Source organism: Anas acuta, chromosome 3, assembly GCF_963932015.1.
Source record: "Anas acuta chromosome 3, bAnaAcu1.1, whole genome shotgun sequence".
In the NCBI taxonomy this organism is placed as follows: domain Eukaryota; kingdom Metazoa; phylum Chordata; class Aves; order Anseriformes; family Anatidae; genus Anas; species Anas acuta.
In genome coordinates this window covers 84,834,187-84,906,275 of record NC_088981.1, presented here as the reverse complement: position 1 = coordinate 84,906,275, position 72,089 = coordinate 84,834,187, and the positions used below count along the sequence as shown (strand labels likewise).

The following is a 72,089-nucleotide window of genomic DNA, read 5'->3' as shown; positions in this document are numbered from 1 at the left end:
AGCAATTAAGCAACAGATAGGAGAGCTGTCACTGGGGTGGAGTGCTCCAAACAAGCTCCAGCAAAGCCTTTCACCAGGCCTTTCACATTTATGAAGAATGAGAGATTGTGAAGAATTCTGCTACTGTCATTTCCCATCTGTATCATAGTAACAGGAATGATATAAGCTTTCACAGTACTGACAGTAACAGGAGTCTTACTGTACCACACCAGACTAGTACATGTTCTCTATGTGAAACACAAAGTACAGTAAGTGTTTTCAGGAAAATTGTAAAGGTGTTCATGAATTACATTGAAATTATATTGATTCTGTGAGTCTGTGAATTTCTTTCATTTCTCTCAAAAAGACGGTTTAGATGCTGTGCAGCTAAACAAGTCAGTCTCTCAAGGGGAAATATGTTGTAAAGTGTAGTAGTGATAGAAAGGCCCTCTGATACATGACCAGGTTACTGTATAATTCATTACCTTACCCACCCCCAACCTTACAAGTCATCACTAAGGCCTACCACAAAAATGTAACTGACTTCTAATGCTGAGGAATTAAGGCTTTACAAATGGATTTTTCATAAATAAATCACATAAAATCCTCTCTTTCAAGTCCTCAAGCTGATGTCATGTCATTGGGAATAAAGGTACATTTGATAAGACTATGAGAAATACATTTACTGGCAAACTACTCTTCTATACTTGTTGTATTATTATCATTTTGAATCTAAAATATCTAAAAGCAGTTGAAAGCTGCTTAAGAGGTTGGGATGTTAAATTAATCAGAGATGATGGATTACTGTGCAGATGAGATTGAGTGATATCATGAATTCTTGGCATGTGACCCCGAAATTAAAGGTAATGTCAAATTGTGTGATTGGTATGTCTATAAGACATTTATAACCCAGAATTATTATGTAAAGTAGATGATGTGATATTATTTTCCCCTTGGTTTTAATGGCCTGTTTGTCGAAGAAAAATCAGAATAATTAAGTCAGTCTCTGTATGAAAGTCTGCAAGGAATGGTATCAGTTTGACCTGAATGTGAAGACCCTCCATATTGCTTCAGCAGGAGTTTGGAAGCAGTGCACCAGTCATACCTACCCTGGCTTTCAAGCTGGCATTCGTCACTCGAAGGTGGAATCCTAGTGGACTCTTTCCAGGCTGGCATGTAAGGACCCTGCCACTTCGGGCTGACATTAAGAATTGTGTGACAGGCTTGAATCATTGTTCTACTCTTTTCCCAGTGTGTTTCTTTGCACACCCTCAACTAGAAGCATAATTAACAATAGGATGCTGTCTTTAGGACCGAGCTAACTTAAGGGAAAAACTACACTAAGGTATTTTTACATTAAGATAGATTGCCCATAGTCAAAAACAATAAAAAGTAATACACTGCCATTCCAGTGATGATGAAAGTTATAATACCAGTTTCATTTATCAGTGTTGGTCTGAATTTTTGTACTTCAGATACAGATTAATAAGAACTTGAGTTACACATTTTATTAAATAGAAAAACGTAATTGTTTTGTTCTCTGGTTTAGGAGCACAGATGGAGTGTAAAACAGGGCAGGTGAAGGAGACTTAAACACAGATTTGTAACAATTTATAAGTTGGATTACAACTTGTAAGTAAGAGCCATGTGATATAAATAAATCTTTCCTCCATGGCACATTTGAGCTATATATTGGATATAAAATAGCAATTAAATGGCTGGAAAGCAGCTGCTTGCCTGTCTGTAAGACATCTGGCTTTTTTCCTCGGCTCAGGAAGAACTTGCTGCTACAGCCAACTGTTGTGTTTTGGGGACCTGTTTTATTTTTCCAGCACAAAATGTAAGTGTAATGTGACACAAACTGATTTCCTCTTTTGGATTGCTTAGAAATTTTAGTTTCCTTTTTTCTTTCTTTTTTTTTTTTTCTTCTTTTCTTTAAGATCTCTCCTGCAGAGACCTCTGTTGCTTCTACCATTCTTTTCTGCTGCCCTTCCTGCCAGACTTCTGACCTGGTTGATTTAATCGTTATATTCGACATATATATATATATATATATATATATATATATATATATATATATATTCCCTGCCTTTAAAAGGCCCAGCACCTTGTCTCAGTGGTCTCAGTATCTCAGTGGTGTTATTATTTTTTAATACAGGCCAGGGAAAGATCATGATGAAATACTTGTTTTATGAACTAAATACAGCCATCTGAACGCTTTTGAGTCTGGAGGTTGCACCTATGCTTATGGAGGCTGTCAGCATGACTATCAGTGCTGTCTCCTGGTGCTGTCTACTAGCCTGGAGTCATAGGGGATGTTTTCTTTATATCTTTGCTGATTTCTCACCCTCATGAGGAACGCTGAAGTGTTGAAACTGAGTGGAGGCATTCACTTGTTGGAGAGACACACAGTGTAACAGTATGAGCTAAAGCTCACAAACTAAAATTCTCTCTTTTTAAGGAACATAAGAAATACGATTTCCTTTCTAATATGAGATGAATGGAACTTCTGTATTTCTGAAAACCATTGAGCTAACTGAAAAGACAAAAAGCCTTCTGCTTTTATTTTCTATTTTGTATTTCCTGTTTTCAAAAGTTTCATGAAACAATCACTGACAGACAAAGAAGCTAGAGATAAAGATCACTCTTTCCCACTTTTTTGCTCAGGACTGGTTAGTAGTAAAAATATGTTATCTTTTCTGGAGAGATTAAATGCTTATATATTTTTCTTGTGAATTTTGGGGAGTTAATTGAGCTATAATCTGGCATCCTGTTTATCTGTGTAAAAAAACAAATTAGGTATTTTCTGTGGTCTCTCTTTTAGAACAAATTATGGAAAGAGGAACATTACCTATAATTCTAGCAATGTAGAATGGATCACAGAATGCACATCAAAGTTGCTTTCAGCAGTGATAAAATGTAGACCTCTGTAAATTCACTGTTAAAGTTATCACTTTAAAGTTTTCACTAAATTATTACTGCAATTGAATTAACAGGCTGAGACAACAGGGTGAATATTTAAGGAATTATTCAGCGATGTTATGTTCCAGATAAGTTCCTTCAGAAAGAAGGAGAAGCCGTAGCTGTAGTAGAAGAAAGTTTCTCTTTTTACAATGTTTAGTCAGAGGCATGTTTATTTGAAGACTCATCCCTTGTTTGTACTGCATGGGAGGAATCTCACAGTGAACAATTAAATTTAATCAAAACCATCATCAATTTTAGTTAAGAAATATATATGTTCAAGTAGTTTTGAAGAAAGCATGCACTCTTTTGTCCTTTAAAATTACATAATCTGATTTGGGAGGGCACATTTGTGGTGTCTCTGGGGTAGAATTTCTATTAAACTTATGTAAATGCTCCCATTCTTGAGAAAATAAGCCAGATGAGTTGGTTTGAGACATTCATTAAAGCCTACTCCAAAACATGTTTTATATGAAAAATGGTTTTGCTACTGAGAATGATTGGTATGTCAAGAATTTCATTTCAGGCAACATTTTTGTTATTAGAACAAGCTTCTGTTGTCTACTCAGGGGTTTTGTTCAGAAAGATATAACGCAAGATAGGAAAAAAGAATCCTTCCAGTGTTCTTATCTACTATGCAGTACTTCTATTGTAAGCATAGATAATAACAATTCTAATATTTTTTTCATTTCCTTGGGTGCTGCTTCTTATAATGGTCCTTATGATTTTACTGCTGCTTCTCTGGTGGCTAGAAAAATAATCAAAGAGCTTGTTTGTCAGTGAGCAGTGTACTTGTTTATTGATAACTTAGAGCTGGAAGCCTTAAAGGTGATCTTTTAAATCCTTTTTTACCTTTCTGTATTTCTTGTGTAAAATACAAAGACAATCACATTAAAATTTTTCCTTATTAATTTCTGCATCATTAAAACCTGATAGGACCATTTCTCTCCTCTTTACATTTTGAAAGGCTACCAGTTTTTGAGAAGAATAGAAGGAAGGGAGCATAGGGTATGTCTTCTGGTGACATCAGGCTCAAACTGCCCCAAGAGGAAAATTAACTGTAAATGGGGAGGAAAATGAGAACCTGATTAAAGCCAAAAGAAAGGAAAAAAAAAAGAGAGAGAGAGAAAACAAAACAAAACCCACAACAGACTCATAATTTGTGAAGTGGGTTTCTGTGGTTTATGCATTGCTTTGTTTTTGTTTATATCCTGTCCCACCCTTGCCCTTCTGGAGATATTATTAATTCATATTATGGCAGACACCTACTATACTTTTTTACTAGAGTGAGTATTTTCTATTTTTTGCACAACCCTTGTTTCCTGAACAGCAACCACATTTCCAGAGACTGTTTGCATATGCCAGAAGCAGATAAAGTTAACATGTCAAGCAGCCGAGTCAGCTAAGGAATGGGGGTAATGCACTGGATGGTGCTTAATCTCTCTCTCTCTTTTTTTTTTTTTCCCCACATATTCATTTATTTATTTACTTTTTTAAAAACTAGACTAGAGAATGAATGCTTGTAATACTTGTTGGGACATAAAACATCTGAGTAATATATGCTGCCTCTGATCATAGGTTTGCAAGACAATGTTCATCACAAGATCTTCACAACTACTGGACATAAGTCACAGCACAACATCATCACTGGATCACATAAGCTCCCTGGATCTACTGTTAAAATATTACATGGTAGCTAATTGCAACAAGCATTTTCTTAATGCAGTTTTTGTCTTCTCTAATGTGTACAAAGTACAGTGTCATGGCCACTAATCTATATTGCTGGAGCTTCTGAAAACCCAGGAATTGTTTGGACATCATTGGAAAAAGAAAACTAGAAGGAAAGGAAATAAAAAGATCATGAAAAGAGGAACTTGAGATGACCTTGCCACCCAGTGTTTCCTCTCAGGTCAATGTTAAATAAAGAAAGGAATGGAATAAAGGATAACCAGCAGACTTCTGCTTGCCAGCTGAGCAAGCTACACACTGCATCCTGGAAGAGTCCTGGGGCGTGTTTAAAATACTCCTCTACCCTATCGCCAGCCAACAGGATCCTGTTATTTCCAACCACTTCCCTGCTTGCCTGTCTCTGAATGTCAGCCTTAGGTAAAGTCGACAGCAAAGCATTTAAAGGATTTGTAATAATTAGTGGAGGACGTTTATTATCATTTGGAATTGTGCTTGATTATTTAAAGGTCATCTCTCTTCTGCACATAATCAGTTTTCTTTGCTTTTGTTTTTACTTTAACATCTGCCAAACTGAAATAATTAATGGGAAAGTAAATATGAGGGCAAAAATGACTTATGTACAGATCACAGAATGGCTGGTTTAGAAAAGGCTTCTGGAGGTCATCTGGTCCAACCCCCTGCTCAGGCAGGAACACCCAGAGCAGGTTGCCCAGGACCATGTCCAAGTGTTTTTTAAAGGTTTCAAAGGGTGAAGATACCACAGGTTCTCTGGGTGACCTGTGCCAAATCTTGGTCACCCTCACAGTGAAAAAGTGTTTCCTGTTGTTCAAATAGAAACTCCTGTGTTCCAGTTCATGTCCATTGCCTCTTGCCCTGTCAGTTAAGGAGGGGATAATAGCCAGCTGTGAACTAAGTAGATGGAAGTTAATTTATATATTTTGTTCTAATGTCTAACTAAAGTATGCAGCACAGGAAAGTCTCTGGCAAAGTCTTTGGTTCATTTCAGGGAAAGGAAGGTGGAATCTTTCAGTTCATGCTGAAATGCCCTCAGCATTGCCAGCCAATCATGGATGCAGTCATTGGCACTAGATGTGTCTTTAATTCCAAAGGTGTAAAGTATTACCTTCAGTCAACTCCATGAGCATTCATTTTTCTTCCAGAATTTGGGTCTGAAACCCACAAATCTCAGCATAAAGCACCACACAAATCTTTAAAACTGGTGTGCTGCTTTTAATTCCCTTTCAACCTCTGCTGAGCTGCTATGCTTTAAATTGCTGCTACAGCTTCCTAATTGACCTCCCCAGCATTATAAGTTTTGGGGTTGAACTGTTGAATAATACTAACATTATTCAACAGTTTATTCTTGCTTGCAGGGTGGAAGATAATAGCCACATCACAGCAATACAGCACTAATGGCAGACACCAGCCCTGATGATATCATGGCTGTGTCACATCATGCAGAATGCTGCGGGTTGCTGGGTCACAGGGGTGACATGGAAGATTTTTAGGAAACCTTTTGGGACATTTTTCTTTTCAATAAGGATTGCATAAGCCTCAGTTCCTTAGGAAAAAAATTCCTCACAGGCCTTTCCAGGCAGACCAGCTCCTTGAGTGCAATGACTCACCTTCCAATATCCTTCACCCCAGTTCCAAATATCCTTTTGATCACAGCTTTCCATTTGAATGGGGAAACTTTGTCACTGATAGCAAATCTGTTTTTCCTCACATAAGGCTAAAGTCTATACCCTGCCTTTTTCACTAAACAAAGAGCATGAAACAAAAGGGAATGGCAAAAGCATTACAATAGCCCCATCCTTCCCTCTCCACCAATGCATTCACCTACAGCTGCACAAAGGAAAACAGAACAGTATTATTCTGTATTATCTACAGAGAAGAAAATTTAGCCCATCTTTTCTAGTGTCTTGGAGAAAATGTCTGTATTACAAAAAATTCTCAGTCTACCTCTAAGCAACCAGTCCCGGATGCTAGAATTACTTTAATTGTGTTAGCATGGCACTCTCCTAGGTCTATTCATCTGTCTGAGAAGTGCCATCAGCGCAGGGAAAACACTATTAATATAATAGTACTTCTTCAGTGCCTGAGCAAGCTAGCCTGTTCACATCTAACTGATACATTACATTATCTAGACTTAGACTTGTTTTAAGCCTTGTTTCTAAAGCAGCAAGATTACAAGTGTAGAATAACACAGACATTCTTGGACAGTGCTAAAAAACATTTGCCACAGGGTAAATAGGTGAGAAAACAAATTCTGAACTGCTGTTCTAATCAGCTCTCACAGCCAGCTGGCCCACAGTCCTGGCTGGCCATTCCAGAGCATGCATGATCCATCACTACTGAGTACTTTACACTAAGTAAAAAGCCTCTCTGTTCTTAACTATGTACATAAGACTAATCTACACATTCATTTCAAAACCTGCAGGAACAGTTTCTACTAACTATTGTCAGGTATCTTACTGTGTATAGTTTAATCAATTCTGCATTAAGAATCACCTGGTGAGTCTGTGGGATGGTCAGATTTTCCACCCAGGATATTATTCTGCACACTGAAAGGTACAAATGGTGCCGATTATTCTTCCAATTGCAGAAGAAGCTCCCTGGGGCAATCACTGTTCAAAAATCCCAGTTGAATTGTTCCTGTGCCTATTACTCATATGCTTTGTCATGAAGGTGGCTGGGAATTCAGACAGTCACCTTCTATCAGATCAGATCACAGTCTCCAATCAATCCATTGTCTCATCTATGAAGATGTCTAGCAGGAGAGTCTGTATAAAACCTAAGGAAGTGCTCCGTGTGGCCATAACAGCACAGCCCCTGTCCCCAGCTACTCCACAACTACAACTATTGGACAAACCTGAATTTAATTAGTCTGTCTAGGTTTTAGTTTAACTTTCTTATCTCTTGCCAGAGAAGCACATGGTTTTAGTGATTTGAACTTCTAGAGAATGATAGTAGGCTAGTCTGGATTCCCCTTCTCTTCCATATGATCAGACAGCTTACAGAAATCTCTGAAAAGGTCCATCAATAATCTTCATGAATTGAGACAGATTTAAGTAGGAAAAAAAGAAATAAACATAAAAGGAGAAAGCAGACATAAGGCTCTGAGCAGCTATGAAAACAGATATGCACTCCAGGTAGCTGTCAAGACTTAGATGAAGCCATTTTCATCTTTTACTCTGAGTGCAGTGGAGCCATCTCTTCTTTATGCTGAAGATCACAAAGGCCTGGGGATGTAGAAGTAGCAGTTGCAATGTTAAAGGTCATTTCATACAATGTTAAAGGTCATTTCAGCCCTTCTCCTGCTGATCCATGTCATGTTGTTGGCAGCCACAGAGATGGAACTGCAGGGTAAGTTCAATGTCCTGAGGGACTCCCCAGAGTACTACAGACATTTGTATTTGGACTTGCCTTGTTTAACATCTTTATCAATGATCTGGAGGATGTGACAGAGTGTACCCTTATTAAGTCTGCACATGACACCTGAAGTGGGGCCTGGTTCATATACTCAATGTCAGGGCTGTAGTACAGACAGTCTAGAGGACTGGGTTGACAATTTTGTGTAACTGAGCAAGGACAAAATGCAAAGCCCTGTATGTAGGAAGGAATGATACAAGATACAAGCTAGGAGTGTCTGGATGGGGAGCAGCTCTGCAGAAAAGGCCCCTGGGGACCTTGGTGGGCAGTGAGTTGAGTTGAGCCAGCAGTGGCTCTTGCAGCAATAAAGGTCAACAACATTCTTGGGCTCTGTCAGCAGAAACACAACCTGTTGTGAAGTGATTATCCTCCTGTACTCCATACTTATTAGTCCACATCCAGTCTACAGCATCCCGTTCTAGGGGGCCCAGTGCAGGAAAGATGCCAATAAACTGCAGAGAGTTCAGTGGAGGCCAACAAGATAGTCAAGTCTTAACCAGATGCCCTGTGAAGAGATGCTGGAGCTGAGGAAGCTGGGCTTGTTCAGCCTGAAGAAGAGATGGTTTCTCAAGGACATAACAGCCACCCCCAGTGCCTCTGGGGAGGATATCAGTGGAACAGAGCCAGGTTCTTTACATCAGTGTATGGTAGAAGGATACGAATCTGTGAGAATATGTTGAAACAAGATAGGTTTAAGCTGACTCTTAAGAGAGTTTTCCCCATGAAGGTGGTCAAGCAGTGGAGCAGGTTGCCCAGAGAGGTTGACTAGTCTTCCTTGGGGTTTTTCAAGACTCAGATGGATAAATCACAGAGCAACCTGGTCTGATCTCAGAGCTAATCCTGGTCTGAGCAGGACATTAGACTAGAGACCTCATGAGGCTCTTTCCCACCTGAGTTGTCTTATGAGTGTATGATTGTCTTGGAAGGCAAGTGATTGCTGGCTGCTGTCATAAAATAATTTTCAATCTCAGTATTTCAGTTTGCCTATTGATTTCATACTAATTCTAATCTCTTCATATCTTATCAAAAATGTATCTTTGTTTTTCAGGTATTGTCAGAATTTAGTCTCTGCACTTGAAGGATATAAAAGACTCAGTTTTATTACTGTTATTATTTTTAATCTTGAATTTTGTTAGCACTAGGTGTGTGTCTTTAATTTCTATTGAGCTTGACAATTTTATGTAGCAAGCTGTCAATGGGCTTAGTTGTCTATGGCAACAAAGCCTAGACCTCCACATGAAAGTACTTGCTATTCTTTACCCTGATTCCACTGTTCTATCCACCTGAATATGAGCATCTGATTCAGAAAGTTAGCAGCAGTCACTAGTGACTAGTAGTCATGAGAAAGTGGGAAAATGGGTCTCAACACTTCCTTGGCTTGACTGACTGAATAGAGCAACAGGGTATCAAGTTCAGAAATTGCTTGCCTGTCAACTTGCACTGTGTTCTACTTGCACTCTAGTGAGAGGAAATCTGCTCAGTTGCTAACTTTTAATTTGTTATTATTTCTTGGTTTTGATAATAATATAAATTTAATTCTTTATATAACTTGGATATAGGCTTATGTGGCCAACCTTGTAGGATTAATAACTAAAGATCTGAATTTAGATTGAACAGATTATTATTTTTCTTTTAACAATTGATTGATAAATATTGATAGAATTGTATTGATAAGCCATAGTGGTAAACCTACACTAAATTGAAATGGCTTTTGAAATGGTAATGTCCTTCAAAATATGCAAGTACACACTATAAGATTCTCTTTCCCCTATTTCTCTACCTGGGACATACTCATGATATCACTGTAAAGAAAGCACACACGAAACAACATATAATATGCATATGGTGTCACTAATGTAACTGATGGACTTGAACTCACTATCTTTATAAAATGACATTGTTACCAAAGAATTAAATATTTAAATAATCAAAATAATAGAATTCTTTGAGTTGAAAGGAACCTTAAAGACTATGTAAATCCAACCCCCGCGAGACCAGGTTGCTCTAAGCCCCATCCAACCTGGCCTTGAACACTTCCAGGGAGGGGGCATCCACTAACTGAACAACCTGTTCCAGTGCCTCACCACTCTCTGAGTGAAAAATTTCTTCTGAATATCTAATCTAAATTTACCTTCTTTTAGTTTAAAATCATTGCTCCTTGTCCTGTCACTACAGTCCCTGATAAAGAGTCTCTCTCCTAAGGGGGACTCTAGACCCAAGGGACTCTAATAAGCACCATGACTTCTATCCATCTAAACTAGCAGTTACCATTCATTAACTTACCTGTATTGGATCAGTGTTTGGAAGCAGAGGTGATATCCACAGCTCAAAATTCCTGTAATTCCCTATCATTTTTTTTATAGCACTTTCCTGTGGTTCTTGAAGAAGAATGAAATGAGGCATCTAATTGCAATTTAGAATTCATTATCCACTCCTTCTACAGGCTACCACAAATTAGCCAGGAGAGGCCAATATCAAATCATTTGGAGAACCTGGCAGAATACCAAGAGTAAGAACAATTACCTGACTTGGAGAAAATAGTAAGAAGTTTGCTTAATGAATTATATAGTTCCTTAAATTAATTTCAACACTCCTGTCCATAAACAGAATTTTAGGTAGTGCTACTTAATACGTAGAGCCACAAAGGAATGCTTTTTAAATTAATTTCAGTCATAAGAATCTGAGGTTTTGCATTAACAGCCAAGAAAAGAGCATTTTCCTATAGGATTTTTTAAGTTTTCCCCGAAGCGTGAATAAGCTTTAATACATACAAGTACTGCATATAAATTAGCAATCACATCCAAAAGCAATGGACTGAAAAGAGGACCTTTTAAAAGGTGACATTTACTTCATCAGGGAAGTGTTTTTAATTGTCAGTATGTTTATATTTTACTAATAATTTACTATGCTTTTTGCAGAGGAAAATTGCAATGAGTTCTTTCTAAATAGTCAAGATGCATCTAAAATATCCATCTTAAGTAAAAACAAGGCTAAGAGCATTAAATTTCTGCTGAAAGCATGTTTCTGTTTCACTGACTACTGTGCATTTCCAGGTGTCCCAGATGAAGCAGATGTATGAAGACAGATAAGTTGTTATGCATTTTAACCAGGTGTGAGCCATTTCTGGGAAATTAGATGTAACTTGGTGCTTTCACAACTAGCCGGTTGCTTGCTATTTATTTTATTTTATTTTATTTTATTTTATTTTATTTTATTTTATTTTATTTTATTATTTTATTTTATTTTATTTTATTTTATTTTATTTTATTTTATTTTATTTTATTTTATTTTATTTTATTTTATTTTATTTTATTTATTTCCCCCAACAACTGAAGAAACAGAGAAAAGCACCAAGACTGAAACGATGAAAATACATTCTGTACTAAGAGAAGAAATTCACAGTTGTGACTTCCTTGATTGCTCCTTTGGTACATGTTCTTGTTATGGTCAAAATGCTTGGCTACATGGGTGAATATGGACAGATCCTGAGTTCAGTGCTGGCTTGTCATGGGCACCATTATCCAAGTAACAAGTAACAGGATATGAATTTGCCAGTTAGCAGATGCATGGTTTGGATTTTCTGACCATCCCTGTTAAGCACATACTGAATCAGAAACATACCCTAGGATGTGAAGGAGCACTCACGAAAGGCTGAATAAAAGAGCTACATTTATATGTCTACTCTTGTATGCTGTGTGATTCTGTATTTTTCAAGCTGTGCCATTCTATGGGAATCTTATTTTCAGTTCACCTATAAGCAGTATATAAGCAAACAGCCACATTTAGGTATGTAAATCTATTGAAATCTGAATAACACTTTAGAACATTAAAGGAAATAGTACTTCATTAGTAGGTTGTCACCTCTAATGTTTTAAAACAGAACAAACAACAACAGCAACAAAACTCTACAGTGAGATATCTAGTTTGTTTTGCCTTCTCTCATTAGAATACACACATTTTTCATCTTGTAGAGTATCTTGAAGTTAACATGCTAAGAGAGTAAAATGTTACACTTTGAATGCTTTTGTTCCCTATCCAAGAGTCCTCCGGCAGCAACCTGATGCCAGCTACATTTTCAAAAGTCCCCTCTTCTCCTCATTGATGATAATTGGAAGCATCTGCTCCATTATCAAAGTGTACACTACTGTGCTTATAGCTATAGCTGAAAACTGTGAAAAGAAACGGCATCATATCCAAACATCTCTTCATCTTTCCAGCTTCAATATAATTTCCTAGCTCTGATCATGTACTGGAGTAAGGAGATGGTTATTTTAAGTAGTCATTCCTTGATTTATATCAATTTGAAGAAATTGCAGAACTGTAATTTTCAAGTCAGTTCCTTCTCTGCTTGCTACCTGTGAAGTAAAAATTATGCACTTTCCAAAAGAGGTTCAGTGGCTGGTGGTCAGTGATAAATTCCTCTGCCATTCCTGAAATTTTGTAAGTGTTACAGCTTGGCTCACATGGTAGCAGAAATTCTGTGGTATAGAAGACCCTCAGTCTGAGAGGTCTGGTCATTAAAATAATCAATCTGTGCATGTCATTCCCTTTGGTTTGTGAGGATCCAGTCAGGCTGACTGCCCAAAAACAATCAAAGAAAAGAGATTACTACACTTTTAAAGGATCCTGTAGGCTTTTTTCTAGTACCATATTTTGCAGCTGTTGCTGGTCACAAGGGTCAAGAACCTGACAGTGGGGGTTGTCTGCATGGGCATATTTAGTGAGTTTAGTAAGCATAAAGTTTTAGTCACAGACATAAGGGTGAAATAGGATTTGCAGCTCTGCAGCAGAGGCTGCTTTTCTGTCTGCACAGGAGACTGTGCTTGCCTATAGGTGGTAGTTCCTATTCAGAAGAGTTCAGACACAAATATATAGATTGTTGTTGCATGAGAGCATTGCACAAAGAGGGCAGAGTTAATGGAGTTTGAGGGCTAGCTCAACTGTAGCCTTCTTGCTTTTGACAAGTTTTACGGTTGCTGTTCTTGTAACAGATTTCAACATCCCCCAAAACACAGATAACTTTAGTCTAGGTTGATAAAGAATTTTTAACACTGAGAATGATTAAGATACTTTAATTTATGTCTACTAATGAATTAGTTGTCCAGCCTGACATAATAGTTAATGAGACCCATACCAGTGAGTCTAGTAAGCGACTCAGCTAACCTTGGCATAGAGACTAGTAGCTAGTCTGATTCCCTCCCTCTGCTGGCTATGAAGAGACTTCAGACACCTGTCTCTAAGATAGCAACATCTAGTAGATAACTAGAACTGTCTGCCTTCATTTGCAAAATTGCATGCCTGACTGAATCCCCTGTCACTGTTGCCATGAAAGGGACCTGCTTTTGTAGGAGTTAATGGTGCGGTACATGACTGCTTGGGGTGCTACAGTGAGAAGTGGGTGACGCTGGGGGATTTCTAAATACTTCTTCCTACTCCTGGGCACTTATCTATGAAACAAAGAAGATGAAAATATCTTTTCATGCTCTTCTTACAACACAAAAGCCTTTCTATCATCCTCTCTTTCTTTTTAAGTAATTACTGTTTTGAAGCCACTAGCACATGCAGAGTTGTTCCAGACTTGTGAGTGGCAAGCAGCAATTTAAAGGGTGACTGAAAGCAGTGGTGTTTTAGCCTGAACTACACATCTAACCCCTTTTTGGCAAGCCTCCAAGCCATGTCTCCCATCCTTCTACTGTCCTGGAGGTTCTCACTGCTTTCCCATACATACTTCTGTGTTATCTGACTCCTTTTGACTTTTTCCTTCACTTACACACTTCCCTCATGAGTGCCACAACTCATCTTCTAATCCTCCATGCCTTAAAGCCAGCATTTGCTGACATAATTTCTTTTTCTTGAAAATAATATGACCCCATTGTGAACTTCCTCCTGCAGAGGACATTTCTACAAAGTAATATTTGTTAGAAGCTTCAACCAGCTGACAGATTGCAGCAAGTAGCTTCTTACTCTGGATATATTTGCCAACAGTCATGTTCGAGTGACCCTGTTTGGGGCTGGGAAAAGCTGGCTTAGTGAATGATGTACATTCATGTAAATCAATCAGATCAAAATGCTCTGTGGTTAGGAAGGGTATTTCTACACAGGCAGATGCATACAGGTGCAGTCCATCTTTAGTCTTGAAGATGCATACTTCACCTGATGTGTTATGCTTCTTTGGAAAGTCTAACATCATACCAGCTTGGCTATCTGCTGTCTACTAAAGAAGAGGATTTATGTGAAAAGAAACTGCATCAGTCTGCACAATTAATTTTATTATTGTTTTGCTTTGATATTCTTTCAATATTACTGTACTATCCAATAGTCCATCTCCAGCTCTGCTTTCCTTGCTGGACATTCAAAAACATTTCCCATTCTAATGTTTCTCGGCTATTGAATGCTCTTTTGTCAAAAAGACAAGCAGGTCTAGCAGCCACTCTTCTGAGGAGTAGGCTAACACTCAGTTAAGGCACTTTAAGGTTCAGTGCACCAAACTCTCTAATGGCCTCCACAATTTGAATACAAAAGAAGTGGTGAAGACCAGATTCCAGGGCTGCTGGGACCAGGTACCAGATCTGCTCAGAGGTGATAGAGAAAAAGTGAAGAGTCAGAAGATCCAGAACTGCATTCCTCACCTATGTCCAAACCTACTGATTACTCATGATTTCTTTTTCCACAACTCTTGTCTTCATTAATGGTTGGCAGGATCAGACTACTGGTAATATTTTCTTTGTATTGTGGAGAAAAAGTCAGTATAACCCAAGTGCAGCATTTAATAGCTAAATGGCTTTTCTTGCATAACAACTCATTCTTGTAAATTAATCATGTTCCAACAGCCTCACTCTAGGCTAACTCAACTTAACATCTTAACTCATTTTCCATGTTCTGAATGTGGAAACATTAAATCTAGGTCAATATTTTCAGTAAATTCAATAAATTATTCACAGAGTCAATTATTTTCTCAGGATCTTTTGTACCACAAATTTTCTACTTCATACCACAAAACCATTTTAATATTCAAGGAAAGAAAGCATTCCTATCTGCAAAGGAATTGCACAGGCATGCATCCGAATTTAACATCACTGGGTATAACACAGCAGGGAGTAAGTGAATTTCACCCCATCACACATTTGATTATCATCAGAATGAGATGTACTTGTGTCTATATCATCTTATTCACAAAGTCAAGAAGGTGAAAATACTCCATTAATGCAATAAGATTTGTATATTCCTAGAAGCAAGAAGTTGTTAAGTTATTTGCCTAACATTGGCTAGAAATTGAATATAGCTTCTGATTACTTGTCTGGTCTTGTATATCAAAATGTGCTCATTTTGATTTAGCAAATTGTATTTTTTTACTTATTTCCATTTTGATGGTTGCAGCTTTTATGTAGAATTATCAAAATCAAAACAAAGGAAAAATTAAAAATAAAAAAATGATAATATTTTCTTTTCTTCATTAGATTTATGGGCTTTTTACAGAGATGAGTTGTAAGAAAAAGTTGAATGAAAGGTATGGAAATCTGACATGCAAAGATGAATAAGTGGTTCTAAGAATAAGGGCTGGGCAAACCAGAGGAAGGCAAGAACACAAATAGGATGCAAAGAGATGGTATGGAGGGCACACTGGAAGGCTTGACATCATGGGGAGGGGCAGATTTAGACAAAATGTCATAAAAAATTCACAGAGCTCAACCACATTAGATCAAAAGGTAAAAGGAAATCTTCCAGTAAAATCCCATCAAAGTTGACATGCTCAACATGCTGTTCTTTGCAAAGCTATCCCCAGCAGCTGTACTGGTAATGAATGACTTGAACTGAGATGCTGCTGTAGAAGTTTCTGTCGTATTGGCAAGCTGATGCTCATTGGCCGTGGCAGGTGTTGTTGAAACTGGCAAATGTGTCCTACTCTGCCTGTCAAATTTACCTTTCCTTTTCCCTTAAGTGTTCCATTTGCTTTCATCACTGTCACATCCATCTTCCAAATCAGGTCCTCTTCCTCAGCTGCACTCTTAGCAAAAACTCAGGCACATAGGGCCATGCAATCAGAACCTCTGATCCCACTCACTTCCAAAAATTAAATATTTTCCTCCTCTGCAGCCTTGACCTGTTAATGGTGGTGATGGGAGGAGTAAACTGTTAGTGCTGCTCCACTGAGTTTGGATTTGAAATGTTCAGCATGCCATTTGTTAGAGCTGTAATTATTAATGGGGTTTTTAAAAAAAAAAAAAAAAAAATCATTGCTGACGTGCGTTATTTTTTTCACAGCTTTAGTTCTGATGACTAAGGAACTGCCAGAAAGAACAGATACTGTTTTCGCAGTGTTACACTTGGACATGTTTAACCAGCAGTTTTTATTTCTGAGTTGAACAAACTCAAGAGCCCTGCTTTTAACCAGTTTTCCAGTTATACTAACTAATGTACAGAGAAAAGAGATGAAGTACCAACTAAGTCCTAATAAAATTAGATGCTTCTGAAATCAGAATATATGATTTCCTTAGTTCTGAGTCTTTTCTACAAGCCATTCTGTCAGGGCTTATCTAATTACATAATATTTTACACAATAAATGCAAGCATTGTACTTTGTTGGCATATCTTACATCTCTATTAGAAGAAACTAATTAGACCATATTTTCCATGTAGAGAATGAGTATGTGCTAGCTGATCTGACATACAAGGAGTTGAATGTTATAGCAATTAACAATGATTCGGTGTACAATTTTACATTTGGGATTTGAACTTCAGTGGTAACAACACTAACGATGTACATACAATGTCTTCCACTTAAACCACTGAGTTTTGGGGATAGTGAGCCTTAAGATTAAAGGTGCTTCCCTTCCTCAGACCTAAGGTGATGAGACCATATACTAACTGTAGCATGGCTTCATTCTCAATTGTCACCCAAGTGCTTCCATAATGCAAATATTAATCTCTAAAACAAATTAGGAGATGCATCATGTGCCAATTCTATCCAAAGTGCGGACACATCATGAACAACATGGCAAATCTTAGCATGGCTTCAAGTACATTTGCAAAGCAGGCTATTAGAAGCAGTTCATTTTGCTTAAATGGCATAAAAGGTTGAGTTTATTCTAAGCTCTATATTATGGTTGACATTTGGAATTTAGTACAAAACAACAGGAACAAACTAGAAGATAGCTCTGGTGCCTATTTATAGCTGGAAAAAGTCCTCAACACACTACAGACAGGGACATTTCCTGTCACAGGACACTCCCACCAAGAGAGAGAGATTGGGAAAGTCAGGGATGACAAATTAAATCCCTGAAACACTTCTTTTTGAGAGCAGGACAGGAAGTGGTGAGAACAGCCGTTTGCTTTTACTTTTAGCATCTCAGCTCTAGGGAAATGAACAAATATAGCGTGAGTTGTATTGGTAAGAAGTGAGTCATTGATCCATTTTGTTGATTAAAGCTTAGAAGTACCCCTCAAGAAGGAAATAAACTCTTGAATCTGGAGCTTCATCCCCAGGTGGGGCAAAATATGAAGCACACAATTCTTTTCCTGCAGCTCTATCATTGTACCCGACCATGTGAACCACTGTAAAATTGCGAATTGAAATATGTAATGGAAAAGAAATAGTCAAGGAATGACAGATAATCAACTCCAATTACCAACTACCCCTTTTACTTTATCTTTGTGATGTCTGATTTGGTGTTATTACTATGGTCTCTTGATTTCACTGACTCAGTCTGCCGAGTGCTGCAAATCCTTGCTGAATGCTTTATCTTTTAGAAATGCAAGGAAGCTATAGGCACATTTCCCTTATGGCATAACTTGCATGTAAAAATGCCTCTTGTGTGTTTTCCTTGCTATTGACTTGATGCAGAATGAATAAATGCCTCTGCAGCATCCTATTTGCCCAAGGCAGTGCTTGCTTCAGGCAGAAATGAGGAGCTAAGTGGTGAGCCTGCTAAAACCAAGGTTAGGGCCAAAAGAGAGGACATGAGGGTCAGAGAACACAACATGCCATTGCTTGACAAGTTGCCCAGTGTGGCTGCGTGTCAGCTGCAGGTTCACGATGGCAGCAGTGTATTCCTTATCCTGCTCCTTAGTACCCTGAGTAGGCACCAAAGAGCCCCAGCAAGGAAGAGGGACTGCTGTAGCTGTATCATTCCCATTCATTAATCTTTAATTAATTTAATTAATGAACCTAGTTGTGCCAGGGAAGTTTTAGGTTGGAAATTAGGAGAAATTTCTTCTCAGAGAGAGGAGATAGGCATTGGAACAGGTTGCCCAGGGAGGCGGTGGAGCCACCGTCCCTGGGGATGTTTAAGGAAAGGTTGGACATGGTGCTTAGTGGGTGACATTGGTGGTAGGGGGATGGTTGGACCAGATGATCTTGGAGGTCTTTTCCAACCTTAATTATCCTGTGATTTTATGATCATTTTTGCAGCTTTGAAATCCAAAGCAGACCAGATTACTATCTTTGAACTTTCTCAGGCTATTGAACAAAAAAAAAAAAAAAAAAGTTTCTGGTCCAACTCAGGCTGAGTGGGAGTGGGGTGGTATTTTTCTGTGATTTCAGAGCTGTCTAAGTAAAATGGGTTCAGTGTTTGACATGGGGTTTATTTCTTCCTCAAAAGAGTGTTTAATGTTTCTGGGTTTTTGAGCCTTCCTTTATGATAGAAAAATAGTGAAAAGTAACAAGAAATAGGCAAAGAGAAAAACACATCTTTGAGAGAGGAGGGGGGAGAGAATGAAGGAGGAAAGGGAAATGTCAATATAATCAGCACGGCAGAGATGGAGCTGTTCCAAGCCTGTATGAGAGTGACTGGTCAGTCAACTTGATCTCTGACTTGTCAGGAGTGCAGAACCTAAGCCATCATTCAGTAAGAATACACTGTTCTTCTTACACTGACTGCATTTTTAGAAAAGTCAGCATTTTACTTAAGAAAACTTTTACAGATTCTCTTGGGTATTGAAGAATATCTGCCTCGCCAAAAGAGTAGCCTTAGGTTTCTTGTTATTCTCAGCCTCTGACTCCTTGCAATGTCATCTATCATCTTTCAAATTCTTCTTTTTTTTTTTCTTAGAATGTGACTTCACGATTAGTTTTTTTTTTTTTTTCATTTGTTTTTTCTTTTTTTTTCCCCTCTTCCGTCCAGAAGCTTTCAGATTTTTCTCCTTCATATTGAAGCAAAAAGTTTTCTCTTGTTGTTTCAGTACAGCAGCCTTTATGTTTCACTTTCTATTTCAGCAGTGTGTTGTATTTAATAGGAGACATTTCCAGAAGGGCTGAGGGTCAGACTTTCAAGTTTGCAGCACTTAACAGCTGCATATGATTGAGCTGAACATCCATTCAGACAACTATAAAGATTCCCTGCTTCACAGCATGCTAAACTTGACCATGCAACACAATGCATTGCTGTGTTATGGATTCCTGAGGCTAAAATCAAGATTTCTGTGTTAGAGCTTCTGTTCCACATGATTTTGCCCCTCCAAAATTGATTCGGGTCAATATTGCCCTGACACTGTAATATTGTCCCTTGTCCCTTCCATGTGGGGAACATATATTAAACCTTACTTTAAAGCTGAGATGCAAGAAGCACTTTTTCTTCTCAGTTTGCTGCACATTTTCAAATAGTCTGTCTTCTGTAACAATGTTCACTTCCCAGTCTCTCCTTCTGGTCTTGAAGGTTGCACAGAAATTGTGTGTCACTGTAATCATCAACTGCCTGACTCTACATACCTGGCTTGTAGTTCTTGACTAATGTGGTTACCATTTTGCTTAAGACTGAAAATAAAAATTCTATTGAATCAGAATCAAAGTCATCGCCTTTAAAACAGAAAGAGATTTTCAGTTCCAAATTGAAAGCCTGACTGAATTCCAGTTTTGAGAAGTTTTCCTTATCATTTTCTGAAAAAATACACCAAGTATTTGGAAGGTTTTGCAGTGGACCTTCCGTTCATGACAGTTTTGTTATCACATATTCTGAATTTTGCTGCATTTTTGCTGCTACCCATGCAAAATGATCAACTAATTTTGCATAATGTGTCCACAAATAAAAGCAAAAAAATAAGCATTTTATAAATCATCTGACATTCTATCAGCGTGCTGTTTTCTGACTTCAGATGACTCATTGTCATATTCATTTGTTAGCTTGTTCATCTATTAAATAGAACATGCTCTATAGCAAGTGACCCATTTCATTTTCAATTCTAATTTTGCTTTTTTGGAACATCCTAGTCTGATTTTTTTTTTTTTTTTTTTCTAGTGTGAGTGCCAAAGGTTAATACCATACATTTAGACATCTAAACAAAAGAGGGCCACAGTAACTTCTAAATAAACAAAGCAATTATAATTTTGCAGCTACAAACATTTATTCTCTTAACTTTCTATAAATAAATCTTTCCTTAAAGATTTTGATGCATTTCTGTCCTGGGCTAATACTATTTATAAAAAGTTACTCACAAATTCAAATAATTCCAAAGTTATGAGTAAACAGATAATTAGATAATTTTCATAGAAGTCTTTAAATTTTTAAAATTTGTAGGTATTTTGTTCAAATTAGAACACCTGATTACACACTGACACATAATATAAGTACAAAACACAATTTATATTAGATATTCTTGCAGAATAAATAGATCTTGATTAGCACACATAGATGTAATGTGGTTATCAATGCCATTACAAAACATACACTTTAATAGTGTTCAAAATTGTTGATGTTGGGCAACCTCTGCAACAGCTTTAATATTTTATAGTAATAGTATTGCATTGATTTCCTTTAGGTATTTTTCTCCTCTTTATTGAGCTTATGAATCTGCTACAGGTTCTTTGCTGTTTGTGTCCAATGCCTTCTCAAGATTGGTGTGTCTTCTCTCTCATTCCACATATTGTTTTTTCAGCTCTCTCCCTTCTCTTCCAAGAAGGCCAGCATAAATAAACAATTTCTGAGGCCATAAAGGCTGTGTAAAATGTCTGAATGACAAAGTAATGAACACTCTTTGTGACTGGAGTCAGCACAAGTATTTATTGCTAAGCAACAAAGACTGATGTCAATGAGTTTTGCCAAATGCAGATGGTGAGTAGGTTTGTTGAAAAAATGAAATCACTCTAACATAACTCTTTACAGCAGATTATAATATAATAGAAATAAAATGCACTCAGCTGGTCAGAATGAAGGGCTCCATAGAAAGGGAGGAGGTTAATTTAATAACAGTTTCTGCTGGCTTTGCTGTATTTTAGGGAGTTGTTCATATGTGAGAGTACTCCTAACTAACTCCTCTGAAATCTCAACAAGAAAAGACTTAAGGAATGAAAGACTTCTGCAGAGCTTCCTTAAAGTGCCAGCCTTCTCAAAAGCTGCCATTCCAAATGTTATTGAGAATAATGGAAAGAAACAATATATGGTACCAGGTTGTTGGGCAGGTGGTGTTTGGAACATGCAAGTACGTTACTGGTCAGTTTAGCTTCTTACAGTGTAAATGACTTTTAGTCCTACTTAGTGAATGCCTTTATGTTATTTCTCTGAACAACTCACCAGGTGTGACTGGTGGGCTGGGATTGATGATTGTCACTGCAAAGCTGAATGCATGCACTTCAGGGAATGTCCACCAAACTCCTTTTATCCCTGTGTGAGACCAAATCTGCTGCAGTGAAGAACATGCTCATTTATCTGCTTTGAGCACAGAGATGAAACATGGTAATCTTTATGCATATTCTTTAGGCAGAGCTCACTGTCAAAATCAGATGCAAATTTTCCTTATTCCCAGAGAGAGTGGACAAAAGCATACCTTAGTCCCAAACTGTGAGAAGTCTTGCCTCTCACAGTGGTATGCCTAATCTGAAGAAGATGAAACCAAATGACTGTTACCTAGCATTTAAGTACAGTGCTGGAAGCAATATAATCTGATTCAGTAAAAAAAAAGGCTAAAATCATTTGCTGTAACTCACCTTGACTGCAACTCGCTTCAGGAAGCAGCTACCTCCTTAGCTGGAAGCCATCTCACCCATATACTTTTCTCATCCTCCCAGAAACAAGCTGCTCATACTCAGTTTGACAGATCAGTTCTGCTGCCCAGCTCCAATCATCCCTTGTCTTCTTTGCACAGAGGATCAATGGCTGGCCCAGACTTTTTGGTCTTTGGCCCTGAGCTGATGTTCTCAGTCTCTACAGTGAGTCAATCTTGCTGGCCTACACCAATAATAATATTGGTGCAAAGGCTGGAATAGTAGCCCATATATGATTAGTATATTAAATGGCTTGGTGATTGCCATAAAGTAAAACACACACACACAGACCCAACAACCCTACATCTTGTTATAGAAGGTGGACTAACTTGCTTCGAAGCAAAGATCCTGTACCTTGGGTAACTCATTATACAAGTCTCTTGTCTGTGAATGAAAAATTAAATGTGTATGAAAATTACTATCTTAGCTTGACTGAAAGAAAATTCACTCATGCCTCATGGCACTTCACTTAGCTGGGGAAAAAAAAAAAAAATTACTTGAAGTTATTTTTATTTCTGTTAGTTGTGTTAGGCAACCAGCCATATCATGTCATCCAGCCACAGTAGAAAGACATGAGGGACTGTTAAATTGGAATTAGGCAAATTCACTTGATAAAAATAATAATCAATTTTGACTAGTAATTCCATTTGGGAAAGGTTTTGGGAAAGGTTGTATTTTTTTTGCCATTTGTTTTGCTGCTTGATATGCTGTTGGTATTTTGGGCTTTTTCTAGTTTGGATCTATTTGTTCAGATTCAGTTTTACTTTTTGTGAATGTTCATGTGCTATTATGTTTAAATGACTTTTTCAGAACTTGAGGTATTCAAGGATTGTTTACTTCTGCAGTTAAATGATAGATATTTGCTGACCTGGTATGTTTCTGGTGTCCCATCAGGCAAACAAAACTCCTAAACTGCAAAAAAAGGGAACTGGTGAGAGTGAGAGTGACTGATACATACTAAATGATATAACCTGATGATTGTTCCTGAAAATATATTTAAATCCAAGAAAAATTCAAGAAATCAAGTCTCAATTCAAATATTTATGATATGATATAAAATAACATCTGGGTAATGCAAATTTAGTTTTAATTTTAGCTATCTAATAACAAACTCCTTTATGAATGTTTGGATAGGTGGAAATCCCTAACTTTACAAACAGTCCTATTAAAACTGGATCACCAGGCATGTACACAAAGCCACAAAGTTCTGTTTTCTCCATCTCTAATGCGCTGCTGAGATATCTAGCACTTATGCCATTTAATCTTAAAAGCTATTAATGCAGTTGGTAAAGATGGAAAGCAAAATCTGAAATATTGTCAAGCCTACTGAAAGCTGTAGTCAGTCTTTTTAATAAATGTTTTTCAGAAGAAATGTTTTTCAGAAACTCTGTTTTGTTCATGATAAATGCACTTTTCCAAGTGTAGCACAGTAGCTTTAGTACATAGAAAAATCTCCCATTGACAATAGCTTTATTCTGAACTTTTTATTTATTTGTGAAACAGCCAGAGTGGACAGAGAGGTAGAATAAACTTTTCAATCCCATCAAAGTTCTTTACCCTTGAATTGGTCAGACCATCTGTAGATATAAGAGGACACTTCCTTTTCCATGTCTGTTCAGCTGTCAGCTTTTCTGCTGAGCCTGGCAACAAAGGCTTAAAATATGATGGTGGAAATTAAATATTTAGCAGAGGATGGACTTGGCTCTTGAGTTCCCACATGCCACATGAGTTGCTAGACTGTAGGCCCTACACATAGGTGCTGATTGTTTAAAGAAAAGGAAGGAGTCCTCCAAGCCAGGTCTGGAGACACTGCCATTGGCAGCCCTGGGTGTCCCCACTTGGCTGTGAGGTCAGAGAACTTCCTCAGCTTAAGCCTCCATGTCCTAAATCACAGGCAATTACTGTAGTCACAGGGCTCTTTGCAATGTTTTGGTTTCTCACCCGGTTTGTCCAGTGAGTTCTCTGGTTTTAGATCCACCTGACTACAGGAGAACTGCAGACAGAAGGAATGCCCAGCATGAGACGAATTCTTAGCAGCCAAGGACTTACAGTACCAGTTATGACACAAGGTGCCTTATAATATCCCATTGAGCATAATCCTTCTCTAAAATAAGTGTATTACAGCAAGCAGAGAGGGCCAAACTGACACCATGAGTACTTCTACCTTTCTTCTGAGGCATATTCTGTTATGATTTGAAGCCTGCACCTGATGTTTCTTGATTATGAAATTCATAGAATCATAGTTAGAAGAACATTATCTAACACTTTATACATAGTCTGCCCCTTAATTTTCATGACAATAAACTTTGAATTAAAATATCATAGGACCTTAACAGCTTTATGGAATATATATATTTCTTGTCATTATGGTCTGAATTCTGAAATAGTAGACCTCATTTTGATTTTGTCAAGAGATTTTTAAAAGGAAAACTCTTTAGACCTTGGGAAAAAAAAAAAAAAAACTCCAATTATTATTACCATTAAACAGATATCAGCAATCAAGAGACAAGTAGAAATGGATAACAAGTCTCAATTTAATAGCTTTCATATGGTTATCCAAACCATGGAATCAAGATCTTTTAAACTGCATCTATCTATAATGTTCCTTGCAATTTGAATTATGTCATATATTAGGAAACTCTTGTCTAATCAGCTCCCTCTGTATTCATGTGATAATATTGCCCAACATGTATTGATCTCTGAGCAGATACTATAGATCACTTTCAACTAAAAGCACACATAACAAAGGTCCTTTAAAAGTCAAATTTTCCCCTTGAATTAAGGCATAGTCGGAAAAATTACACCGAGTAAAAGAGCCAGTTGCAGTGAATATATTTCTTACTTTTTAATAGAGAACAATGTTAGTATATTATAGTACCCTTAGAATAACTCAATATATTTAAAAATATTAAAGTATTATGAGCTATTAAAGCCCTGATGCTGATTTCATGTATGTATTTTTTGGATGCCAGATGGTATTGTTGAAATGTTATGAAATGATACAGTTCTGGTGTGAAGATGAAGAATTTTGAAAGTCTTATTTTATTCTGATTCCTCTTGTTCAGGATGTGTGTAGTTACCCCATATCACATTAATAAGAGGGATGCAATGCATACCGTAGTGTTATGGAATTTGAGTACATTTCTCTTAGAGAAAACAGGGAAGATTACTTGAGAATATGACTGTCAGCTACTTCTGAATGTGGCCCCAGAAGTCTTCTGGTAAATCTGATTTCAAAATTCAAACTTTCAGCTATGTCAAGATGTGTCAAATGAAAGTGCTTTTATTTGGCTCCTTTGATGTGCTGTATATTGAATTGTCTGATAACTCTCTAACAAATTCATATCTTGTCTTTTTAGAGAGATGGAAGAAAATAATGGGCCTCAAGGGGAGCACCTTTCAGAATAAGCATGTTTTCTTGGTGTACTCTTTGAAAAGAAAACAAGGAAAAGTAAGTAGAAGCAGATGACATTTTATTTCAGAAATCCACCTCTCAGAATTACTTCACCTAAAACCTCAATAATTCAGGTAACTTGTCTGCAAAAGAATTTATGTATGCTATTAGGCTGTGAGCTTCCATATCTATTGCAGTGAAATGTTTCAGAGAAGTTAAATCATGATTTTCAACTAAAATCAGTGATATTTAATAATAATAAGTCACAACAAATATTTTCCATTGTTTCATATTGAAATCTGGCTCTTAACTGAGATCTTTGACAATCGAGTGATTAGCTTATGAAGGGAAAAAAAAAAAAAAAAAAAAAAACAACAAACAAACATAAACAGAGATGGATGCTGGTATTGATATTTGTGCTGATGAAAATTAGGATACAGAAATGCCAGATATACTGAAATGCCAGAATTTTGATTGACTTAAAAAAAATAAATAAATTCTGAAGCTTTAAAACTTTCTAATTCAATAACTTATAAAGGTCAACAGTTTAGCTGCTTTTTTTTTTTTTTTTTTTTTTTTTTTTTTTTTTTTTTTAATGTCAATACATTTTATACCTCTGCAAGATTCAGCCTTTACAAATATGTATCTTGCTTAAAAACTAGGCAGCTATAGCATACTTATTAACTTGTTTGCATGTTGATATGCACAAAGCAGGTTAGGAGCTGATCTCTATGTATGTGTATATGATTTTTGTGTGCATCTTCTCTACTTTCTTAGCATTCTGAACTTCCATCTGAAGCTGCAGCACAAGGGTGCCCTTGCTGCAAGAAGCAGAGCTGGAGGAACTGGGTTTGCGGCTCCTGCTGTCACAACAGGATGAAGGGAGAGTAACTGCTGCTGCAGGAAAGGAGGTCACTTGAAACTACCTATAAGTCTTTTTCAGAGGTAGCAGCCAGCTAGTTTTGCAAAACTTAAGAGCAGATGAAACAAGCAGATGTGCCACAGTTGTTTGGCTACCCTGGCCTTGTTTGCCTAGGCCGAAATGGTCCCTGTTACCAAACTCTGCTATTCCAGGTAGCTTGTGGCATGGTTCTGCTAGTTCATGCAGGAACTGATTTAGTACTTCATGAAGAGCAAAGACAAATCTTCCACTTTCTTTATGATTTCTACTGCTGTGTTGTTTACATTGCGAGAATGGTAAGACTATAAAAAAATAAGCAAAGAATCTTCAGCTCAGGAAACATCCAGAGAAACATGAGGTGATGGTAATTTTTTATCCAAAAATATCATGTGAATACTGATGCACTAAGGTACACAAATTTTTTGAGATAAATCCTACTTTGTCCACTAATGTTTGGAAAAAAAAAATCTAAAGGAAAAAAAAAAGTATCTTAATACTCCTTTAGTAATCTGAATTTACTATAACAACACCACACAGTCAGAAACAACAAAAAAAATGATGGTAGAAAGCTCTTAATAATGTCTCTAAACTCCCAGAGGGTAGGGGAATGGGGTGGGACAATGACAAAAAAAACAACCACCTTGTTAACAATGAGCTCTATTCAGTGTGATAGTTCCAGTAACACATTTACTGAATCATATCTGCTAATTCTGAAAAACACCTTCATGTGAGACAAGAATAAAAGACATGACATAAAGTACACAGTTTACACCATAGCTTTTATAGAGGAGTAGCTGCTTCTATACTCTCTTGAAAATGGCTCAGCTAATCAAAGCTTGGTAAGATGTTCTAATGTTGTTTGTTGAGACCAGTTAAGTTTTACATAATGATCACAACATTATTTCCAAAATTTCCACTCTCTTTATGGCACTACAACAATAGCTAATTGTCTGACTCCACAGAGTCACTGAAATATCAAAATCTCTTGAGTCCATCACTACTCTCTATCTTCCTTTGACAAAAATATGTAACGGGACACTGCTATACATGCTTTTGGGGATCCCATCACCCCAAAGGGATTAATCATTATTGTGTCTGCTTTCAGTCAAGAGCCTACTTATTTTTGTCATGGTTAGATATTTTTACCAGACATATTTCTTATACACCAACTGTTAGAGAACATGACCATGAAGTACAGTTTAAGATATATTTCACCACATCCAAGTCAAGAAGAGAGGAGAAATGTGGAGACCTTTCCCTACTCATAGATGTAAAGGGCTATTAATTAGCTAGTTAAGGACTTTGGTTTAGCAAGAGCCATTTACATCTCCAAGGAGCTGAAATAAAAACACTTATTTTAATTAAGAAGAATGATCAAATAGTCTCTTAGATAAGAAAGCAAAAGAATAAGTTTCAGGAAGAAAGATTAGATCTGTCAGGGTTTCCTAGAATATTTCAAAGGAGAAATGTCTTATAAGAGGTAAGATATTGTTCCAAGGGAAGAAAAATAAGTATAAGGACTATCTCACTCCTCAGGACATGCCACAAGCCTGCTCTGATTGATATGCTCTGGCCATGTTCCATCTCTGTACATACATACTACACTGGTCCCATTTCGACCTGTGGAGTTGTACTCTAGGACTCAGCCAGACTCACCAAAAAGACAACGTCATCACAGACATTAGCATTTGCATGGCTAGGACCATGCAGACCCAACAAGCTTCTGCCTCTCCTAAGAAAAGGAATAATCTGTGGAATAACAACATGTTGCTGTGGTGAGAAAAAGACCCTTTTCAGAGTGTCAGTCATCAGACTTATTCCTCCTGTCCCCCAAGATTAGGAGAAACAGCATTCCCAAATCTCCACATCAGTCTTGTTACTGGTGCTCAGGCTCCACCTAACTTCCATGATATAGGAAAGAAGGCCTTAATTGCTCGGCTTTGAGATGTCAAAATTAATATCTACCTACTCAAATAATGATACTTGAGCTGGTGATTGAAAATGTATCAAGCATGCATAGTTTTTCATTGGAAAGCCTGTTTTTGCAGATCTCAGGCCATTTGTGCAACTCTTGTCTGAATGTTCTTCAGTTCCTCGCAGTGCTTTTGAAGGGCAGGCAGTCTTCCAGTGGCAGCATCACTAATTCCGCAGACAGGGATATTACTACCCCTTTGTTCCCCCTCTGCTTGTATAACCACAAGCCTTTGCCTTAAACTCTTTTTCTTTGGGTTTGACTCAGCAGTCTTGCTTACCTTGGTAATTTATTGATACCTCACGTTCTTAGGTGTTATCTCACTGTGGGATATGGATATATCCTATCTAAAAAGCCTTTTTTTTTTTTTTTTTTTTCTCCTTTTTGTAGTTCTTCTGGTGAAGGCAATGCTGCTAATCCCTTCCACCAGGGAGATAAAGAAGCATCTCACAATCTTGCAGATGGCAGAACAAAGGACTGTAAAGGCTCAGAAGCTTCGAAGTGGGACTAGTTAGGTTCATAACAGCTATACTTGTCATGGAGGCAGCTACAGAATCCACTAGAACAGCAGTTCAGCCACTGTGCTGCTGCTTGCTGATAACAATATGGTCAGAATTACATTCCACTTAAACAAAAAATACAACCATTTAGAGTGGAAGCAAAAATAGGAACCATAACAGGAATCTTCTTTATTTGTAGTTATATAAAGAGCTAAGAGAGAAGATACCAGGAGGTAGAGCTTGAGAGTACATAGCTCAGTTCTTCAGGGTAAGATAAACACAGCATGTACACTGCCAATATTGTTCTCTGTGGAGATCTTTGTATCAGCCCCAGTGCTTCCTCTGAGGGGTGAGAGGCTCTTCAGAATATCTCAGGAATCAAAAGCAGAGAAAAGGTAACAAAGCAGGAGGGAGGAAGGAGACAGTTAAAAGCAATTAGGTACTTCCCCACTATTCAGGAACTCAATAAAAGTTTCTTGGAGCACAGCAAAACTCCCACTAGGAACTGCTCTTTTCTACCTGGGAATGGATTTCTGAAATCTTGAATAGCTCTGTAAAGGTGTCTTTTCAAGGTCAGAGGAATAAGAGAGATGTATAAGCAGAGCCCTGATGTTCTGTCTTATCTTTACTTACTGTACTTTCTGCTTAGTGTCTTCCCAAAACACTGCATGACAACCCCAGAAAAGCAGCTCTGAAGAATACAGAAAGGATTTTCCTTTGGAGCTCTATTGAGACATGCTGAATTCAGCATCAGCAGATAGCTTCCCCCCAGGGTAATTATCCATGAATCCTAAATTTAATCAACATCAAATATTTTGAGATTCTGATTAGCTCTCCTTCAAAACAATTTAAATTAAAAAATGAGCCTAAGCATATACCCCTGGGGCCTGGACAGGTGTCCTCCTAAAGATCTGCTTTAAGAATAACCTTTCTTGTCAATTTAAGTTGACCCAGATGGCTTTCTACTGAAATAGGCAATCGTATCAACCATTGTGGCATTTTAACTTTGGGGGAGTTAACTTTAGCTGAGGGCAGTAATTTCCTACAGTGCTTCAAACAGATCCCCAAGAGAAATGTCTCACTGAGTGCTCTGACACAAATCATAGCCTCTTCACAATCAGCTACTGTTTAAATGAAAAATTACAGTTTAAAAACAAACAAAAGCAAAGCCACTGAAAAGTTCTGTGCTGAGATCCAAAAACACAGAGACTGAGTGCCAGAAGCACACATAGGAACAGACAAACCAGTAATTCAAAATCTGTACTTTGAAAATCTTTGGTCTGAAAGGTATGTTCCTCAAAACCAGAATTTTAATCTCTCTAAATCTCTTATAGACCTATTGTTTTTGTTAATGATTTTTTAAATATGAACTAAAGCTATAAAATGGGTTTGTTCCTGTGGCACAGACACACAAAAGCTCCTGCTCATTTAAATCAGCAACAGGACTGGGCCATTTATATCTCTATAGATGTGTTTCTATAGAGATGTGCAGGAAACTTGTTATTAATAAGGGAACAAACTGATGTAGGGTGCCAGCTGGTCTTTGTAGTTCAGTTTGGGTCAAAGGACTTAAGGTAGCATAAAGAATCATAAAATCACAGAATGGCTTGGGTTGGAAGGGACCTTAAAGACCATCTAGTTCAAACCCCCCTGCCATGGGCAGGGACACCTCCCACCAGACCAGGTTCCTCAAAGCCCCATCCAGCCTGGCCTTGAACACCTCCAGGGATGAGGTACACACAAATTCTCTGGGCAACCTGTGCCAGTTCCTTACCACCCTTAAAATTAAGAGTTTCTTCCTAATGTCTAATCTAAATCTATTCTATTTTAGTTTAAGACCATTCCCCCTTGTCTTATCATTATCTACCATAGAAAAGAGTCCTTCTTTATCCTTTTTATAACACCTCTTTAAGTATTGAAAGGCCGCAATGAGGTGTCCCCGAAACCTTCTCTTCTCTAGGCTGAACATGCCCAGCTCTCTCAGCCTTTCTTCATAGGAGAGGTGCTCCTGATCATCTTTGTAGCCCTCCTCTGGACCTGCTCTAACAGGTTCATGTCCTTCCTGTGCTGGGGACTCCAGATCTGGATGCAGCACTCCAGGTACAACAAGTGGGACCTCATAAGGGCAGAGCAGAGGGGGACAATCCCTTCCCTTGACCAGTTGATGCAGCCCAGAATGCAGGTGGCCTTCTGGGCTGTAAGCACACACAGCTGGCTCATGTCAAGCTTTTTGTCCACCAGAACCCCCAAGTCCTTCTCTGCAGGGCTGCTCTCAATGAGTTCTTCTCCCAGGCTGTCTTTATGTCTGGGATTGCCCCCGGCCCAGGTGTGGCACCTTGCACTTGGACTTGTTGAACCTCATTAGGTTCACGTGGGCCCACTTCTCCAGCCTGTCCAGGTCCCATTGAATGGCCTCCCTTCCTTCTGTTGCATCAACTGCACCACTCAGCTTGGTGTTGTCTGCAAACTTGCTGAGGATGCACTCAGTCCCATTTTCTATGTCATTGATGAGGATATTGAGAAGCACCAGTCTCAAGACAGATCCCTGAGGTACACTGCTCATTACTGTCCTCCACCTGGACGTAGAACCATTGACCGCTACTCTCTGGATGTGGTCATCGAGCTAATTCCTTATCCACTGGATGGTCCCACCCTTCAAATCTCTCTCTCTCCAATTTAGAAATTGGAATGTCATGTGGAACTGTGTCAAAAGCCTTACAGAAGTCTAAGTATATGACATTAGTTGATCTTCCTTTGTCAACTGATGCAGTCACTCCATCATAGAAAGCCACCAGATTGGTCAGGCAAGATTGTGATTGGTGAAGCCATGCTTGTTGTCTCAGATCACTTCCTTGTCTTTCATGTGCCTTAACATTGTCTCCAGAAGGATCTGTTCCATGATCTTTTCGGGCACAGAGGTGAGGCTCACCAGCCTGTTGTTCCCCAGATCTTCCTTTCTACCCTTTTAAAAAATGGGAGAGATATTTTCTTTTTTCCAGTCACCAAGGACTTCACCTTACTGCCATGATTTTTCAAACACGTGTATCATGGAGAGTGACCTGGTGACTACATCAGCCAATTCCCTCAGGACCCTGGGATGCATGTCATTAGGACCCAGAGACTTGTAGTTTTTAAGTTGCATCAGGAGGTCCTGAACTTGCTCTTTACTTAGAGTGGGAGGGACTCAGCTCCACCAAGGAACATCGTTGCTCTTCTTCATGCACTAGCAGCACATTTGGATGTCAGATGGGATGCCAGATTGTGTTTAGAAACTCTAGTGAAGAGTATAAGTAGGGAATCCTGCTCTCACCTCTGTGAACTGTCAGCTACAACAGTTGTCCAGGTTACAGTTCTCCCTAGCGACTTTACTGGAATTGCACCATGTTCTCTTTCCACTTTCCTTCAGTCCCCTGATACTGTGGTCCAGGTGACCATGCTGTAGCCATCCCCAGTAACGTACAGCTGGCAGGCATTGCATGTTATTCACAAAGGTAAAGCACAAAGGTACATTTGCCTCCTCTGTAGGCAGGAGCTGCAAGAACAACACCACCGTTTTGTCTACGCTAGAGGTTCTGAGCCTCCAAGCTGTAAATCCTTGAAGCTGCAGTGATAACTTCTAAGGGTTTCACAAAAAGTAATTAAGAAAGGGAAGCTTGTTTCCAATAGGTTTACACAAAATAGGGAAGGAAGAAAAAATAAAAATAAAAATAAAAATAAAAATAAAATAAAAATAAAAATAAAAATAAAAATAAAAATAAATAAAAATAAAAATAAAAATAAAAATAAAAATAAAAATAAAAATAAAAATAAAAATAAAAATAAAAATAAAAATAAAAATAAAAATAAATCAGTGAGGTAGGACCCTTCTGATGGTCAAAAAGCACTTAATTCTTTATTTCATGATATCAATAGAAAAAAGGAGAAAATGGTATTTCAACTTTCCTGATGTTATTGAACTTTCTGAACAAGCAATCAATAGGATTTCAGGCAGCTTTCCTGCCAAACTTAACTCTCTGTGGAAGGAGGAGTAGTTATTCTTCCTTTGACCCTCCATTGAAGGCCATGAGCAAGAGGATTGGCTCTAATTTTTCCATGCCCATAGGATTCCTTGTCCCATCAAAAGCTGCTGCCCTTCTGTTCTGCAATGTTCTGCAATGCCTCTGGCTCTCTGGAGAGCAGATGTAGGTGCACTGAGACAGGGAGCATTGCCAGATTGCAGCCCTGCTCCTCATGGACCTGAGGCCTTGCTAATACAGCTGGCCTATCTGTGACAAGGCAGTAGAGTGGCAAAGATAGGAAAGAGTTATTTCTGTGCAGAACAGGTGACAGGACCATCACTGCAGATACCCAAATCCATGGTAATATTGCTTTACAACTTCAGTATCCTTTGAAGTTCCATGCTTTTGATGATGTGATATTGGTATGATACATCCATCACACATCACCAAGGTCACATCTAGAAGATGTCACTGATGAAATGATATAACAGAACTTGAGGGCTGAAATATTAATTTTTAATAAACAATGAAATATCTTTTTTTTTTTTTTCCCTCAGGGGCTATGGGTGGTGGTGGTGGCAGCAGCGGTGCTACTGTGCAAATGGCAGCAGGTATGAATATAAAGTTTGTTATAAAGTATGAGTATAAAGTATGAAACATCATCAACAGCTAAACCATTAGGTGTATGGGAGCACTATTTAGGATCTCCAACAAGACCCAAATGTGTAAGAAACTTTTGTTTCTTACACATACACAAAGTATACATGCAAAACAGACAAGATAGATTAAAAAAAAAAAAAAAAAAAGTGCTGTTGCTGCTATGTTTTAGTCTCATCTTAGGAAAAACTCAGTTTTTATTCCAATATTTTAATCACTAATTATCCGTTTTCCAGTGCTTTCTACAATATCTATCTGAGATTTTTCTTCCCTACAACTTAATTTGTAGCTTTTTTTCTCTTCTCAAAATTTTCTCAAGACAGCCTCAAATCATTTTATTTGTTGAAGGGCAAAATTGATATTTAACACATACTATTATTGTTTTCTCATCGGCAGCAGAAGTATTCTCACTTGATCTTCTCTCAGTTAACTTCCTCCCTCTGCAGTTGCTCCTGTAGTAGAGGTTTGAAAACGCTTATTAATTTTCTCCATGACCCAGCATTCAGCAGGGTCTTCACAGTCTTATTCTCTCTATGCTTTTTGCCTGTGAATAAGCCATACTGGTAAATAGAAATTCACCTACCCTCCTGAGGTCAGCAACCAACAGATTTGTTACCCATCTACAGGTTTCTCATTTACTCCTAACTAAACAGTCTGTTGAGATGACATTCCCTCTTAGTGCTTTGACTTAACACTTTAAACTTAAGTACAACATGTCTAAAGAAGAATCCTGTCTTTCTCTTCATTACCACTAGCTTTGTGGTAAAAACTGTGGAAAATGCCACAAAGACTTACAATCAGGAATGGTCTTAGATTTGACCTCCTTCTCCTTTTCTACCTTGCAATTCTGTCTGCATAGCACTTCTTCACAGCTGAGACTTATACCCACATCATTCACTATCTCATTACTTACTTCCCACAATATTCTTTTCTCTGGCTTTGACAAATACCATCTTGCATTGCTTCTAGCCTGTCAGCTGCAAACTTAGTTTTCTTAGCTCATTGTTTTGACTATGTCATTCTTCTCCTTGCATCCTATAACAACAAACATAAGCTACTCTGAGTACTTTCAAGATTTTGATTCCTCCCCACACTCCACCTAAATATATCAATTTCAAATATCCAGTCATATCTGCAGCCAGACTGTTAGCAATTGAACATTAAAATCTAACTATTTTGGTCATTCTTTTCTGTAGGCTGAGCTGTGGACCAGTCTTTTCCACCTCAGCCAGGAACCATGTGTTATCAGATAGCCCAAGTTAGGCTGTGATAGGGATTATTAATGAATGGCTCAAATGCTTCAGTAAGCCAGTCACAGTATGAATTTTCTGATCCAATCTAAAAAATAACAACAAGAAAACAAAACAAAAACCTATATTCCCAATAATTCCAGGTCAGAAATCCTCTTAGCTGAGTAGTCTGCTTTCTACCACGCAAATATGTGAGAGTTTCTCCATTGATCTCAACAGGACTACGATGGATTTATATATTTAAAATTTGGGTTTGAATTAAAATCTGCACCCTAGAACACTGTTCAAGAAGGGTAGCCTTTCTGCTAGAATCAGGACTTCCTGACAGTGACAAATCTCTTGATCATGCCTTTATTTCCTCTTTTGGTTTTGGAATATCTCTAGTCTGACTGCAATATTGTTCAAGAAATTATTTTCAGATAACATACTGAATGTGTCTTTAAGAAGAAAAACTGTCATTTATTTTTTTCTATCCCACAAGAAAAAATAATGTTTTCTTTTATATTTCTTTCAACCTTCATATTCCCCTCAGATGGTTACTCTAACTACTGTTCTATCAATGAGAAGGGAAAGTTCTTTCAACTTTTACATGGCTCTAGATTCATAACTTTGGCTCTTCCCAAGCATTGACACTGTACAGCCAGCTGACAACAGGTATGTGACCATGCAGGGTGTGGAGTCAGGAGGATCTAAATATGATTCTGGTATAGCTCTTTCTTGCCATCATTGGCTGCAAAACTGGTACACCAGGTCAACAATGCTTCAACAGATGGACCTTTCACCTTATGTTATTGCAGCCCTTAAAATCTCCAGTTGAGATTTGGTCCCAGATTCTAGTCCCCTCGATCTCTATGAGAATGTGCAGAATAGGAATGGACAGGTGAAAAGATTTTGCAGTCATAAATAATTTGGAGAGAAGGAAGAAATATAGACATCAAGGGTAACAATTCAAATCTTACGGTGTTCCTCAAAAACTCGGTGCACAGTTAACTCCAAATACACCATTACTGCAGAATTACAGATTACTATCAAGTCTGGTCTCAGTTAAAAGTCAATAATGGCTCTACAAGTCATACTCCCAAATTTTTGACCACAGGTCACAGAATTTGACAGTCATCACTGGTCACAAGCAAACATTTCTTCCTCTCCTTGCTCTCCTGATACTTTGTCGTACAATATTTATGCGGATTTATCCTACTTCTTTTCAGATAACAGAAATGTAATCTACTGGATAACTTGGCACTTTTTCAAGGTGTCCAATGTTACATTTTTAAGATTTGTAACAAATTAGGGTAAGGGATATCTTGCCAAATTTCAGATGACTGACCAGATTTATTACTAGGTAAGATTACAGATTAAAAGAAACTTATTTTAAAAACAGAAGTTTTCAGTCATGGGATAAAGTTATGAAAGATAAAATGACAATGGCATAATTAAGATTGCATTTAACTGTGCATGTTCTCCCTGAATGAATTCAAACAACAGCTATGTTCTACCCCATTCTCTCTTAGATTTAGTTGGAATCTTATCTTCTACTGTTGAGTTAAAATGAGTTCATTTTGTTGTGATGATTTCTTCATTTGCCACAGGCCTTCCTTTCTCACACTCATCCTCCGCACTCACCCCCCTTTGGACATGGAAAAGCACAATACAAAAGCTTAGGACCTCTTTCTGAGTCATCTCAATGCAGAACATCTCATCTTTGTAAGGATGCTTTCTTCCTCTTTTCATGTGAGTGATACCACACAATACTGAGGAACAAGATATTTTCTCCCCCCTCTCCTCGCTACGTTTCCATGAGGCAGATTGCTACTGTTTTTCTTAATTAGCACATTCAGCCTGCTTGTTTAACAACCATCATAAAGCATACACAAACCAATTAAAACTAGGTAACAATTTACATAATGTAGATCCAACTGCTTTTGGTTGTGTTGATTTTCTTCTATTTACATTGCTTTGTACAGTATATTGTTTAACGTATACCTGTGAAAAGAAAGGATCAATGGATGAAGAGGTTTCCCTCTGAAGACTACACTATTTAATGGGAGAATTCTTAGTGGACTCATGATTTGCTAATGGTTTACTCAAGCACAGAAATGCAAGTGAACTACCTTTATTTGCTAAACAACCCAGAGAACTACAACAGCTCAAAGCCCAAAAGAGAACAGCATTTCCCAAGCTGGAGGAAACAGATAACAGTTTTGGTCGGGAAGTAAAAAGGGAGTGAGAAGTCTTTCCTGTCTGAGTGACAGATGAAGCAATTGCTTGGAGTAATGGCCTGACTCAGAAGAGTTAGATCTGACTGCAAGGTCCAAATCCATGCCTGGAGTGCAAGAAAATATGGGACCTGACACTTCTGGAGTCTGACAAAATGTAGATCCAAGCACACAGCAAGAATGGATGTGAGTCTCTTGGCCAATCTGTAAGGACATGGTAAGGAAGAAATGTAAAGTTAATCTAAATAACAGGTAAGTGTAGAGCTATTTCCTTGCACTTCCGCACTCCCAAACGTTTGGAAGACTTTTTCCACTGTTCTGTCTAATGTTGACATATGTATAAAAATACTTTTGTTTGCTTAACTTAACTGGACTTAAAGGGTTTAAAGGTAGCTCTTTAACAGCAACAGATTTTATCCCTCTGGCTCTGATGTTCCTCATAATCTGGATTCAGGGGTACTCTACGGCTGATTTGAGAGCTGAAATCAGAGAAGTAGGACTGGAAAACTTGGTTAAGAAAGCACTGTGGCACACAACAAGGTAGAGGAGAGTATGCATGGAACCTGGGAGTCCTGAGAGAGTACATAGCACTCACACCTGTAAGTGGTACTGCCATGCAGTAGTAAGCTAGATGACTAGTTAGTGGTCTAATTAGTAGATTGCTCTGCCCAATAATGAACCAGGCCTGAATTTTACATCATTTTGTACAGTAAAGCTATGGACTGTTGTGCAAGTTTTTGTTCTGATATCACCTACATTCTGCTGTTTCTCTGTCAAAAATGTAGGTAAATCACCAGCTATCAACATCATTTTGCATTGAAACATGTTAAAATGCAGCTCATGGCAGGTAATTCACTTTGAGGTATACTGAAGAGGAATGGTGACAGGAAAAGAGCACTGTGATTACTGAACGTTTAGGTCTGGTCTGCAACAGGCCAGACAACAACAGCATCTGAAAGCAAAAAGGATTGACAATCCTGTTTGTCATCCCGTATCATGTTTTCTGCAACTGTGGATGGGGTGGGAGGCTGCAACTGTCATTATTTTTGTTTCTGAAGCATTAAGGGCCAAATCATGTGAGTACTCTGATGAATTCCTACTCCCTTGGAGATCAGCCCTTTATAGGGCTGACATAAACATGTTCTGAAAAGTATGTGATGATAAAACCTACTTCCACAAAGGAAGAAGATTGGTCTTACTTATTAGGGAGGCACTGAGGCACAGAATTACTCAGGGTCACTTAGCAGATCAAACCCTGCTCTGCCTTTCTTCTGCTCCCAGATCCAGTTGATAGTTGGGCCCCCAGATCAAGAAGGATGTGGACCTGTTAGAGCATGTCCAGAGGAGGGCCACAAAGATGATCAGAGGGCTTGAGCACTTCTCCTATGATTCCGTGATAGGCCCTCTTGGGTAGCATTCTCCCCAGGGCATCTGAGGCACGGAGCAGCAGCACATGAGAAGGGTGCAGTGGTGGGTCATGTGGATGTGGTGCAGGACAGGAGAAATAAAACTCTGGTTGTCACTGGGACTAGCAAAGCCTCAGGTCTCCTTGTGAAGGTGAGGAATGGTAAAACATGGGGAGTAGAGCAAAAATACTTGTCCCCAATCAATAAGTCTTACAAGTTTTACTGAGAGCTTCTCTTGCATTGAATTTCAGCATTTTGAGGAGGGAAAAAATGTTATGAGACATCTTCTTATATGTAGTGAGGGAGGGGAGCTGCTAAACTGCTCACAGAGGTTTGGCAGTTAACAAGTATTTCTCCATCTATTGTTTGTTTTGATCACAAGATCCCTGACAGAGATGAGGAGCCATTTCACCTGTCCCTCAGCATTGTGCAGAGCCTGACTAGCCTGTTGGACCTGGTGCATGGAGCAGCGAGAGGTAGGTGCCAGCTAGATCCCCGTAGGGAAGCATACTATAGTTGGTTGACATGTAGGACTGGATTTACTCCTGAAAATGCACAAGTGTCTGCACAGGTCTAGAAGACAGAAAGCTGACTGATTTACAGCTGTAATATCACTGTCTACTGGCCATCAATGCTCTAAAATCATTCCCAGCTAGTGAGTTTTGGTCTCTAATGGAGGATATTCTCCCTCAGTCAAAGGTAGTAGTATTGCCTCCACCATCTCCAGCAGTCTTTTATGCATTATATGAATGGTAAATTGCAGTCATCACAGATATTAAAGGAAATCAATAGTTGCCAACATGTACTATGCAACAGGATTGAAAAACTACTTCTTTTACTAATCCGGTGCACCACAGAACATGAAGTCTTGAGCTAGATGAGACTTTTAGCCCTGAAAGTTTTCCTTGGGACCTAGAAGTGTTCATGTAAATAAATGCAGGTTTCCTAGGAAAATAAATAAATAAATAAATAAAATGCTACTATTACATTTAGGCAATTTTTTAAACAATATATTGTTTTCCTTCCAATATTGATGATGTTTTTTGATATTCATTTCTCATATTTTTCAGTTTCGTAGTTTGTTGTTGTCTTAAGAATTTAGGAGACATATGGAAAGGGAAGGACATGTAGTTTGATTTTCAAAAGGGTGGGTTTGAAAACAGCAAAAGAGTATTCTGAAAGCATTAAAAATATATATTTTTTTTTTCCTTATGCAACTAACTTACAACTATACAAACCCCAGTGCTGCTCTCTGCTTAGGAACAATGGCCTCATTAAATACAATGGGAACAAGTATCACACTTCTTACTATCTTTTGAAATGATGGGTCTGAATTTGGAATGTTCTGTCTAGCCAATTCAAGGATTTAGTCCACATACATTACTTAGTAAAAAATGCCATATGTAAAGGAAGTTGAAAGAATGTAAAGATCCTCATTCTATATAATGAACTAGTAACTATCCTGCTTGGGAAAAGTGTGGTGGAATCCCTTTAGGATCCTACCCCAAGCCTGATTAAAGGAACTCAATTATTTCTGCTGACAAAATTCTCAGAATATTTTGTATGCTTTAACTGAAGTGTGACTGAAACCTGTCATTCAGACAGAAATCAATTCGCTGTTCCTATAGTGAAATGTAAAATTCCCAGTACTACTAACTCTTATTTAATTGAAACAAATGCTGCAGTTTAAAAGTTGGGCAAGAGTATCCTACAGGGTGTTTACATCCAGCTGTTTTCTGTAGGAGCTGAGTTACAGCAGTGCCTATTTATGAACTAGTGAGAAGGTCTGTGATTTAATTAAAGAGAGAAGAGATAAAATCCTTCCTTTATAAATGAAAGCTAATGCCCTCTAATTGTATATAGATGAGGAACAATATAGAGAATCACGTGTGAGCCTTCTTTCCTCATAATACCCTGGAGTCCCCAGTTCTGGGAAACTGCAGGATGATTACTTTTTCAAATATTCAGTTCTGCTGTACAAGTAGAGACACACTTAATAATGTAGAACATCAGGAACTGGGCCCTGGAATTTCGAAGCAGTCTGCTAGCTCCACAAACAAATGTGAAAAAAAAATCTTTGCATGCCCACTCTGAATGGCCCAAGGCAATATTTCCTTGGAATACAGACTTTACTATTCCATTCAGAATCCATTTTATCTGCAATTTAACATCTACTAGAGGAGTCACAGTGGGAAATGTGGCAGAATATTCAAGGGTCTTAATTCCTCTTTGCCTAAAGCAGAAGTAGGGCAGGCTGGGGAATCAGCATTCCTCTGTACAACTAGAGACAAGAAAAGTGTCAGAAATGCTTCCTCAGGATTTTCAGGCATGGTAGAATGAGAGTAAGCCAGACAGCATTTAGAAATGTGTCATTTTGTATAACAATCGTTTTCCTCTGAATATGCCTGCCTTCTCTTGACTTACTGTTGTCTTTGCGTGATACCAAGGAGAAAACCTTAAGCACTGGCTCATCTGTCTTCGTAGTGAAAGTGCAGGATTGCTTGTGTCCAAAAGAGGTTTCAAGTACACCCTGATGATCTTTTTTTTTTTTTTTTCTTCTTTTTTTTTTTCTTTGCATGTTTCGTAGTTCTGCTATATCCTTTCTAAGGCACGCACTTATAGTGCACAGGATACAGGACATAGTGATTTACAAGGTAGAACAATGTTGTCTTCTGTTTTTTCTCTATGCAATATTGTTTGTTCTTTTGACTACTGCTATTTTTTTTTGGGGGGGGGGGAGAGGAAGAAGGAATGTGTGTGATTTTTATTGTGCATTCATAAGCAGGATTTTATTTTTCCTTCTTATATTATTTTGCCCTTCTCCGCATCAATCCCTTTTGCTTGTTGAATTTCCAGTCCCTGTAGTTAAAATATTGAATAATGTATGTCTTATGCACATCTGTGGGACTTGGCTATTGTCCAAAAGGAGGATGATACCTCTCCCCAAGATTTCTATGAGGCCCAGACTGCAGACTTTAGAGGCCAACTCTTATATTTGAAAGTAAGGAAGTGATTGGTTTGTGTCAACCTGTATGTAAATACACTGCTCATAAGTATATTTAAATATGTGAATACATTGCCCGGGTATCAGTACCTGTCCTGTGCCTTACTGGCAATCTTGTAAGGAACTAATTCAGTTCCTGTTAGAATTTTAACCAAAGCACAAGCATATAAATGAAAGAGACTGATTAACTTATGAGGACTCTTTCAACCACCTTTTCCATTAGCGTGCAATTCATCAAAGTTCAAAAAGCTTATGCAAAGGTACTTGAGTTCTGCCTGGTACGTATCTCAACTTCTGATATGCAAGATCTAGTTCTGGCCTGACACGTTAGGACATGTTAGGTTATTCTTCAGGGTCTCAAAGCTGGTATTCAGCTCAATAGATCTGAATACTCATTGGTGAGCTGTTGAAGATTATTTAGCAGACACCTAAATAACCATACTTTGCCTATTGTGTCTATACATTCACTCAGCATGAAGATTTCACAACAGAATATTTTCTTTCCTTACTATACAGCATTTCTGACATCCTGATTAATTCAATCTATATTACTTGTATCAGTGACACTTTTGTGATGACAGGCAAAGTGGTAGCCAGCTATATCCCTTCTCATTTTCTCTTGATAGAGTCTGTTTGGTTACCTGTTAAAAAGCTCCTCTGCCCCTCAGAAGAGAGCACAAAGAGACACCGGCAGGTAGAGAAAGCTGAGTAATACCCTGCCCCAGTTCTTCCCAGGCCCGTTGCACAGAACACCACTTATGGTGGGATAACTGTAAGGAGAAGAACTGAAAGTGGGGAAAGGGAGGTTTCAAAGTGGTTTGGGGAGGAACAAGTGTGGGAATGAGTGATAAAGGGGTAAAAGGGGCTGGCCCTGTGTTGGCTGCTTGGTATTGCTGTCTGGCCATGCCCTGTGCCTGATCAGTGCAATCTGTCATGTCTTCTTGTTAAATTCCATTTCTAACTCCTTTTCTGGGTAAGGAAATGCATGCATCTGTGTGGCTAGAGGTCCAAACAACTGCAGCAGCACTATTGTACCCCATGGGTGCAGCAACTGGAGAGACCAGAACGACTGTGTGTGATCTCCCACAAAGATGAAGCCAGGGTTGCTCTAAAGTAGGTGAAGTGCTCTGGGAGCCAGGCACATGTGTCTTGAAGGGTGAGACCACAGGAAGCAGTGGTTACCAGTGGGACCAGAGGAGTCCCATCCAGCTGCCAGCAAGCCCTCTGTGCCTGGGTGGGTCTTGGAGTGGGATATCAGAGAAGAGCTGGGATCCAGAACCAGCTGCTGGATGGACTTGTTATTCAGGCCAGTTACAGCATTGGGTGGGTGGGTGGGTGTGCATACGGTGGTCTATATCAGCAGCTAGAATGGGGCTGTGGCTGCTGATGGAGTTACCTGCTCGACCCACCCACCTGCCACAACAGGTTTCTTTCAGCATCTCTCACCTATAAATCTCTTACCTATATATCTCATCACTCCTGAAGCTCTCCCTGATCTTTGCTCCCTGCTGAATCTTTTTGGATCTTTTTGTATCCAAACAAATGCAGACCTTTTGGTCTGTCTCTCGTGGGTCATAGAGACCTATCCCAGTATGAGATTAGAACAGATACTTTCCCTCTTCTACCTCCAAAATAGCTGTTTGTGTGAGGTCTGACCTATTGTATAGGTCAGACCTGTATTGTTCTTGTTTATATCATATCTGTGTCCTTCAATTCTAAAACATTTTTTTTTTCTATGAACAGGGTTCAAGGAAGGACAACCTCCTTCTGTAAATAAGAGACAGGAGCCTTGCTTGCTTTTTCTCTATTTCTCTTAAATGTTCCAAATTCTCTAAATATGAGAAAGTGTTTCTCATAATTTCAGGGACTGGATTTTAGAGGGCTGGATCCAAACAAGATCCTAAAGATGTTCTAAGCCCAACACACAAGTAGAAAATAGCACAACGAAATTGAAATCTGAATTCTATAGGAAAAGGTGAGTGAGCTTGCAAAGTGTATGGCTTAATATAAAAACAGGTATGAACGTATTATAAATGTTAATTTGATCATATCTGGGAATAGCAAGATTTTAGAAATAATATTATGAAACTAATATTAGGAAAGAGGGACCCCTGAGGTATCTGAATGGAAGGAGAAGTCTAATTTAATTTCCATTTTACTGAATTCTGGAAATGTGTTTATTATTTTTGCCCCATTCAACCCTAAACACGTTCCTGAAATCTAATGCAACCTCATAAATGCCTAAATTGACCAGATATTGTTTTTTCCCTTTTATTCTAGCTTTTGCCTTAGTTCTGTATAGTGAAAGAAATGCAGAAAGGGATTATTTTACATAATAATCCCCTGTTCCTGTCTTTCCTATTTTTCTACAACCGTTCAACCTAAAAGACAGAATGTATGATTACTTGGTGAAAGCTTTGTAGCCATGACCTCTGTCTGTATTGTAGCCTTCAAAGCATTATTTGTATAAAGACAATAAGAAAGTCTTGTTCCTTTATAAGGATGACTGCAAGGAGTTTGATCTCTGAGAAGAACAGCAAAGAATGTCTTTCTCCAGCTCCCGAAAATGACTCAGTAAGAGATTTTGATCTCTGTATTGTAAATTTGATATCCTGTAGATCTCCTCTTCACCTCACCTATTGAGTTGCCTGTTATATTACATCTTTCAAGCTTAATACGTGATTGATTAAAAAGCTTCATTTTCAGCCTGCTTTTCTATATTACCATTTTCAGCTTAAATGTTTCATGATTATTTTTATCAACCAAACCCATTGCTATAGGATAGTTCACTTAAACTATGGATGTATTTTGTTTTAGATACTAATTGTTGGAATACGAAAAAAAAAAAAAATAAAAAAAAATCTGTCAAAGTAATATGAACCTTTCTGTCCTCATACATCCAGGCTGTTAATCATAAAAAAAAAAAAAAAAAAAAATCCTAATACACAAAAAGAAGTCAGAGACTACTTCATTAAATAAATGAACACGTATAATTTTTCTACATATCCTTGGGTACTGTTCTTCTCTCTGGAAGTCTTTGCTCACCTGTCTGCTGGAGTCCTGAGACGTTACAGTAATAACCCCTTTTTTCTCCATACACACAGATCAAGGCTTGTAAATTTGCAATGACTTCTTTGTGCCCTCTCTTTGCTACAGGCTGTGTTGTTGCTGGAGAAACCCGCTCTTCATCATCCGGTACACTTTTAATTTGAATGGGATTTCATGATTTGAATGCTGGATTGCCCTTTGCCATGCTGCTCAGTCCTATTTGTGACTGCAAACCACAGAGCTTGTTCTCCAATATGATAACCTCTTTCAGGTATTACAACCCTGTAAGAACTCCTTTAGACAGATGTGAATGTGCTTCTGACAATATCCACCCCTTTCTGACCAAGTGTGACCCACAGGGCTCTGCTCATGGAAAGCAGGTTGGCCTTTTGCAGGCCTGAGGAGAGGAGAGCAGCAAGCTGCTGCTCCAAATGGAGCATTACATCTCATCTCCACTCCATGCATCCCCGCTGGAGGCTGAAGACCAGCCCTGCTTTATCAGGTGCTGGGCAGTGGATATGGCATAGATTTCCAAAGAATAAGTAGCAGGTCCTTCTGTCCCACGGAGCCTTGGCACAGTAGGCCTTTTCTTACACATGCTGAAATGGTAGAATGATTTGGCTGCTGCAGAGGAATATGAAGGTTCATTATGAAGGATTTCCTCTCTCAATTTCTATATTCTGTGGCTGTGTTTTATTAATAGGAAGAAAACGAAATGAATCTTAAGAAAATTGTGAAATACTAGGAAAACAGCACAGCTAGGGGGCTGCAGGCAGCTGATCCCTTGACTGCAGCTACTCTTGAGCAGTCACACGGCTCACAGTGCTTGCAGTCAGCAACGCTATCACACACATACCCCTTTACCATTAAATGTGGGAAGCACAAGGCTTGCAAATGTGTGATCGGCTTAAAACCTCAGTGCCTGGCAGACTTTTTTTCACTGCAACATCATTTGGCAATGTTTGAATCTAACACCACAAAGAAATACACAAATAAGAGTGAGGCACGATGTTTCTGGAATGAAAGGCCAAAACAACACAGGCTTAAGCACCTTTGAAGTTCACCTGTAGGATCATGAAGAGGTCCTCATGCCAAAATAACACAGAGGCAGACTCCTCTGAACCCCGCTGAGATGGAAGGATAAAAGGATTAAAAGGACAGCCTCTCCCACTGAGGATTTCAGCCACTCCATCTTTCCCAAGGCTTAGCCCAGTGGCCAGGCACAGCAAAGAGTGGAGAGGCAAGAGGACAACATCCTCAAATCCCAAGTGCTCCCTAGGATCTCCAGAGAGAGCCAAAGCTTCACCACTGCTCCCTGAACCCTGGCATGTTTTAAAACCTAGCCAGGACACACTCTGCTAATCATAGATTAGGGAATAGCTCATATGGTCCACCCTTCCTGTCCTAAAACGTGCTAATGAATCCTTTCATCTCGGGATGTTTTTCACATATTTATATTTGCCTGCACCATGCGATGTTTGCCCTACATTTCTTCCCTCTCACTGTGAACTGATGCACATCCTCACTCCACCTATCTCTCTGCAGGAATGGTTTTCTGAACTAGATGAGACTGCTCAGCCAGCACGAGGCCTTTAGCCAGAGTATTTCAGCAGGGCTCCAGTTCACTTCCCATCTCTGGCCCCAGGTCGCTCAGCAGCTTTCACACCGATGTCTTCCCAGCAGTGAGCATCAGGTTATCTGAAATGTTTGTGCAGAAAGCTCAGAGCCTCAGCATAAATTGGGAAGGAAAATTTCTTGATAAATTAGCTTCACTGCTTCTCAGTAAAATCCTCACATCACGAAAGGGAGCCAGGAGTTTTTGCTGTCTGTTGTTGAAGATAAATGTATGCTTCAGCAGCAGGAGGACCGGGAAAGTCCAACCCCTGAACTCCATGCTTTGCAAGTTATGTAACTTTGTAAAACTCTTAAAAGACTTAACTGCCTGCACAAGAAGTCTCATTGAGAATTTGGGGTAAGCAAAAGTCATTCAGTTATTACAGCCTTGGAAAATGACTAATTATGAAATAGGTTGAGAATTGTTGAATGCTCTCCTTCTTGCTCTCTTCACCCCATGTATGCAAATCAATAAATAAATTTAAAAGCAACTTAAGCACCTCAATAAATTAAGCTGCTGTTTTAGAAGATTTCTCTAATTAGATTTATCTTTAATAATATGAGGGTACTTTCTAGAAGTCTATCATAGTACTTCTCTATGGTAGAAGTATGCAGTTTTGAGGCAAGTCTCCTGTATTTATTAAAGTTACTAGAAACGTTTATTTTCCACTACTTGAATTTATGTCTTGCAGGTGTCTTTCCTGCCCATGAACACTTCTTCCTCTTTACAGTTAATGGGAGTTGCAGAGGCACAGAGGCTCAGGTTCTTTTTCACTTTTCAATTGAGTAAATAAATCCTTATTACTTGAATAACTCTCTGAAGAATAATAGGTAGATAAATCATGTAAAGTTTTTGCAATCTTTACAACAGCCCCCAACTGGAATTTCTATTTCTGATATATACAGTTTTAAGAGAACATCAAGTACAGTATCCACCAAGTACAAAAAAAGTTTTGCTTCATTTAATGGATTAAGAAAAATATTTGTCAAGAAAAAAAATAAAATAAAATTTAATCTTGGATTATATAAAAATAATGTTTTCTCTAACAGCACTGGTTAGGAAAGTTGCCTATTAAAAATCTGACCACTGATCGAAGCTTGCAATTTCAGCCTTCATCAGTTGCTTTCTTGAGTGACTCATCAAATCAGTTACCTAAAAAGTCAATATTGAGAAACCAGGTAAACCAATAAATACTCCTTCCAGTCACACACTTGCTACCAAACACTCTTGAGAACACAGTAAAGCATTTTATTGTTTATACTCATTTTCATTTACACATAGGAGGAACAATCAATGCAGTTCTATCACAGCAGGTGGACCATATCCTGAAACTCTAACTTTGACTGCTGAATGTACATAGACCTTTCTTAAGGTCTGATAAGATCAAAAAAAAAAAAAAAAAAAAAAAAAAAAAAGTTGGGGGAAATAGGGAGGAGACCAATTTCAATAACATTATTTTATTCATGATTCATGGGCATTTATTTTGCAGGTGATACAGCTCTTCTGAAAGAGCAAACTGCTTCACTTCTTACAAAATAGACAATAATGTAATTACTTAGAGAGTTCTAAATTTTGCAGTGGTTCATGCAGTAAGGGTGTGCAACTGACACAAAATGGAAAACATGGTTACAACAGCAAATTGCTACTTCTATTCCCAGCTGGTTTATGGAAAAGGTCATTGGACTTCTTGTTTTCTGCTCTCAAGTTATGGAGTAGAAGCAAGAAGTATTTACATTATGAAGGCAACGATGAGGACAGGCTATAGATATGCAGTGCAGTTGAACAGGTCTACAACTCGTTTCTACAGTACTTGCATTTGCTATTGTTTGGAAATACAAATATAACTTTTGCACACTGCCACTTCTCACACACGTTCAGCTGAAGGAGTCATTTACAGAGTTTACTGTGATGCTCCTAATTTTTTTAAGCCTCCGTCTTTCCTTCTTCTGTGGCTCATGATGAGTGAGCAACTCTTTCCACTGAAAGAAATTACAGGTGTGCAGAAGTACAACTATGCTACCGACACAGACAGAGACAACTGTGCTCTGGTGCACACCCCTACAACCGGCTGGAGAACAAATTAAGAAGTTAAGCCTGCAAAATAAATTGAGTTTACTCTCAAACTTTTTCTTCAGTCCAGATGAATTATAGACCTTGATTCGAGGCTGCCCTCTTTTTTTTTATTATTATTTTTTTTTTTTTTTGCAACAGATCTGCGTGACTATTGGAACAGCATCTCTGCCAGAGTCATTACACTGAAATGCAGAGCTGAGCAGTTTGGTGGCAGTATGTATTGACGTTTTTGCAGCATCATGAGTCTGGCAACTGGCTTGGGGAAGTTTCAAGCAGTGGGTCTTTACAATAGCAACTTGATTCTGCAGACAAAAAGCAAAAGATTGGCAGAATTATTAAAGTATCACAATAAAGGCGAGCGTGTCTTCTGCAGACCGTGGCACCGGGTAGAGCTATTAGCTGGCAGCCACTTTTGTCAGAGGCGCAGAAAGGCACGGCTTTTCAGCGAGTGACGAGGAACATGAAGGTGTGGAGCCTTTCCCGGTGGCTGGAGGGCAGCTTTCTTCTAAGGATCCCTGCTCCCGGCTCAGGCCGGGACTCCGACTCCATTCCCAGCCCAAGTCGGAGCCGTAAGGAGGCCAGAAAGTAGGCTGAACTTTACAAGCAGCCTTAATCTAGGGCCTGCCCTACCTTCCTCCCTTTCCTAATAATAAATAAATAAAGAAGGAAACCGACGCCGGCAGCGGGGCTGCCCCCGGCCCCCGGCTTCTGCTCCCGGGGGGGGTCGGGAGGCGGCGGCGGGGGGCAGCGGCAGCCGGGCACGAGTGCGCCCTTCGGCATGCGCTAATTAGCCTACACCGGGCATTAGCATACGAAATGGCGGCACGGGGGTTTAATGAGTGGGGGGGGGGGGGGGGGGGGGGAGCCGATTGCCGAGAGGCACCCCCCGGCAGCCGTGCGACACGCACAAGCACACGCACGAACACACGCGTGCACACTCGCATGCACGGGCACACGCAAGAACACACGTGCACACGCACAAGCACACGCGCACATACATGCACGCGCACACGCATGCACACACACGCACACACACTCACGCACCCATACACACCCTCACATGCACACTCACACACACACACGCACTCTCTTGCCTCGGGGCTCGCCCCCACCCCTCCGGGCGGGCACAGAGCACCCCTGCCCAGCCGGGACCGCTCCTCTCCCCGCCGCCGTTCCCGACCCCCGCCCCTTTCGCCCCTTCCCACCCCGAGCACCGCCGCTGGGGGGGCCGGGGGACACCCACCTGTGGCGTCGGGCACGGGCGTGCATGGGGGCAGCCCCGGCGAACACATCGCATTCAACATTTTCAGCTTGTGCATCGGAAACGTATGAGTTTGTGGAAAGCTTGTTTGAAGTCTTCGTTCGACATCGTATAGATGATGGGGTTGATGAGGGAGTTGAGATATCCGAGCCACGTGAAAAAGTCAAAGATGGCCATGTGGAACCAGCAAGCGTCCTTGCAAATAGGCAACACCAGGCTGATGATGAAAAAGGGCAGCCAACAGACGATGAAGGCTCCTAAAATAATCCCTAAAGTCTTTGTAGCTTTCCGCTCTCTAGCGGCCGTGAGCTTCTTCTTCTCCAGCAGGGCGTCCGAAACCTTCACCTTCACCTGGTTCATGTACACGGGCGAGCCCGTTTCGCTGGATCCCTCGGGGGCCTTGGAGTTTATGGACGTGACGGAGGAGGACGACCCCGGGGAGTCCGTGATCAGCTGAGCCCGAGTTAGTCTTTTACCCGCTTTCTTTGGCGTCTGCTTCAAAATCCTCGATCTGGCTTCCACGTAGATTCTCCCGTAGAGGGCTATCAGCAGCAAAGTGGGGAAGTAGAAGGCTCCCACCGTGGAGTACACGGTGTAGAGGACGTGGTCCGTGTTCACCACACAGTGAGAGACTTCCTCGGCCTTCGCCTGCCGCCAAAACAAGGGGGGCATGGAGATGCAGATGGAGAAGACCCACACCAGGGCGATCATGCCCGCTGCCCGCTTGGGAGTCCTTTTCGTGGAGTACTCGACGGCGTCGGTGATCGCCCAGTAGCGGTCCAGGGCGATGACACAGAGGTGCAGGATGGACGCCGTGCAACAGGTGATGTCCGAGGACAGCCAGATATCGCAGACGATCTGGCCCAGCGTCCACTTGCCGGTCACAGTGTACACGGTGCTGATGGGCATGACGAGGATGGAGACGAGGAGGTCGGTGACGGCCAGCGAGGCGATGAGATAGTTGGCCGGCGTGTGGAGTTTCCTCGTCTGGTAGACCGTGGCGATGACAAAGGCGTTGGAGAGCACCGTGGCCAGGGTGACGAGCGCCAGGACGACGGCGAGCACGATCTTCCCGGAGAGGGGGGTGGCATCTTGGTAGATCCCTTCCTCGGCGCTGCAGTTTCGCCCGTGGTAAGAGTCGTTGGCGGGGAGCAGCGGCGCCCGGCAGGGGCTCGCCGGCTCCATCCCTCCGCGGCCGCCGCCCCCGCAGACGGCGGAGCTCGGCGCGGCACGGCTGGGCTCGGCACGGCACGGCACGGCTCGGCGGGGCTCTACCCCGGCAGGACCCCGTGGGCGCCGGGGGAGGGCTGCAGCATCCCCGCTCCGGCACCACCTCCCCGCCCGCCCTTCCGGGAGCGCGGAGCTGCCTCACTCCCCGCGGGCCGGGGAGCGGGGGGCAGCGGGGGCCGGCTGAGCCCGCTGTCCCCGCCGCCTCATCGCCCCGCCGCCTCCCCGCCGAGCCCCGGGCATGGGGCTCCGGCCGCCCCTAGGCGCAGCCCCGCCGCCCGCCGCCCCGCTCCGCGTCTCGACGGCCGCAGAGGCAGCGGGGCCGCCGCATGCCCGCGGGCGGCGGCTGCGGCCCCCCCCGGGCTCCGGGCGCGACGGCTGCGAGGGGAGCGGAGCCGCCCCCCCGGGCCCGGCCTTTACGCGCAGCCCGCGGCGGCCAGCGGGCAGCAGCGGCAGCCGCGGGTGCGGGAGGAGCGGGAGGAGGAGGAGGAGGAGGAAGAGGAGGGTCCGCGGGAGGCACGGGGGGAGACCACCTCCCATGGCGCCCCGCCGCGGGCCATGCTGTCGGGGCACCGGCCCGGCCGGTGTGAGGGAGCGCCGAGCGGCCGCCGCCCTTTATATAGCCCGCGGCGCGGCGCCGCTCCGCCGGCACCGAGCAACCGGTGCGGCTCCGGGCGGGCTGCCCGCCTGCCCGCGGAGGAGGAGCCGCCGCCTCCCAGCGCCCTCCCTCCCGCCCCCCATCCACCGCCCGACGGGGGGGTCCGGCCCGCCCCGGCCCCTCGCACCGCCCCGGTCCCCTCCGGTTCCCCCGTCTCTGCCTTTGCAGGCGTCGGGAAGGGGATGGGGATGGCGAGCGGCACCCCTCCGCCGCCTCCCCCCGCAGCCCGGTGGGGCTGGGGAGATGCTCGGCTCCCCACGGATGCCTCCGGTCCCTGCTGGAGCGTGGGGAAGGGCAGCCCGGAGGGTCCCGGTGCCGCCGGGGCCGGGCGTCCCGCCGGGGCACAGCGCCCGCTTTGCGCTTAAGCCTCGTAGCAATCCAGCGCCTCCCGGGCTGGAGCTTCCGTGCCCTTCTTTTTATTTCACTTCTTTGTAACGTGCTTGGGAACAGCACAGCCGCGAGCGAACCGCCCCGAAGTGCCCTGCAGGATCCCCGAGTGCTCGGGAAAGGCGCTGCGGGGACAGGAGGTGCACGGGGATCGCGTGTGTCCGTGTCCCCGAGCTCCTGCCGGCGTCTCTTCTCTGCGGCCGCCAGAAAGTTTGGCACGCAAAAGGAGAGGCGAGCCGGCTTTTTGCTGGGTCAGTGTACTTCCAAGCTCAGTGAAATGCCTGCTCCAACCCTCTAGTGAATCTCCCAAAGAAGCCACGACAAAACGTCCAAAAGAGAGGCAAGGCTTTGAGCCTGAAGGCATGTCTGTGCACACCTGCACACACCGCTGCCTCCCCAAACTCCCTGTAAACTCAGCGCTCCTGCCTCGCTGGTTTGCCCTGTGGCAGCAAGGCAGCCTGTCTCTGTCTGTGTCCCCTGCCCATCCTGGGCACCACGTCTGCCCTCAGCACCGCGCAGGGCAAGGCACCTCTTTGTTCTGCCTGGGACGCTGAGTTTATGGGTGAGAAAACTCATCACCCTGTTGGAAATCCTTAGGGAAGACGGACCTGAGAAGATGCAGGTCAAGGACGGATCGCAAGAAGAGGCTGAAGAGGAAGGATCGGGGTGCAGAGGGGTGAGGAAAATCCAGGAAAAGAAGCACAAAACTGAGGGAGAACCGAGGCTGCACGGCAGTGTGGGAAAACCAGAGCCCTCAGGGACGATCCTTCCCCTCCCCATCGCAGCGCTGGGCAGCGTGCCCTGATCTTGGGATGTGCTCAGTATCTACATGTCCCCTGAGATCAAAAGGCGGGGACACAAGCTTGACATTTTGCAGAATTTGTCCCAGATCTGCTCTTTTAAGAGCTCTCTCTCAGGTAGGGAGAGGATTGCCTTGGATTAATCAGTGTGGTAGTCGAGGTTTGCCTATGTTCACCAAACTATCAAAAAGGTGAAGTACCAACAAGCCTTTCTGTTTTCCCAGGAGGTCTTGGGATAAGGTTTAGTCTGTTACCATGCTTTTATTTTATGGTGTCTCCTTGTGCTCAATGGAGCCTAGTAATTGGTTGGAGCCCCTAGGCTTTACCACGTTACAAATAATAATACAGTGCTATCTACATCCTTCTGGTCTCTTTGCTGGGCAAAGATTCTATAATCCTAGTTTCTAATACACTCTGCTGTTCCTTCCAGTTTAGCTGAGCATTTCTGGCTGAATTTAGTTGTGCTTAAGTTGGCAGCTGCCCTCTAGCCTCCATAGCTCAATATGTTTCCCAAAAAGGGCTACATATGTGAGCCTGATTTAAATGTAAAACACCAGCAATAACAAGACCAAATCCTATCCCCTTCATTCAGTTTTGGAACTGTTTTCCACTTGCAGGAAGGCTCTTCTGATAAAATTACATAGCCTCCAAGCGTAATTTTCTAACCTGGTCACTGCCTTCAGCTAAGCCATATAATGCAAATACTGTGTGAATGGGTGATGAGTTCTGCACACCCTCTTGATGTTGTCGTTCACCATTGCTATAAAATGTTTGTGTTCCTCTAAGCAGTGCTTTTGCTGTTCTTCTTCATTAATTCTGGGTTATTTTCTATCGGTAATCATCATTCATTGCTTCCCTCTTTGTCTTGGCAGGAAGATGCTTTTCTTCTTCCTTGTTTGATTTCTTCTGCAATGTTGCCTTGTTTTTACTCAGTTATGGAGTACTCCTGCCAGCGGCCAGGAACATGCTCATCCAGGTTGTCCCAGGTCTAGCTCTGGTGACTTCAGTTGACTTCCCATGGGAAGCTGGTCCCCCTGCCAGGCTCAGCAGTCATTCCCTATCCTTCCCCCTGGGGCTTCAGTTTGGGGTTTGAAATAGTTGCAGCTACAATGTAAAGGCAGCTTCATAACAGTGCTTCATGTCATGGGCCTGGTGCTGTGCAGGGGGGTGGTGAGGATGTGTCCCCACCCAGGTACTTCAGGCAGTGTGTGGTGGTTCCCAGAATTCGTGTCACAGCAGGCGGTGCTCAGCTTTTCAGAAGTTACCCTTTCTCTGTGCCCAGCCAGGCTGCCCACAGCCCCATGCCGTGGCTGGGCTCCCACAGGGCAAGGCTTGACAGAAGCAGGAGCCAGCTGGATCGTCAATAAAAAGTACCAGAGTCTTGGAGCACCAGTCGGAAACATATTGTGAATCATATGTATTATCACATGAATGATCGTATCTCACTGCTGTGCTGCCACTGCAAAGCTTGTATTTCAAAGCTGAAGCCATGCCCGTTGTTTACCTTCCCCTCTCCTAACTGGATCTGAAAAGATGCTTATGGGAAGAGACTCTATTTCCTGAAGCTTTTGGCTTCTGTGCAGAGGCATGCATAAAATTAATTTCTTTCTGCTGGCGTACAACTATTAATACTTCTTATATGCAGGTTTTCATGTACTAAAATACCAAAGTACAGAAATTGCAATGAAAACCAGGCATGTTACTGGTTTATTGCATCACAAACCACCCGTGAATAATTACTGATATGGCATAAATATCGTCAATGACTTATGAATAAATTAGAGAGAGGGAGAGCAGACATGCAGAAAGAAGCCCACGTATCAGAACTGGAAAGCTTTCATCCTACATCCAGATCTGGGCTGACCACAGATAATTTTGTGTCAGTTTTGGCTTTGGGGTCTTTTAGGTATATTTGAACATGGGGCTAAGTGCGCAATATAAACTTCACCTCTGCCCTTGCCTCAGGTGGCAAGTTGTGTGCAATGCCATCTGTAGCCTCCTGCACTGTGATGAGATTCATCCTCATATTTTAAATAATGAAATTCTGAGTCCTTCTGTTAGCAAAGATAACCTTCACTATGTAAATCAACGCAGTGCTATTTTGTTGAGTTTGCCAACAGACAAATAACGCTAATATATGTTATGTGAAGTTTCTCAATGTTAACTCTGCAATATAGCTGAGGCCATTTAAATGCCAACACTTTTAAGTCACTAGTCAAAATAAAAACACCCAGCTTGAGTTACTGAAATTTAATTATAAGGAACAGCTGGGGCTGGTTTTGATTTTGACTCAAAGGACCCTTTCTCATCCCAAAGGAATGAAGCCAGATTGAGTTATCTCCTTATTCTTCATACTGGTCTGATACAGGTGCTGAAATATGCACTCAAATACCCTGCAAGAAGTATTCAATTACTCTTTAAGTAGACAAGTGGGGTCAAACAAAAAAGAAACTCCAGTTCCCCCTTACACCATCTCTATATTTCATCTCCAGATACGGCTTCCACCCTGACAAACTTCATTTTATGGAGGAAGTAGTAGAGCTTGGCAGCTGTTCCTCATTCAGTTACGGGGTTTGCTCGTTAATGATGTTCTTGGAGATGCTCCACAGGAAACCATTTCAATCCTGCCCCATCGCCTCTCCTTCCACGCTGTCCATTATTCTCCTGCTCTGCTACAGAGCAGAAGAAAAGACTGGTTGTGTGAAAAGGGCTGTTGCCACCTCGTTATTGTGGTTTCCATCTGAGGTTGCTGGAGCTTCTAATTTGCAGGGAGATCAGTGCAAATGCCTGTTTTGTAGCAAGAGAGTCTGGCTGAACCATCCCTACGGTTCAGGCAGTGTTTCGTTGTACACCTGAGGGACTTTAAACACACCAGGATCTGTTTGCGATGAAATTCATGCAGATCTGCTGGGGAACGAGCCATAGGAAACAGTCGTGATACCACAATAAAAAGGCACAGCTGCCTACCAAGACTGAAAGTGGATGGCATAATATTAAACTCCAGTCTGTCATGTAAGGGAAAAAAAAAAAAAAAAAAAGAAGAAAAAAAAAAAAGGCATCTGTTCAGCATGAAGGGAAAGGACCCTTCATTTAGACTCTGTAGGGATTCAAATGAAAAACGTGTTATGTTGTATGCTCAGCCCTGGCAGAAGATAAATCACCCACTTTCAGGTATGGACTTGGATTGGGTTTAAAGCTTTGGCCCACTTCAGTATGTTCAGATCTTTCTGCAACAGAGGGTGAAATCTGTAAGGGTTTCCTTCCAGGATCCATGGTTGATTTCAAATGGTTCCCAAATAACAAGTTTTCAGAAATGAAATGTTGAACTCTCTGTAAAAATAAATAAATAAATAAACAAAATAAAGTCTGCATGCACACATTTTAAGGCAACAAGCTACTAATGCAGAAAGCTTGTGCAATGAAGTGAATCACAGTGAAGAAGTAAAATTACAGAAAATTAGGAATCAGATCTTTTCTATGTGAAATAAACACGTCAATGCTGACTTAAGGGGAACTGCAAATATTTATTCCTACTAGAAATCTGGTTCTTCTGCATGGTTAATTAATATTTATCTAGGAAAGAATGTAACATGTGCTAAGCCCACTGCCACTACATGTAAGCATACTCTAGTCTTCTTTTTTCCCGGAGGTAATCAGAAAGAAGGGGCTTTTGCTGATATGCAGATATGGGCTGCTAATTTAATAAAAAATTTTATCCATTAATCCGAGTCCTTTTAGAATGTCAGTGTTGTTTACTAGTTGGCATTTTCTTCTGCAGTATGAGACTCAGTTGCAAAATTTAGTTGACTATTGTGCTTCACCAGAGGCTTAGAGAGAGGGTCTTACAACATGAAAAAATTCAGAGAAGAAAGAAATTCTGAAGACCACAAAAATATTATAGGCTCGGTTTAATTAGCAAACGTTGGCAGCAGGATTAAAGCAATAGCAAATGGCTATGGCACTATTCGGGTGCCAGAGCTTGATGAGGTCAGGAAGTCCTTCATGAGAGTTGGGGTATGCACTCTTACTCTCAGAAGTGCTTTGCAAAGTAGCGTGCAGCTGAAGGTCTCATTCTGGTAATGAGTGAGAGTTTCTGCAAACCTATGAGGTCCAGCATAATCTGGTCTTGGTGTGAAGCTGTTATGAAACTTTAGGTCTGGATGCTGTACTGTGTGAAATTAATTCCACCAAAGAATAATCTAGCCAGCAAAGGTCATAGTCTGTGCATCTCTCTCTTTGAGGAGGAGAACAAAGACTCTGAGACTCAAAAGCCTCAGAAGAGATAGATAAATAAAATTGTGTCACTCAGAAGCTGTGGATGCCCCATCCCTTGAAGTGTTTGAAGGAAAGTTGGATTTGGCTTTGAGCACCCTGGTCTAGTGGGAGATGCCCCTGCCCATGGCGGGGGGTGAGGGTGGGGGAGTTGGGGGGGGAAGAGTGGAACTGGGTGTTCTTTAAGGTCCCTTCCAACCCAAACCATTCTGTGATTCTATGATTCTGCCAAATTTGAGACAATGGTACTTGTCACTGACTGGAAGCAGACCTGTGTCTCACTTTATCTTGAGAAAAATAACCAGGTAAAACTGCAGATCCAGCAGCCTCACCCCAGTGATTTAATGAGGCTGCTGTACAGAGTGCCACCTAATATGTGGCCTGTTATTTTCCAATCTTTTCATTATCCAGATTGTTTAACTAACAGCTGTCATAGATGTCTGTAAAACTGTATTTCTTTATGTCTAGTGGATTTCTGTGTTTACTGGGGAAGGGAATGCTTAACTGTAAAATATAGATGTGATCTCTGTTTAGAACAGTATCTTTTATTTTTCTTTACAGGAAGAAGTCAGTGTTCAAGGATTGAGGTCTCAGGTCAAAACATACCCAGATAAAGGTTTGCACTGGTCTCAAAAATACCTTGCTTCTGTGTGCAGCCTTTAAAATGTTAAAGGATTTTAAAAACTTGAAACCTGGTCTTGTCATCCTTTGCAAGTTTGATTCCATGACTATGCAAGCAGAATCAGACAAATTTATTTTTTGTTTTTTATATTTCAGTTGGGAATTTCATGGGTTTCCCTCTCCTTCCTTGGGAAAATCTTGTTACTTACCTTACACAGACAAAGCTATAAAATACAGCTCTTTTCTGTCTGGTTATTTGTCATACATCTGTTTTTTTGTCTGTCTGCCTCTTTCTTTCTCTCTAATGAACACTAGTTCTATGCAACCAATGGCATTTAGATTTTTCTGTAAGTAGCTGGAATTAAGAAGTTAAGCTACTCATGATTCAGGACAAATTAGCAGAAATATAAATCATCACACTTTAAGAAAAAAACTCACCTACTACCTAAAAAGTACTTGGGAAGAAACGTTCTCTCTACACACATGGTTCACTGTTCACTAAAGGCATGCCGAGTATATAGTTCACCTCTTTAAGAACAAAACAAGGCTTCCAAGGCCAGTCTTCTTACTCAGCACAAGAAAAATACACATCAAAAAAAAAAAAAAAAAAAGCAACCTGGAGCTCCCTTTGGGCTTCTCTCTCTTGGCTTTTTGATTGTCCTTGAACATTCTCTGGGCTTGGATACTAAAACTTGGGGATTTCTACGCTCCAAAACCCCAAGCCCTGTGTAAGGTGCTGGTAAAACCTAGGGTGAAGTTATTTCATTGGCCAAGCTGCCTCTCTTTAGGTTGAGGTAAAGAACTTTAGCAGCTGGCTCCCTATCATGTTAAATTTCAGCTACATTTTTTCTAGCCTCAGAAACGACACTATACCTGCCTAAACGCTACCATTTCCATTGCCTGCTGTTGTGACCAAGACCCCCTCTTCTCTTCATCCCTTCTTTGTGCATCCTCTCAGACTGCAGTTCATAAGACCAGGTACTACCTCTGTGCTCTGTGTTTGCAGTGCCTTGAAAATAGATTTGAGTTTCCCAATCCTGGATTTTGAGTGGCCTACTATAAATTTCTTTTATATCAATAGTTGCTACTTAACAGCATTTTTCCAATGAAGACAAGCTGAGAGAGTTCAGCCTGGAGAAGAAAAGGCTTTGGGGAGACCTTATAGCAGCTTTCAGTACCTAAAGGGGGCCTACAGGAAAGCTGGAGAGGGACTCCTTGTCAGGGAGTATAGACACAGGGCAAGGGGGAATGGCTATAAACTAAAAGAGGGTAGATTTAGAATAGACATCAGTATAAATTCTTTACTCAGAGGTGGAGAGGTACTGGCACAAATTGTCCAAAGAAGCTGTGGATGTCATCTCCCTTGAAGTGGTCAAGACTAGGTTGGATGGGGCTTTGCGCAAATAGATTTAGTGGAATATTTTCCTACTGTGGCGGGGGAGTTGGAATTAGATGGTCTTTAAGGTCACTTCCAACCCAAACCATTCTGTGACTCTATGATTTCTTTTCTGCTCTTTTATATCTGTACAGTTCAGAAATCACTTTTTTAAGTGATCCAAGGCTGATACTAGGCATACCCTTACCAATGCATGACTGATCTACATCAGATGGCATGGTCAGTGCATCAGCGAGTTCAAAATAAGATCAACTAGAACCTACAAATTCCTCTTTTTCTTTAAGAAAAAATGGAATGCTTTGCTATTTAAAAAAGGTAATAAGAAATGTCCCTTATCACTCTTATGCAACTATTCAAAAATAAAAGAAAGTAGGAGAACAGACTATTAACATGCAGTGTGTTCCAATTCAATATTCACCATCGCTTCTATGGCAGCTCTGAATTCTGAGCTGTAGAGATAAAAGGGGGAATAATACAGGAAAAAATATTCCCAAAAGCCAGGGTTTGTGAAGCAAAGAGAGTGATTGCCCTTCCCATTCTGCACTTGCACTTAATCTGTCCAAAGAGATCAAATTCTCCAAAGTGTCCCCAACTGAGAATTTCTCACTTAACTTTTGATTATAAGAGTTGCTGGTTTCATCTTAAGTAATTCTGCCTAACCTCTGCCTTAAGTGGATAAACTTAGAATAAAACTTCAGGCACCTGGGCAGGACAGACAGGACCTCTATTCACAGCAGCCTTCCTGGTCTTTTTCTCTCTCCTTCAGCTGTAGTGCAAATATTGGCATTTATTCTAAGTAAGCTGTTTCGTTGCCTCGGCAAGGCAGGCTGTCTTACTGGCTTAGTACTGTATGCAATATCAGTTGTTGATTCACTCTTTTCTTTCACTGTGCTGGTTGGTTAATGGTCTTTGGACCAGTGATGGCAAACCTGGTGATGTGAGGTGCTTCTTTACTTGCTTCAATATAAACCTGATGAGATCTCAGCAGAGCTCATTTCCTACATCAGAGACAGTTCATAGCTTCCTACAAAAAAAGATTTTAGTTTCACACTCTCAAGGAGACCAGTTAGAGTTTAGTAATTCCCGTTAAAAAAAAGGAAAAAAAAGAGTGTTTTGATAGTACTGTTCTGTCTTTGCCATCATTTTGATTGCCATTAAGTAAAGTTTCCTGAGACATCACCTTCAAAGGAGAAGTACAATTGGTCAGTCAGATGTTGGCAGCCTAAATTACCTAGCTGAAACAGCATAAGGAGAGATACTCCTGGGAAGCAATGGTCAGGTGCATTCTCTCTCTTAGATTTGTTACATGAAAATTATTAAAGCATGTGTCTCCAGGAAGTTTAGATATCCCTCATTCCTTCTTAAGCTTGTTACGGAGATTTTAGGCATACTTTAAAATCATCTGCTGTTTTCTTCATACTTCAGTCCTTTTTTTGGACACAATACTACTTTCAGTTACTAAAGTCAGACTGCTGCTTTTGACTTTCATTTATATATCAGCAGTTTCCATTGAATCATCAAATATCATCAAATTTACCAAAGACACAAAACCAGTGAAATGAAAAAAAACAAATTACTTGGATATCTAATCATGGTCACACTTAATGTGACCTTGAAAAGGGAAGACTGAATGAAATGGTCCTAGGGTGCTTTTGGTGAAGTTTCAACATTTTGATATATGTCAAGCTAAAGGGCACAATTTTAATCTCTCTAATTTAAAAATGCTAAGAGCACTTAGTGGGCACAGCCAGATGTGAGGAAAGTACTAGATGAATTTGAGGATATTTATTCAAGTATTTGAGATAATTTAAGTCTTTGCATCTTTACAATAGTAGATTATGCAAGCAATAGCCTCGCTAAATTATACAATATTCAGATAGAGGTGATTTGCAAATGGATGTATCTCGACAAGAATGTGAAAGGAAAATGAACAGCAAATGATCTGAGACCAAAAAAACAATTGTGACAAAATAAGGACCAAACTCTGCTATCATTTAAGCAATATAACTATGTACGTTTGCAGTTAAATTCCACCTACGTTACTTACACACTAGGTAGATTTTTTTTTAATATTTGAAACTTGTTAAAGAATTTGAGCATCTACCTATTGCAAACAGAAGAAAAAAAAAAAGATAATGGCAATATCATGACAGAAAATTTTTAGGCTGCAGCCAAATCAAACAATCAAACTTGGACCAACACAAGATGAGATTGTTAGGAATTGATACAATAACTGAAAAGAAAAAATGACAACAGTAACATAAACTGATAGTCATACATAACAAGGCCATTGGAAATTATGCTTGAAAAGATTTGGACAGAGACCAAGGCCTTGATCTAGACATCTAATGTTTATCTATAACCATAATTCATATTCAGGAGAAATAAAATGATTAGTTACTCTTACAATACCACCCTTCCCTATTTATCCACAGTCAAAAATGAGAAAATAAGGGGACTGCTGTGGATATAAGTTCCTTCACTCTGATAATACAAAGGTCACCATAGTTAAATGTTGTCATGACTACATAGCAGAAATTAAAGCATAGGTAAACATTATTCTTCAAGGAGACAATTCTTCTTTTGATTTTGAAAAAAAAATCAGATCAATGTGGATGATATTAATAAAGTAAGCATTATATGTAGTTTGTTGAGTAGTGAACAGAGTGGCAGAGTTCAGGGAAAGGCAACATAGCATTACTATAGGAGGATAGAATAACAGTGTGGCAGACTGCACATGTCTAGAACCAGTTCTAAGAAACAGAATCTGTCTATATACAGAAGCAATGTAAAAGATGAGGAAATACATCTACCTGTCTGAAGCTTCTTGCAATCCATAGACAAGTAAAAGTTTTTTTAAAAACACAAGGAGTATTAGGGGTTTATTCAATAACTACAGGCCACAAAATTCACCAGCCCTGCTCTGACTCAAAAGTTGTTGACTAGAGTGAGAATCAGACCATAGAGTAGGAAGACAGGCAATATATTTTATCAGCCTAGCTGAGACAGCTGGAAGAAAAGCAGACAGGTTCTAAGGGACACAAGAGAGAGGTCTTCAGCAGGTCACACATGTGAATGCTGACCCATCCCAACTCACTCTCTCACATTCCTTTTTAATTTACTCCTCCAGTAAATTGCTTCCCTTGATAAAAATTTCCATCTTTTTTTAGCATGAGCTGCAGTGACTTCAGTGTTCAGCATTTGATTCTTGCATGCTTTTGTGTGTTAAATTAAAGAATACCTGGTATCAAATGACTTGTGCTACTATAGCTCTCTTTAGCCTGCAGTCAAGCTTCCTTCTTAACCTCTTTACACAGGTAAGAGACTTGCCATCTTCAACTCTCTACCCCCATTTCTCCTTTTTGTGCTATTTGGCTCTTCAGTCTCATTATTTCTTCCTACACTTTTCTGCAAAGTTGTTTGTCTTACTTTACTTCGTTAGTATAAGAAGACTGAAATACATAGATATAGGTAGATAGCATATATATAATATATACAATATACACATATGCCATTATATAGATGTGAGATATATGATATGAAATATAGTATAAATATGTACATATATGTATGTGTATTTGTGATATATATAAATATATGCAAAAGATGATCACAAAGAGGAAGGGAAGAATCTATTATTCACGACTATGGTGATTTGTGTAAGAAGTAATGGGAAATAGCTGTGAGGAGGTTCTACAACACATTTGGAAAACTTTCGTTTTACCCTGAGAATAGTGAGGTTTTCAAGCTGACTTATTTCTAGAAGAAACTCAAAATAGAACTAGTAGAAAAGCAGGGCTGCATATTTTCATTTTAAAACATGCATACGTAACAGAACCCTTCTGTAGTAGATTATAGACATACACCACCATTACATAAACCAATCAGTGAAAGCAATGCAGGGGGACATTTCAAAGAGGAGCTGCCTCTGCCATCCAGTGCTCACACAGGTCAGGTTGGATGACTTCCAGATGATTCTTCTCTTGCCAGCTTTTCTATTTTTCTTTACATTAATGCAGCAGGACTTGTAAACATAGCTATGAGGGATTAATAAATATTAATGACTGAATTTTGGGAAGGTAGCTTTAGCTCTCAAGGCAATGAAGATTTTTTGGCCATGATACAGGCTCACCACATTAAGTATTGTACATAGATGGGAGTGGGAAGGATCATCACTTGGTTTAAAATCCAGGCAGGATTTGCGTCCTGCCTTGTCTTGCCACTGGCCAGCACCATGTGAAAGCAGAGTGAGGGTGACCTGATTTTGCAAGTGGACTTTTTAGCTTTCAGAATAAATTGCTTTGAAATCACAGGAGTTAGAGAAAATAAGGATCAGACTAATGAAGTAAGAGTTATGAGGGGTTGCCAGAAATGTGGAAGAGCCCAGGGAAGAAAAGGAAATAACACCATTTCATTGGTCCCAGCATGATTGAAGGGGGACTATAATGTGCTACAAAGCAGAGTTGATGGACTAAAGCAAATCTGTTTAGATTATTGATTGAAGCAAAGTTTTATGTTAGCACATATGAAAGCAAACTGTTAAAATTTTGTTGTTATTATTACTGTGATTCCTATTAGATATCTAGTGCAACTCAATAACGATTGCTTTTGTGCTAGGCAAACCCCGTGGATCCTATGCTCTTCATATTAATTTTCATTTAGAAGGAGCATTCAGTGGCTTCTTTTCTAACATTTGTTTCATGCTAATAGAGTATTTGTATGGCAGGACAGCTCTTACTAACGTAAGGATTTAATGAGGGGTTCAGTTGCAGAGGCAGTTTTCTGAAAAGCAGAAAGGTATTTATTTGTTCCTCATAAAGCTAAGAAGAATACTAAGTGAAGAGGTTTCTCGTTGGAGATTAATACTGGGTTTAAAGGACACCCGACCACTTCAGTGGAAGGGGTTTTATAACAATCAGAGCGATGAAGTAGAGAATAGGGAATTACTTCATTTGCTGCAGACAAGTCAGATATGTGAGTCTTTGGTAAGCCTGGAAATCAGCCCGTTGTTACACGTCTGAGTTTAGCTTCTTGCTGATAACACTTCTGATAGGTGACGTGACTGGATGGTGCAAGATGCAGTTTTGTGGAATGGGAACCTAAGCCAAATCCCATTCCTGTTCACCCTGTCTAGTTCCTCATTAGAGAGAATAAAAGACTTACAATCTCTCTCTGATAAGAGGAATGCTGGGGTCAACATTCAGCCACCAGTACAGGTGGAGAGCCTGGCCTGTGCTGACAAGTGCTGTTAAACACATCATAGCCTGTGCTAGGGCAGCCTCTGCCAGGGCAGGAAATACACGTGCTGCATGTGTGTCTCTTCTGCAGCCAAAACCAGGGAGGCTGCTTAGCTGACTTGTTTCCACAACCAAATATTTGCAAAGTGCATTACATTTTTCCTATATAAATGTCTCTTTTCCAGAACGGTATAAAGGATCCTAACACAAATGAGATTCAAACCCATATTGCACTCTACAGTAATGCTAATTTGTTATAAAAGGAAGCACTGCTGTTCAACACTGTGTTAATGAAATGCTGAGACATACCCATCTTGAAAGCACCGTGGGGAAAGAAAGCTGAAGCAATTGATTAGGTAACAAGGAAAATTGGTAAGATTTTTTTTTTTTTTAATATATATAAACCAGTGTTAAGCATGGGCAGAAGGCATTGGTTACAGCTCTACAAAATTCAGATTTACTTCTCACTAAGGAAAAGAATATATTCTATTTGTAATAGCTTAAGCTGACACCAAAACTGTCATTTAATGAATTATAATTAATTTTCCTAAATCTAAACTGGAAAGGAAAACATGACTTCAGAACCTTACTCGTATGGGCCATAGAAACCTGATATTTAGCCTTGCAAACCCTCAAGATTTTTTGTTTGCCATTTGCCATCCTGTTCTCCATTGTTTTTGTGACATCAGTTGCAAAATCCAGCCTGATTTTTACTTATATAATACTTTTCTGTGGCAGTGGCATTCATGGATTTTGCCTGGCCAGAACTCCTCCTGTAAGACCAGCCAAGAGTAGGAAGCCATACTGCACAGAACTTGGAATTTATACAACTGATAATAGTTACTTGCAAAACAGAGAGTGGAAATAAAAGCATTGCTTACTGTGTTTTGTTTTGCTTTTCTTGACAAGAAATTCAGTAATAAAGCCAGCTACCAACAGCTACCAATAGGGTGGTAGCAGATTTGAGGATCCAGGTATTTCTCTTCATTTGAAACAGTCAAAAATACTTCCTATCTCTGAAATAATCATAGAAATCAGAATTCCTCTTACAAGGAGAATTGCAGGCATTACAAGTTTTTTTTTTCTTAATGAAATTACTAATTTGTTTCTTTAGAAACTTTTTTAAGAAGAAGGAACTGGCACATGTCTCAGGCTTCTAGTGTTTTGTCAATATGTGCTGCTTTGGATCTTTATCTCTCAGAACAGAAAACTGAGCAGATTTCTTTCCACGTGATTAGACACTTCTGCAAATCTGCACCCTCATCTCCTTCATCTCCTCCATTTAACCATGTGCTGTTTTGCTGAAAACACCTCCCTCCCCCAGTCATTGCACCGACGGTCTCCTCTGTTCTGTACTCTCCTAGTTTCACCCTTCAGCTGTTTTTCTCTCTCTCTTTTTTTTTTTTTTTCCTCACTTGCTTTTTGTAGTCACTGGGCTGCTTTTATGGAAGTGCTGTTTGGTATGTGCCCACCACGTTCTTGAACTTTGCATCCTCTCCTACCACCACATAATTTCTCTCCCTGCTCTTCCATCCACATGCTCAGAAATCAATCAGCACTGATTACCCACTACATCTACAGGGGGGAAGAGCTGCAGTTTTTAAAGGAAAATTGTGGAGGAATTCAAACTTCAAAGGGGGTCTCATTCTGTTGGATCAATTTGGGCTGGGAACGTCGGAGTAACTTACTGTTCTGTGAAATGAATGCTCCCACCAGTCGATAGCTGACTAGCTCAGACCTTGCAGAACACATTTCATTTCAAACCAGTGAAACGCCTGCTTTGTCCTCTCTGGAAAAACTAAATGATATCAACAAAAGCAAGGGAGGGCTATTGTTACTTCAATTATTGTTATTGCTGGCAAATAAAGCACTGGAGAAATCTAAAGGCTTGTATTCACAATCTGGCATATTCAAATAATGCAGATGCTATCCCGGAACATTATTTAAATGCCTAATCAGCTGGTAGCCACAAAATAATAAGATGTTAGGCCAAGGAATCTTTGGGGTCACATTGATTTATTCAACAGTTGATGCATTTCATATGATCACAGCAAGCAAACAGAATTGATTTAGAGCTGCTATTTATGGAGATCAGCTCACCAGGAGCTGTAACTATTCAGGCTCCTGGAAGAGTCTCACACCGCACTACTAGCAGGCAGTACAGACCAACAAACTTCTGGGAGTATTTATCTGCTCATGGCATGAACAGTCAACCCGTTTCTTTGCTCAATGTCAATGTATCATAGAAGAGTTTCTTCTTGTAGGGAGTCCAGCTTGATTCAGGAGAAATCAAAATGCAGGGGGGTGAGAGAACCGAGGAAAGCAAAGTTAGAGAAGAGTGAAAATTAAAGTCTGGAGGAGGTGAAAGCTGAGCACTGGAGCATGGTGGTTTTGGCACATACTTAATGCTTAGGAATTCACACATCATTAACAGGAGATATATTTAAAAAGCAAATAAACCTTTCAGTGCTTGGATCTCTCAGATTATTTTGGAGGTTTATCAAAACTTTTAAAAATTGGCTTGTTATTAAAACATGCAAATCTGAAAAAAAAAAAAAAGTATTCTACAAACAACAGGAAAGGTGTGCCTGGTAAAGCATGTTATGCTTGTTGCCTCTGAAACCTAGCCAGAGGGATATTATAATGGGATATGCTGCTTGTCTGCCTTGGGAAAAAGATCATGTTCATGTAAGTTGTGTTCTACACCACAAAATGTGATAACATTCAGTAGAGGCATTTCAAAAATGTATGCTTTGAATTGCAGTTTGCAAAAACAACAGTTGGTGGCACTTTGAAACAATTTTTATTTCTAAATGCGCATTTGCTGATTGTAGGTGTGTAGAGGATGACATTAAAATATTAAATTACTGGTCTACAGTGATTCAAATTACAGTAACAATACAGAAGTTATCAACTGTCTTCTGCATGGTTCACAGATAGCTTGCTTACACAGAATTTGAAGACATGCATTTATAAAAACAAGGGAAGGTGATCAGGGTCAAATTCTTCTTAAAAAAATATCAGAAAGAAATTACTGGAAAAGACAGTAATGACAGAGAAGGGGAAATCACTGCTAACTCTGTAGCTTACTCCAGCTCTTAGAGGCACCGAGGCCTGCACTAGCACAGCACATTTCTGTGCACAGCTTGTCGTCATCCAGTTTACATTTTGAAGGTTGTTTGTTTGTTTATTTATTTATTTATTGTCACAGCATTGATGTGCATGGTATATAATACGCACGTAGATTTCTTTTTTAAACAGCACACACTGGATAAACAGATATTTACCAGGATCTTAACCCTCAAGAAATGTGAGGGAAAAGAGCAAGGAGAGATAGCAGTGGCTACTGAGTAAGAATCAAGCCTTTGTCCACGGTGTTTCTACCAATAAAGCACAATTACACTGTGTGCACAGAAACTGCAGCACATCTGATGGGGTGGGAAACCTGGGCTTTACTGGAGAAATCAGAGGGTTTGAAATATATTCTCTCTATGTTTTTACATACCTTGTCTGAATACACGAGATCTGACAAGCAAAACCTCTTTTGCTAGAGATTACATATGATCATTCCTCCCACAGACTGGTGGCTTCGGTGCCACTTTGTTTCTAGAAGAGACACATCACCACATCATCACAGAGACAGCCCTGAATACCAGGGCAACCTGCTGAGTTGTCTGTGACCGTTTGCTCAAAGGACTGGAAGATCAGCTCACAGCTGGTGCTTGGCAATCTTTACCGCTTGGCCAAAGGAGCTTCAGCACCTTCTGTTCTGCCTCTAATTCTCACTTATTGGAACTGAAAAGTCTATGTCAACAGAGGATAATAAATTTGGAACCATTGCTGCGTTCTGCCCCTCCCCTTCGTCCTGCGGATCAGTTGCAAATGAATCCTGTTTGCTGCATTGGCCCTGAATATGTTGGTCTTGACAGTATAATCCAGAAGGGATTTTTATTTGGCTTTCTAAATGACATGTTTTGCAGTTATTAATAGTTCTTTATATTGGCCAGTTTGGATTCCATGGCAAAATGTTTCATTTAGCTTCAGACAAATGCTGCTTGATGCATTTACAAATATGGTCTTGCCTGGGAATATTTTGCTGCTTTCCTATTTGATTCTATTGGGTTGTTGGCACTGAGGGGAAAGCTTGACATATCCAGTACGATAAAGCAAACTTCCTTCTTCTGAACAGTAATGCTGCCTGGCACTCTGGATTTTCTACAATGTAGAAAAGACTTGGTGCAACCATGCTAGATTTGGTGCAACCATGAGCTAAATGCCAATTTGACGTTTTCTGGCTTTCATATACTTCCATTTATCTCAGACTTTTGTAATGTTCTTGCTTCAGCTCCATTCATGTGATGCCTAGGCAGCCCAGCAATGCCCATGAGTTTCATGCCTGAGCATCTTTCTGAGCACTCCACACCTCTGCATGCTGCCCTGCAGCAGAAAGCTTCTTTCAGTCTGAGAGCTCCTGCTGTAGACTGAGATGTTTTGTTTTGGGCTTCTCATGTCAGTACTCTCCAGTATCTAGTTCAGTAATTTGTACCTTTGCTCACAGGAGATGGTTTGCAGACGATCATGTTGTTCTCCTGCGTGTCTGATCTTGTGCTTGCACAGTGCTTGGGAATGCTTTGTTTAGGCATATTGTATATCTGCCTGGGTATCATATCAGTTTTCACACACAGGTGCTTTCAGTTCAGGTGCAAATTCAGAAACACTTATTTCCTACCTGGCTTTTACTGTGCCTGCATGTGGGCTTATGAGCCACCCTTTATATTGGCCACCATCCAAGGCAGTCACTTCTGGCTCAGCAAATACTGTCCTTCATTACATTTCCAACCTGCAGGCTCGATTGTTTCCGTCATGTTAGACATAAGCCCTTTGACCACATTCTGTCTCAGAGCAGCTGTGCCAGTTGCACAACCAGCTCCCTGCTCCCTGTGTGGCAGCAGCATTGCTGCTTCAGCTGGGAGCTTGGGGCTGCAGCTTGGTACCCACAGATGCTGTTCTGCCCTGTTGGCAAATGCCAATACCCACAATTTCAAACCTGCAAACCAGAACCGCAGACTGGTTGTTTTGAATAATTTACCCTGCTAACAATTCAGTCTCTGATGTGGTTGTTCCAAGCAGGTGTAAATCTGTGTCCCCTCCAGCACACTCTTGTGACTGAGGTTTACAGTCAATTTCTTCCTCCCATCACTTAAGCAAATTTTTGAGCCCTCAACAGTATCATCTGCTCCAGCAGGTGCCTGTTCTCAGAAATGCATCAGGTAGACCGTACTTCAAGTGAGTGAAAGTACCTGATGTTTTCCACTCTCAGAGGAGAAGAGGCAATGCATTTCCGTGGGTTTCATCATTCCGTGAGAACACCCGAGACCCCTCCACTGTCAGTGAAGGGACAGACATGCTACTGTTTGGTGGATGAGAATAGCCTCTGCAGCATTTGAAAAACACATTTCTCTTGTCACTGACTATAAAGTTTCCTTTATAGGCAATATATGGCATTATATTAGGTGGACTGGATCACTCTCATCCTCCTTTATTCCTTTTTTCTGTTTGTCCCTTCCCTCCCTCTCTTTACTTCCTCCCTAGGCCAAGTGCCAAAAATGCTTAGCGAGGCAGGATCTCAGCTATCAGCTTAAATTGTCAAACTGGCTTCCACCTCTTTCATTTCAGAGAGCACTGTAATTGAAACTCCTCTTATTTTAGGTGGTGGTAGTATTTTAAACTCAGAACTATGTAAAGAACTGGAGATAATGCTAAACTGCTTAGCTGCGAAGGGGTGGCTACAGACCCAGTGAGGAAATGTTTGCATAAATCCTATGTAGGCAGATTCTCACCTAGAAAAAGCCTGCATTTCTGCCAAAATATTCAGAATCTTTCTGGCATCCACCGCAAGACAATTGTCAGGCTTGATTGGTCCGGCAGGGAAAGGCTTTTGCTTTCATTTTTGAGTGTTTGGTGCCAGCGTATTTCCCTGACAAGTGATGTGAGAGGTGACTGGAAGAGTTCATTGACTGTGGAGATGCCGATGCAGGAAACCTCCTTCCTTCTTCCACAGAGGTGAGTGCAAGCCTGCAGTTGTTCCTGAGGAGGATGTGTTGCCAGTGTTCTCAGTTTTTAAACAGTCCCTAGGTTGCATGGGCTGATGCTCTTCAAACATTGCAAGTGGAAGGATGGGTGAGTCCAGGCTTCGCTTTGCAGCCAGAGCTCTGAATTAAGAAACCTGGGAGGTATCCTGGTGGGGAATGCTCAGCTGAAATGTGCTTTGCACCACTTTTTATATATTTATTTTTCATTATTATTCCTGTGGCTAGAAATCAGGGACTTCATGGACAAAGGAGTCCCAAAACACTGTTTAATGCTTTGGTAACTAGGTGATAAGTAAAAATGTAAACATTTACTAAACCAGAGAAACTTGATTAAGTTGCTGATTGCTTCTGTTGTGCCTATTCTGTCAGGCATTAGGGGGCAATAGCAGGAGAGGAAAGCATATATAGGTTATGCCAATTCTACATGGAGCTGGCTGGGCTTCTTAGTGGCTTATTTCCAGACACTTGAAAGTTCGAGTGACAGGACTGGAGTGGGAGGCTTGTTTGGTTTTCATGTGAAGGTGGCAAATTATAAAGATAGTAGCATTCCAGTGAGGTGTGCCTCAGCCCTTAAAATGCTTTCATTTATCAGTTGTTATCAGCTAATCAAGAATAATCCTGAGCAAGGAGCCTAAGGATGAGGTTAGAGGGGACTGGGCACAAGGACGGGACTGTATTGCCTCAGGTAGCCTCAGCAATGCTTTGCAGTCTGAGGTATTGACAGTGGGAGCAATGAGACGCAGCTTTATCCAAGAAGGCTAGGAGAAGTGTTTTACAAAGGCTGACTGTAAGGTTGCTGACCTTAACAAAGAAAGATTTCTTATACTATATGCAAATGAATCTTCTATGGGAAAAAAAAAAAAAAAAAGTGTTATATTTTGATTTGTTGATGGAAAAATGCTGCACAGCATGTCTCATAAGCAATATAGCAAGTGTCACTAAACACTAGGGATGAGAGGAAAAACAGAGTATCTTTTGGGAGATGGACGTACTGGGACAATTGAGCATCGGCACTGCAAGACTCTTGCACAGAATCAGTATTTTGTGGTTCATTCTGCTTCAGTTTGAAAACATTTTCTCAACATTCACATTTTATGCAGAACTGGTACTTAAATTTCAGCAATCTCCTAAACTGATCTGCTTTCCATCTGAAAATTTCTATTTAAATTCTGTTGTATCCTCTCAAAAATATAAGATGCTCTGCTCAAAGCCATTCTGACACGAATCTCCCTTCCCAAGTGATACTGGATATCTGTTTGGCATCACAGATCTAAGAATGTAATAGAGCTATTTTTCCATTTCAACATGAATTCAGTTGCCAAGGCCAGCATCTTCACTACCCCACTTTAGCATGTGTGCATGCTAAATCCATTATTCATACTGTCTGTATGTCATCAGCAGAAATTTGCCTACGTGCTCCTTCAGAAATGGGCTGCCACTGCATAGCCTCACCTAACCAGCTGTGGGTACGTAAGAGCTTGCTTTTATTTTCAGATAATATCGTATTTTACAATTGTGAGTCTGAAAGTATTAAAAGTGGACTTGTGAGGTGATATGTTTTTTATCACTTGCTGTTTGAGAGCCAGTCTTAGCTGTCTGGTTTAAGATAGAACAAGCCAGTAATGATGTCCCCATAAAGTAACAGAAAGAAATAATAGTTGTTTCTTCTAGGCAGTTACTCATTTAAAAAATAGAAAAGCTTCTTCCAAAACAGGAAAGCATATATGTAATGTGTGGACCTAGCAAATGTTCTCACAGGTCCTGTGTCTTGTCTGCAAAATGTTCCTACCTGAGGGAGCAGTGGTCCTGTAACCGAGGGTTGTGCACACAAGTAAAGTGTTGTATAATATCCATTTGTCTCTTGTCTATTCAAAAATCAGACAACAACAACAAGGAGTTATTTTCATAGAAGAAGGCTCTTCTAAAAAACAGGCAAACAATTATATGATATCTGTTAACACTGTTCAGGCCGAAAGGTCAGCAAAAAAATAAAAAAGCTTTTGAAGTTTCTGATCAGGCACAGGCTTTTGCAGACACCATCAGACTTTTTATTTCACTTGTCTTCCCGGGT

At 40.4% G+C, this 72,089-nt stretch overlaps 1 protein-coding gene and 2 long non-coding RNA genes across 5 annotated transcripts in view; 2 read left to right on the top strand and 1 right to left on the bottom strand.

The window, feature by feature from the left end:
- Positions 1-36,662: 36,662 nt before the first annotated feature.
- Positions 36,663-46,323, top strand: LOC137854562 (uncharacterized). Of its 2 annotated transcripts, XR_011095232.1 has the most exons (4): positions 36,663-37,173; positions 38,710-43,905; positions 44,488-44,650; positions 45,925-46,323. It is a non-coding gene; the product is annotated as an uncharacterized lncRNA (long non-coding RNA). The 2 variants fall into 2 exon arrangements; XR_011095231.1 differs by having other exon boundaries at positions 36,663-43,905.
- An 896-nt stretch (positions 46,324-47,219) lies between these two features.
- Positions 47,220-51,129, bottom strand: HTR1B (5-hydroxytryptamine receptor 1B). Its single transcript, XM_068678133.1, has 2 exons — positions 49,311-51,129; positions 47,220-48,369 (listed from the first exon to the last, which is right to left on the bottom strand). Exon 1 carries the CDS (start codon positions 50,511-50,513, stop codon positions 49,374-49,376), a length of 1,140 nt encoding a protein of 379 aa, XP_068534234.1. The 5' UTR covers positions 50,514-51,129; the 3' UTR covers positions 47,220-48,369; positions 49,311-49,373.
- Positions 51,130-68,254: 17,125 nt separating this feature from the next.
- The window catches only part of LOC137854560 (uncharacterized), a 9,384-nt gene continuing 5,549 nt past the window's right edge, over positions 68,255-72,089 (top strand). Inside the window, exons 1-2 of one of the 2 annotated variants that reach the window (XR_011095229.1) lie at positions 68,255-69,989; positions 71,420-71,484. This is a non-coding gene — a long non-coding RNA (uncharacterized lncRNA). Of the gene's footprint in view, positions 69,990-71,416; positions 71,485-72,089 lie in introns of both variants that reach the window. The other variant, XR_011095230.1, reaches the window with a different exon arrangement.

What these genes read in the sequence shown, in the direction of transcription:
- HTR1B (XM_068678133.1), bottom strand. Translation starts at nt 50,513, where the DNA reads ATGGAGCCGGCGAGCCCCTGCCGGGCGCCGCTGCTCCCCGCCAACGAC.